The sequence below is a fragment of the Camarhynchus parvulus genome, unplaced genomic scaffold (genome assembly GCF_901933205.1).
Source record: "Camarhynchus parvulus unplaced genomic scaffold, STF_HiC, whole genome shotgun sequence".
Classification (NCBI taxonomy): domain Eukaryota; kingdom Metazoa; phylum Chordata; class Aves; order Passeriformes; family Thraupidae; genus Camarhynchus; species Camarhynchus parvulus.
The window spans coordinates 1-60,000 of NW_022147836.1; the positions used below are offsets into that span (position 1 = coordinate 1).

The 60,000-nt window shown below is 46.9% G+C and overlaps 1 pseudogene; it reads left to right on the forward strand.

The window, feature by feature from the left end:
- The first annotated feature begins 7,348 nt into the window (after positions 1 to 7,348).
- Positions 7,349 to 51,216, forward strand: LOC115915931 (annotated as a pseudogene).
- Positions 51,217 to 60,000: the final 8,784 nt, after the last annotated feature.

The following is a 60,000-nucleotide window of genomic DNA, read 5'->3' on the forward strand; positions in this document are numbered from 1 at the left end:
AAATTAAATAAAAGGCTGTGGCTGTCCCCATTTCACTTAGAGCTTTGCAGAAAGGACATAAATCTATTCTTCATGGATCCTACACCTGAGACAAAAATATGCAGAGAACAGAAAAAACAAATATAAAGAAAGGGCAAGAAAAATGCAAGAGCTGAAAGGTGTGCTGAATGGAAACCCTCATCTGGAGTCCATTTTATGAAGCATAAAAGCACCTTTTGGTTTTAAACATTTTGGTGAACAACTGACTGCACTAAGAATCAATCACTTATCAACCACTTCTGACTTCGGTATGTGCTCCCCAGCTGTAAAGAAATGCTGTAGGTGGAAAACATGTTTGCTAATGTTTTGTAATTCGTTGTGGCTTTTATTTTTTAACTAGTGAAGGTCTGAATACAACCTTTTAAGAAATCCCAAGGTATTCAGCTTTCCAGCCCTGCTATATGAGATTTATTTTATTTTATTTATTTATTTTATTTTTTTTATTTTATTTTATTTTATTTTATTTATTACTTTTAGACAGTATTGTGTAGAAACAGATTTCAGCCAAGCTGGTCAACTTCTATGTTCCAGCTGCTCTCACACTTGCTCACAAAGTTGCAACAGCTGTGTTGGAACTCAGATGTTTATCCAGCCTGAAGTCTTGTTGTGTATTATTCAGCTAGTCTGTGGCTCTTGGGCATAGCAGCAAGTTATATTGTGATTTGCAGCATGGGGACTGTACTTATTTTGGCATTATCAGTGCTGACAGTTACAGCACAGCTGGGTGAAAGCAAACTTTGTACTTGCTCAAAAACCTTGTGCTGCTTAGAAGGTGCAAACCTATTTCAAACTTTAAACATCAAATCACAAAATGGTCTGGGTTGAAAGAGAACTTAAAGCTCATCTTGTTCCAAATCCCTGCTATGGGCAGGGACACCTCCCACTAGACCAGGTTGCTCAAAGCTCTATCCAGCGTGGCCTTGGACAATTCCAGGGTGGGACATCTCCACCATCTCTGGGCAATGCAAATAAAGCAGGAACCTTGTCAACCTGATGCTGTTGACAGGTGTTTTCATGGTTTTCTGCAAAGATGAAGATAATGAACCTAACCACTAAAATTTCACTTCAGACTTGCATTATCTATTAGTCAGTCTTAGCTGGAAATGACCTGTCTAGTGTATGCACATGTATCTGTTTCACACTTTCCACAGAATCACAGAATCATTTCGATTGGAAAAGACCCCTGAGATCATGGAGTCCAACCTATGACCCAACACCACCTTGTCAACCACACCACGGCATTGAGTGCCACGTCCAGTCTTCTCCTGAACACCTCCAAGAACAGTGACTCCACCCCTCCCTGAGCAGCTTCTTCCTATGTCTGATCACCCCTTCTGTGAAGAATTTCTTCCTAATGTCCAACCTAAACCTCTCTTGGCACAATTTGAAGCTGTTTCCTCTTGTCCTGTCCTTTGCTCCCTAGGAGCAGAGCCTCACCCCTCCCTGGTTGCACCCTGCAGTCCAGGAGTTCTGGAGAACAAGGTCTCTTCTGAGCCTCATTTCCTCCAGGCTGAGGCCCCCCAGCTCCCTCAGCCACTTGTCATTGGACTTGTGCTCCAGCCCTTTCTCCAGCTCCATTCCCTCCTCTGGACACACCTCAGCCCCTCAGTGTCCTTCCTGAATTGTGGGGCCCCGAACTGGACACAGCACTCGAGGCGTGGCCTCTCCAGTGCCGAATGCAGGGGGGACAATCACTGCCCTGGCCCTGCTGCCACACCATGGCTAGCACAGACCGTGTTGCCCGCATTCACCACCTCCGACGCCTTTCCCGCCCGCTCCGGCCGGGACACGGCTCCATCCAGCGGCGGGCAGGGAGGCGGCCGCGCTGCCGGGGCCGCGTGTGGGCCGGGGCGGCTCCGCCCGCGCCGCCATCCTCGGATGAGTTCAGGTCTCCTGGCTGCTCTCTCTGCAGTCCCGGTTGGATGTTATGAACAGCAAAGTCCAAAGGCAGCGTCTGTGCTAACTGGGCTTTGTGTCAAAAGAGATTTCACAAAACATGGTATCCTGAACACACATTGGTTTAAATATACATCTGCTCCTCCCTGCTACCTTGAAAATGAACAAGGTAAAAATCCCAAACAATTAAAAGGGGGAATAATTGCATATTTCCTCAGCTTTGGCTCTTATTCTTGCCAAAGCTAATGGCATAAGCCATGCCCAGGGCATCTTAGTTTCTGTCACCAGCTTCAAAGGGTGTTTATTCCTCCATTCATCCTTTCTACTTGTGAAAAACGCCAATCACTTGTTTTACAATTTCAAAACTTTAATAGTACTAAAATAGTTATAAAAATAGTAATACAAATTACAGCAATAAGATTTTGAACAATCAGAGGACAATAAAGGACGATAAAAGCAAAGAATTATGTACGTTTGGATGCTTTCCTCTTGAAAGCATAGCTCACTAACAAAGGATTAACTCTTAAAAGCAAGTGCCTGTTGTATATTCATATGTCTCATACATGACTCAAAAATTCTTTTCAAACAAAGGGTGTTTTCTGGATATTGTCAGTTTCCTCTTCTTCATCTTGTAAATCATGGTCAGACTCCATTGAGTCTGCAAGGAGACTAGTTCTTTACGATAAGGAGGCAATAATTTTTCTCTTTGGGATTTTAGTGTCTTGTTGCTGTTATCTCTGTGAAAAGAATTTCTTGATTATCTCATCCTTTTCTTGAGCTAGTTAAAAGTATCTTACATAGCATAGTTTCTATTTTAACATTATGTTATAACCTAAAACTATATTTAACACACTACTTAAGAGAATTAATACAGCATAACTTTCCAACATAACACATATAATATTCATTTTAATATTTGTGAAAAGCCAATCATAAAATATGCATTTTTCATACTTGACCTGAATTCTCAGGGTGCCAGGGAATATGGAGGTCCCACTGAAATCTCAAAGCAGCTATAATCCCTTGAAAGATCCCCCTGTGAAACAAGCTTCCCCCATCCAAGTCCACTGCCTTCACAATTCCATATTCAGAAACCATTTGTTAACTGATTGTTATGAATAATTTATGTAGTTATTGGCTTTCGCTATTATTGACTTTAGTAAACTATTTTGATATAGTACAGTTTGTAATCTCTAACTGCTTTTGATACAGTATAATTTGTCAGCCTTTTATGGTTAATACCCTCATCCCTGTGTAGATTGTATATTTTGGTGTGATATATATTACAGTTTAGGCCTTGACAAAATATTGGCTATATAATGTGTATTATAACATTAACTTTTGCAGAAGTAATTGTAGCTGTGAAATAATAACTAATGCCTTTATTTGTGTAACTAACTGACAAGTAGTGAAATAGCTAATGTTGATTGGAAATACTTGGAAAAATGGCTAGAATGTCTGTATGATAAGATAACTTTGAAAAGAACCAGGCACGTAACACCAAAAGATCAAGGAGCAATCTACCACTGACCCTTTGGTTATCAATAACTCTAACCACACACCAGGAAGCCTCTTGAGGAAATAAAATACAAGACTCTCAAAATCACATCTGCATTGTTGCATGTACTCTAAGAAGTTGAAGTCAGGGGATGAACTAAGAGAAAGAATTCCTGGAACATGTAAACTTGAAGCAATGTCTGAATATGTGTAATTCTCATAAATATGCATTTGACTAATGCAATGAAAAAGTATATAAGTGTTGTTGTAGTTAACCATGTTCATCTGGCTAGGCACCCAGTACTGTTACTTTTGCTTATCTTATGGGTAACCAGAGTTTGTTCATTAAACACAGACAATAACCATAGTTTGCAAGCCTTGTTTAACAGGAAGAGCACAAACCCACGATAAGCACAGTAGGAAGTCCCACTCAGATAAGAATCACGCTCACTTGCAAAATACAGGAAGGTCGGCTAAGAGGCAGCGAGGAAGACTCCGAGCCTTCAGCCCACGACCACCAGGAGGCAGGAAAAGACCCCCTAGCAACAGCCCGGAGCAGGCGCACAACGCAGGAACAGAGGACACGTACACAGAAGAAGGAGCGGATAAAAGACGGACTCAGGGGGGTGGGAGAGTGCGAGCCCTGGGGAGCGGAGACTCCCGGCTGCCCAGCGCTGGATCCTTGCTTTTCGTTGCTTGCTAAATAAAGCAATTTGTATTCTGATCGAATTGGCTCGGAGAATTCTTGATTGGCTTAGAGAATTCACAAACCTTACTTATAACACTTATCCCTTATTAAAACTTTAAAAATTGTAGAGTGTTATACATAAAGAATGAGATTATTTTCTCTTGCAATTAAGGGATGAATATTGTGCGTGCTTTAAGAGAAGCTTTATTGATGTATAATTGTTGTGGTTTGTTGTTTAGATGTCCTCTGTTCTCCCCATAGTTCCTTCCCCCCACCCCGCCCCATTCTGTATTGTGGCTGTCAGACAGTCTGGGGTATCTAGGACAAGTAGAGAGAAGACATGCACATATATCCCGTGCATATGTGAGAGACAACTGCTCACTTTGAAAATTTTAAAAGGTTTATTAAACTTTTAACAAAAATACAACAAAAGGACTACATAAGGAAAAAGCTACAGTGCTGGGAACCACCCCCCATGCACACCACATGGCCAGTTCATCTTCAAGATGGATGCTCAGTCTTTTATACCCCTGGGGGTTACATCAGCCAGCCCGGGCCCCTCCCAAAGTCTGTCAGTCAGCTCTTCTTTGCCATTTATTGCTTTCTTGGAACTTGATTGGAGATCAGATGTTGCCATGCCACACTCCTAAGCTTTTCCATTCCCAGCTTCCCCATACAAGGGGCACATATGCACACCTTCTTTCTACCTGTCCTAGACAACCCCGGCTATCTGATGGTCACAATACAAGGGGGGAAAAGGGAACTATGGGGAGAACAGAGGACATCTAAACTACAATTACATAACTATACATCACTAAAGTTTTTCTTAATATTCACACAATAGTTGTCTTTTAATTGCGAGAGCCAATCATCTCATTATCCATCTATAACAGGTGGGACAGTTGAGAATGGAATAGCTTGTTGCTAGGAGGGGCACAGCATGACAATACCCAACCCTCCAATCAAGTTGCAAGAAAGTAGTCTACACCAATAAATGGCAAAGAAGAGTTTACTGACAGGCTTTGGGAAGGGCTGGGGTTGGGTGATGCAGCCCCCAGGGGTATGAAAGGCAAAGCATCCATCTTGAAGAGCAGTGAGCCATGTGGTAGGCAACCATGGTGTGGGGGCAGAGTGGGCTCCCACGTCTGTTTTTCCTTATTTAGTCCTTTTATTGTACTTTTTGTTAAGGTTTAATAAACCTTTTAAAATTTTTAAATAGGTAGTCGCTTCTTTCAAAGAGTGAGACTCGTTTCTCACACTGATCAAATAGTTGCTTAAGCTGCTATGAACTCCTCTGGCCACTCTGCCAGCCAGAATACCTTTATCAGAGGATATCTAAGCCCTCTTGCCCAGGGCATCTCAGTAAAATACACCCAACATCCCTGGAAAGGACATAGAGCCCAAGGTAATTTCCCTACCTTGCAATTTCCTTTGTAGTCTGGCTATTAACTTTAGCCAGGCACCCCTCAACAGCTCGTTTTGCTAAAACAAAAAGACCCAAGGCAGTACATCTTGAAGAACGTCTCTGCCAATCCTTGAAAGTCCCAGTGACTCACCCCATGAGGCTGTTATAAATGATCAAATCGTGAGCCAAAATTATCAAAAAATTTAGCAAAGATTTATTAATTTGTCTGTGAGACTGAAGTTCGGTCTTCGAAACCACCACAGCCAAAGAGACAGCCTCAAGCCCGGGATCGGCGCCGGGTGAACACGGATCTGACCTCCCGAGTGTCAGAGTCCCCCTGTTCCCACTCGCTGCTTCGTGCAGCGAGGTTTTATACAGTTTATTCTGCCCAAGGCAAAGATGACCAAATTTCCTTTGTGTCTCTTCACATGCATCGCTGTTGCTTTCCGTGTGCAGAGCTGGACAAAGGCCGAGTCCAGATGTGCCATCTGCGTCAGAGGAGCCGTGTATTCAGATGTATCAGATTGGCGCCACTGACTATCTTGATAGATGCAATCTGCGAGGCGATAATCGCTCTTGGGTGGCTCCAGACAACTCGGGAAACCGGTGATCATCGTCGTAGAAGCTTCTATTCTTATGTTAAGGTGTCGATTGTTATCTTAACTTGTGTCCAGGAACTAGTTGAATCTAAATAAGACAGCTGCTCCCGGCCAGGGTGGTCAAAAGACATGGTTTGGATTTTACAATATTTTATACCATACATTAATAGCATGAATTATCCATACCGTATATTACAAGGCTGTCCCAACACCTGCAGGGTCAAAGCTCCTGGCATCCACTGTTTACTGTCCTTTATTAATAAGTTCTCCCCTCTTTCTTGTGCCCCACTACCTTTAATTATCTCCAGCTCCTCTGATGGAAAGGACAGCACCAGCACCATCACTTCCCCCTTCCCCCTCAGGCAGCAGCTCAGTCACAGGGGGCAAACGGGGGATCCCAGAGACCTCTGGCAGAAGCACTGCTTTCTGAACATCTCCACTGAGCAGTTGATTACCTGTTGTCTCTTCTGAACACCCTGCCTGATGTCCCTTAACTGCTCTTATTTCTACCTCTTCAGGCAAATTCACTACCTCCAACGAGTGAGTAATTGAGCTCTCAGGAGGGAACGTTTTTCCCTGCAAGTTAACAAACCTCACTCCTCCCAGCTTTCCAAGTGTATGTAGAACCCACGAGCATACTTGGAATATGGAAACATTCTGCTACCAAACTAACTTGAGTTTGGAATTCCAGCCGCTAAATGCTGCTGCTGAAAGAAGGAAAATGGCACCTGTCATTCTGAAATCTTTGGTTTTCTCTGTGTCATTTGACAGTGTAATGATACCAGTTTCAAGATGTTCCCAGTTGTTAAAGGATTCACATTAGTAGGAACATATGTTTGAGAGATTTCAGTTCATTTAAAAATTGTGTTTGTGCTGGTCTTGCTTAGCCTTAGACCTCTGAGCACTTAGGTGCTCTGTTGAGTAGATGGACATAGGGATTGAAAAGATTAAAATCCAAAAAACCTTTGAATTAGCTGAGATGGCTGCGTCTGTATTCTGCCAGATATTACCAGCTTCCTGCTCTTTCTCAATTTTCAGTTTTGTCTTATTTTTGTTGCCGTCTTGGGATTTGGCCAGTGTTAAATTCAGGACAGTTCATGGAAAAGTCTGTCACCACAGCAAAAGATGAAAAGCACATGATGAATAAGAGAAATTACTTCTGAGCAGCATCAGGAAAAGTTGGCTCTGTGCAATGTGCTGGCTGAAGCCCTCCTTTGATTGCAGTTCTCCAAGCTGCAAGAGAGGGTGGAGACAGCAGAATCCCGGGTGTCTGTCCTGGAGACCATGATTGATGACCTTCAGTGGGACATTGACAAGATCCGCAAGAGAGAGCAGAGGCTCAACCGCCACCTGGCCGACGTCCTGGAGCGAGTAAGCGCTGGCCAGGAGACCTGGGAAGTGGGGGGGGTGTTGGATGGATGTGTGACATCCTCTCTGGGACTTTGCTGGGAGAGCTGAGAACCTGCACATTCCTTCTTCAGTCTTGGACCTGCTGTGTCACTCTTGTCAGTATTTCACTGGGTCTTGAAGAAATCTCTTGCATTTTTGCAGGTAAATTCCAGAGGCTACAAGGTGTATGGAGCTGGGAGCAGCCTCTATGGGGGAACAATCACCATTAATGCCCGCAAGGTGAGATCAGGAGCTTGGCTGTGGGCAAGGGGAAGAATACATTCAAGGAGAACGAGGCCCACAATTTGAACAGAATTTACATACTTATTTTAGATAATTTTTAGGTCCTGTGCCACAAATGATCTCGAGGAAGTAACAAGACAGAATGAAAAGCTCAAGGTGAGACATCTGTAGCTGTGTGAGGGTGAAGGCGTTCTGTGGGATGGGCTGCCCTCAGCTTTGCAGTGCTGTGTCTGCAGAAAACCTCATTGCAGCGCCTGTTCTAGAGCCTGCTCTTTAGCTGTGTTACACTTTGCTCCGAGTACAATTGAGCGGGTCTGTGGCTCCACTTGCAGCTCAGTGCGTTGGTGACACCGCGTGGCCACCGTTGGAAATTGTAATGGTTTCCTGCCTGTGTCCCGTTCTGATCTTTGAGTCCATTTTAACCACGTCTGCTTAAAACTGTTTTGACCTCTAGTGATCCCTCCTCCACCTTCCCCACACCCTGTGCAAGTGGAAACCAGAGAACAGAAACAATCAGGGAACTTGTGTGGGGGAGAGAGGCTCTTGAAAGAGTAAAAGAATTTCTGTCTTTCCCACTGTGGAGGATGGATAGGTAGGAAACAGCCTGTGAGTTTGTGATGTTTTAAAGGTGGTAACACAATAAGCTGTGACACTGTGGTAAGTAAGTATATGGTGGGGAGAATAATCCAAATTTCATCTTAGTGGTCAGTGCCAGTTATAGGAAATGTCTGTCCCCATAACTTAAATCCAGAGATCTGATGCTGGAAACTGTCTTGAGGCACCTCTGAATTCTGTTTATCCGCGTGAGTTTGTTTAGAGATAAGTGGCCTTCAGCTTACAACATTTTTCCCCCTCCTAATTACTTTCAAGCTGAATGCAGGTATATATTTGTCTGTTTCTCTGCTGCTAGTCACAATCATTTGCTAACTATCTTTATAAGGAGGATTCACATTCTGTACTTCTTTTTTTACATTTCCTTTCAGTCATTATGTCTTACTGGTAGAAGGCTACCATAATGCCTACTTGCACGTGCACTTCTCTATTCTCTCACTTTTCTATGTGTCCCATCTTTTTTGATGAGGTGATTATTGTTTATGGCAAGTCCAAGGCCATCAATGAGCAAGAAGGTATGATGTTGTGCTGTGCCTAAAAATGACCATCACCTCTCCCACACTGCCCTTTAAGGGCTACAGTGCACTAGAACATCTGGGTTGATTCTTGTTACTGTTACATACTTGTTCTGGCAGGTCTCTTCATCTCAAAAACCAAAGCTCTTCACCTGTTTTATTGGGAGGCCATGGTTGGGTGTAAAACTGGCATGATTTCTTTTCAGACAAAAGTGTTGCTCTGTTATGTGGCAGAATGATAACAGTCTTATTTTGTTCTTTGTCATTGTCACTTAGCTTGTTCTCCATCTCCATGAAAGTCCTCAAGAAGGTTGGCAGAAGTGTGGTTTGTGGCAGAGGTGTTTCTGTTTTTGCAGGCCCCATTAATCGGGAGATGCATCACCTCATCAGCAGCCTCCAGAATCACAACCACCAGCTGAAGGGAGAGGTGCTGAGATACAAGCGCAAACTGAGAGAGGCCCAGGCTGACCTGAGCAAGGTAATAGCAGGAAATGCCAGAAAAGAGGGGAAAGGCTTAGGAGAAGGGGGAATGCTGTCACTCTTGCCAGAAATACCAACCTTTCTGATACGCTGTGCAGGATGCAGTGAAATTTTCTGTGGAGCTCTGCAGTCTGCTGCTTCCTTTGACCAAATGAATGCTCTTCCCTTGTAGCTGTGTAGTGCTCTGTGAAAAGGGAGTGTGGAAACATAGATCTGGGAAGATAAGGGAGAAGGGGGATAAAGAACGCTCCTGGCTAAGAACTTTAAACATTTGTTTTCTTGGTCATCTCTCTTGCTGTTCCACACCAGATCCGCTCTCGCAGTGGCAGTGCTCTCCTCCAGTCCCAGTCCAGCACTGAAGACACAAAGGAGGAACCTGCAGAGATCAAGCAGGAGCCTGATGATCCTTCTGCCCAAGTGACGGTTCCCAGGGCTGCTTCTGAAGATGTTAATGAGATGAGGGCCAGGCAAGATGAAGAGGAACGGGAGCGGGAGAGACAGGAAAGGGAGAGGGAACAAGAGAAGGAAAGGGAGAAGAAGAAATAGAGAGAACGAGAAAAAAAGAGAAAGAGAAGGAAAAGGAGTGAGAGCGGGAAAAGCAGAAGCAGAAGGAATCTGAGAAGGAGAGAGAGTCCAAAGAGAAGGAGAAAGGGAAGCATGAAGATGGAAGAAAGAAGGAGGCTGAAGTGATCAAGCAGCTGAAGACTGAGCTCAAGTAAGAGTTGCTGTTTCTCCCTTTCCTGTGGGAGCAGTGCCCAAGCCTGGGGTGTTCACATGCTCTTGCTTTTACAGGATCAGCATCACTGGAGTTTGGAACCAAGAAAGTTTCTTGACACCCTCTGTATCTGATTGTGATGTGGTCAGTGCAGTAGCCTGAAGCATGAATTACCAAAGGCGAGACTTCATGGTGTGGGTCAAGTAATGTTGATTTGCTGCTGTCATAACAATAGCATAGAAGTTGACAGCAGCAGGTTATTAATAGAGGACACAGCAGTGTTCCCACTCCTATATGGTTCCCAAAGCAGAGGTGGATTGTTTGTAGCTTATTATTAGGGTACCTCTTTCATCTCCAGCCCACTTCTTGCATTTCAGCCCATGTACCTGAACATGTTTCTTTTCCAGCCTGTATTCAGCTGCTGTTTTATGTTACCAGGATAAGATGACCCAAGGATGACTCCATATTGAAAGGAGTAGTGGATTTGTCTTTACAAACAAGCTGTGGGTCTGCTGGTGGATAAAACTAGCACTGGGAGATAAAAAAGAAAATAGGAAGGATTCCACTGATTGATAATGGAAAAAGATATTTGCCTTTACAAATAAACTTCATGTTTGCTGATAAATGAAATCAGACATTGAAAGATGAAAGAAACAATGGGGAAGAAAAACCCCTAAATTCCGTAAGAATTTAAAGTGAAAAGGGAGGGTTATACATTAGAGAGGAATCTTAGGTATCAGGTGTATCAGGAAGTCTATGCCTCTCAAGTACCTCAGCCAATGGGGAAAGAGAGAAAGGAAATAGAGCTGGGAAATTGGGATAAAAAGGGAGGCTGCATCCTCCAAAACCTGGAGAGACCCCAGGGGAATGCCCCGTGGCCTCTCCCTTTATTCAAATAAGGTAAAAGGACTCCTCTGTCTCCTTTTTGGACACAAACCTCTGGTGTTTGTGGATTAATTTTTCCTAACAATATCCATGTGGGAGATGAGAGAATATTGCCAGGCTGTGGTGCTGGCTGTGTAACAGTGTGGTTTGCTGCTGTGTTCTCAGTGTGGTCTGTCTCCCTTTCTCCAGGAAGGCTCAGGAGAGTCAGAAGGAGATGAAACTCTTGCTAGATATATACTGCTTTGGCCCCAAAGAGCAGAGAGACAAAGTGCAGCTGATGGCAGCTGAGAAGGCAAAAAGCTGAGGTATTCCTAATTTCTCTTCCTTTTTCTTTTTAATGTGTTACTTAAACTTCTTTTCAGATACTCTGCAGCAAAACTGTGTTGTTTCTCTCCTCAGAACTGAGGACTGTTTGTCTTCTCAGCTTTGTCACTTAGAGATTGGAATGGTCTGGAGATAAACAGGGACTAGTTGCTAGTGCAGGCACACACACCCACACCAGTCTCTAGGCTCATAAGCACAGACCCATTTGCAGATCCCTTTGGTTCCAGCATGTCCCTCTCTTTGGGACCCCTGTGGTTCCAAGCCCCTCTTGCCTTGTTCACAAGCAGGTCTCACCTATAGGCAGCACTTCCTCTATGCAGCACACACACATGGGGTAAAGAGTTAGATTACATGGCAATACTTAGGAAAAGATACAAGCTAGGACAGGACAGGCTGTGTAATGAAAAGATACAAGAAGCTAGGACAGGACAGGCTGTGATGATTGTGGGCAAGGCTGAGCCAGACAACTGTGTACTGATTGCCCATGTTTCCCATGGGACTGGCTCCTTTTATACCCTTCTCTGTTGTCTTGGTTTGGAAAGACAGGAGTCTGCTAAGGAAGGCAGGAGCCTCCCCTGAAATTGAGAATGTAAACCCTCCCCACCCCTCCCGAATTGCTATAATTTTAAATTAAGGGGCTCTCAGGCAAAGATATGGGAGCAGGCAATAACAGTTCTTTAATAGGGAAGAAATAAAAAGAATAAAATAAACAATACAGTCCACTGGAACAACACTGACAGAGTCAGAACCCAACCTGACACCCTGTCGGTCAGGGTGTTGGTGGCAGTCCGATTGAAAATGTGGCTGCAGTCCTCTGAAGTATCAGGGGTGGTTCTGTTGGAGCAAGGGGGTTCTGTAGAGAAGGATGTAGTCTTCCTCTGAAGATCCAGGAGGAAAAGGCAGCTGCTGTTCCTCTGGGGAATCTCGTGGAGAAAAACTGAACTGCAATTTCAGAATCTCAGAGTATATCGGGTAGCAGTGCTTGGCTCCTCCCTCTGGGCGGAGCATCTCGCAATGGGATGTTATAGTTCTTATCAGTCATGCACCAATATTCAATAGTCTGTTATCAGCGGAGGTCCCCTCCCGAGGAAGGTGTGAATGTGGTCATTCAAAGAGAGAGATAAGGCAAACTGCTCACTTGACAAGGTAATCAGCCATACAGATGGTAATGGAAAACATCTTACATGCAATCTTCAACATCTGTCTAACCCCAATTTGTTCATCCTTGGTCTCCATTCCCCTGCACATTACTTCTTGATTTGAGCAGCTCTTGATTGCCACAGCTGTCCCAGTTCAGGAGCCATTCCTGCTTTACAGTGTCATCAGTTACAAAGTCCCAGCTGATCTTCCCGGAGGTGGTTCCTGTAGTTTCTTGGAAGCTGTTGTGACTGGAGAGGTTTGCTTCCTCTCTTTGTCTCTGTGTTTGTTTTGTCAGGTTTGTGTCTCTGTATATTTTATTTTGGGGTTTCTCCTTCTCCCACACTCAGATAACCTTGATGGAGTAAACATTTTCACGCTCCCATGTGCTCTCAACAGTTAGTGTGACTGACCAGGTTTCATTCTCATCACTGCCTCCCTTACCATTTGTCTGCCAAGTTTGCATCTCTGTTTTATTTTACCCCCTTTTCCTGTTATCTCCTCCTTGTATGGAAGAAGATCCTTGACCAGATGACCTTAAAGGAGCAGATGCTCTCTGATCACATATCCATACATGTACAATTGCAGGAGACTGATGTTCCTACTCTGATAAAAGATGCTGTGAAATTTTCAAAGTTGTGGAAGTCAAGATCTTGGGCCTACAACCCATCTCAATGGTACATCTGCCTATAATACTCTGTGAAAACAACCTGGGGCTCTATTGCCATGCTTTGAAGGCAGTCCTGAGTGTTTCAGAGAATTTTGGAGAAAACAGGCTCTGAACAATGCTCTGTGCATATCCTTGTGCTTCGTGTTGTTTCTGGTTGGTTCTTGTAGCCTGAAGAACTGAGGCAGAGGGTGAAAGAATTGGAAGACAAGGAAAAAAAGGAGAATAAGAAGATGGCTGATGAGGATGCCCTCCGCAAGATCCGAGCAGTGGAAGAACAGATTGAATATTTACAGAAGAAACTTCACATGGCTAAGCAGGTGAGAAATTCCTGATGAAAAATTCCTCTTTTGGCTGGGGCAACTGGAAGAGCTGCATTCAGATTACGTCCAGGAAGAGAGAAGGAATTTTATCTGTATGGGCCAGAGATGGGAGTTTGGTGCTAGTTTACCAAAAAGGAAGAAAACTGAGCAAGCAAAAGAGCCACCAGCAAAATAACCCCCTCCACCCTCAGCGCTGGGATATCACAGGCAGGCCGTGGTGGGAAACATTTAATAACAATTAAATATTAAATAAACAGTTAAACATGTGGCCTTGGTGAAGCACATTGAGGAGAATTGGCTTTATCAACCATTAGGGGAAGAGATGACAATTTCTTTTTAAGAGTTATTACCTCCTCAGTTCATCTAGTGAATATGTTTGCATGGAAGTGGTACATATCTTCTGCTAAAAAAGACTCAATCCAATGAGAGAGCAGGACCACCTCAGCAGGATAGAGGCAAGCCAATGAATTGACATGTACTTTCTTAGAATTTGGATTTTTGTTATTGTAGAACAGAACTGCTCTACCTTGTCAATGCTGAAGTGGCCAAAGTGAGTTTAAGGAGCTTGGCAGCCTGTTAGTTGGAAGCTGTAAAGCTGTGCACATGTAGAATTTTTGCCCTGGTGTATCTGACAGCTGTTCAGCTGCTGGGAATTGGGTGTTGGTTTCTGCCCAGCTCTGGCAACAACTGTGTCAAACCTGATTCAGCCAGACAAGTGACAGGTGACCATCTTTTCTCTGCACCTTCAAATTCAGAGTATCTGCTGTGGTGCAGACTTGTAGGGAATACATTTTTCTGATTATTGGGATTATGGTATTCCCTGATGCCAAGAATCTTCCTCCATGTTCGCTAGGTTTGATGTCTCTGAATAAAATGTTCAGGCTCACTCTAGGGGGTCCAGGGCACAGTTTGGCCAGAGCCTGTGATTCTTTTGCAGGAGGAAGAGGCCCTGCTGTCAGAAATGGATGTCACGGGCCAAGCCTTTGAAGACATGCAAGAGCAGAACATCCGCCTGATGCAGCAGCTGCGGGAGAAGGATGATGCCAACTTCAAGCTGATGTCAGAACGTATCAAGTCCAACCAGATCCATAAGCTGCTGAAAGAGGAAAAGGAGGAGCTAGCAGACCAAGTTTTGACACTGAAAACACAGGTAATAGGGAAAAAGGAGAGAGGACAAGAGAGATGGTGGGGAGATGGAGGTGTGGGTTATCTGTTTTAGACAGCTGCCCACAACTGTTTGCTCTCTCCCCCACTGAGGGAATGAGGAGAGAATCAGAAGGGACAAAGTGAGAAAACAGGTGAGCTGAATAAAGGCAGTTTAACAGTTAAAGCAGAGATGTCCATACAAGTGAAACAAGAAATTCATTAATTGGTTACTTCCTGGGGCAGGCAGGAGTTGAGCCATCTCCAGGAAGGCAGGGCTTCATCAGGCCTTACTGTACTAAATGCTGCAGCTCTGAGCATCCTCCCATTGCCGCCTTTCCACCAGCTGTTATTGCTGAGCACAGCATTGTAGGTGTGGAACACCCCTTGGGCCAGCTGGATCAGCTGTCCTGGCTGTGTGGCATCCCAGCTTCTTGGGCACCCTCAGCCTACCTGCTGGTGGCAGCATGAGACACAGAAGGTCTTGGTGCTGTGTAAGTTCTGCTCAGCAGCAGCTAAAACAGTGCTGTGTTACTGACAGTGTTTTGCTCCAAAATGCAAAGCATAGCAGCATGTGAGCTGCTCTGAAGAGAATTAACTGTCCTCACCAGAATCAGTCCAGGATGGAGTGTTCCTCTCACCAGCCTGGGAATGCATCAGGATTCAAAGGGGCCTGTCATTGTAGGAAACAGAAGCTGCTGTATGTGTGACGGTGTTCACAGGGGTTTTTCGAATGAGGGAAGAGACGAGAATGTTGACTCCATATTTCAGAAGGCTTGATTTATTATTTTATGATATATATTACATTAAAACGATACTAAAAGAATAGAAGAAAAAGTTTTCATCAGAAGGCTAGGCTAAGAATAGAAAAGAATGAATAACAAAGGTTTGTGGCTCAGACAGAGAGCCAAGCTAGCTGGGCTGTGATTGGCCATTAATCATAAACATCCAAGATGGGCCAACCACAGATGCACTATTAATAAAGCCTCCGTGTGACCTTAGCTAACCTCAGGAGCCCTGTTCCCTTGAGAACAGAGTGCCCCGGGGTCCCAGCGTAGCACAGGCGTGGCTGCAGGGCTGTCTGCCAGCAAGCATAGGTGATTGTCAGCTCTAGTGAGATTCAGCTCAGGAGTTCAGCTTGCTTGCTAGGCAGGGTTAGCCCAGGGCGAGAGGCAGAGAGGATGAGACAGAGGAGAAGACGCGACCAGAGGTTCCACGAGATGTCTTTATTGATGCAAAGGGGTCCCGGTCAGTGCTCGTTCTGACGAGTGGGCTAAAGTGTGCCCCTTTTATAGGATTTAGAAGGATTGAGTTTGAACCAATGGCAAAGGGTTAAAGTCCTAACCTATAGGGTTACAGGGATATGCTCTAGGGTGGGGGTCAGGAGGTCAGGAAGTAAAAATGCTGTCTCATTCAAATCCTCCAAGGAGCCTTGCTTATGTCCATAGGGACTGCTACGATGCACCTATTGCATTCCACAGCAGCAGATAATCACTGTTTACATTTGTTCCTGAGGCCTCTCAGCTTCTCAGGAGGAAAAAATCCTAAGGAAAGGATTTTTGTAAAAAGACGTCTGTGACACTGTACAGGCATTACAATGTCCTATGGGTTCACTGCTATGGAGAGCAGATGGGTGAGGAAAAGTGGGAAGTTTTTTTCCTGTTGGAATAGTACTTCTGCCTGTATATTCTACCTATAGCTGTATATACTGGTAACAAGCAGGAGGAGTTGGAAACTGTTGGGAAGGATGAAAGTTTGACAAGAAAGTTTCAGAGATATGTATGCTTAGCAGAACAATTTTAAAATGTAGAGTTGAATGAAGGTATAGATACGGAAGCAAGTTTTGATATAGAAGAAAGTTTACACCCTTACAGATACACTGATCATATCGGCCCACTGAACACTGGGGGCATCTGATGCAGAGTGCAAAACTTCTTAAAAAAAAAAAAAAAAAAAAAAAAAAAAAATTTAAAAAAAAAAAAACCCACCCCCCCCCCCCCTCCTCCCCCCCTTCCTTCCACAAAAAAAAAAAGTTTTTTATCTGCTCTGTTGGGGTGTATTTTAGAATGACCTGCCTTGTACTATTTCCATTAAGAAAATTTAGAATTATCAGGAACTGCTAGGATCAGAACTGTCTTGAGGCAGGTCATGTTTACGTAGGGTTTGGCTGTCTCTGTAATAAAGAAAGCAGGAAACAAACCCCTGGAACAATGAAGCAGAGCAAAAGAGGAACATTTTGATGGTCAATTTGTTCCCTACAGCTCTCGGCCAACTGAATTTTGGGGTCATCTACTGGGGAGTGCAAAGCTGCTTTTACTTCCACTGCCTGGTGCCATTGTGTGTGTCCCACCACTTTGTTTGATGTGAAGAGAAATAAACAAAATCCCACACCAACAAGCTGCAACCCAGAACTGAGTGGGAATTACAGAAATAAAGGCCTTGAAAAGTAGCTTTGGAGAGGGTCTACATCCTAGACAGTGTGAAAGCCTCAGGCCTGGCCAGGCTGGGCTTAGGGCTGGCTGGGCTTGGGAAGGGAATGGAAGGGGATGGAGTTGGGGTGGGGTTTTGCAGCCATGGAAACGAGAGAAGCATGGGGAGCGTGTCACAAAGGGGCAGCCCCAGGCTGGGCTGGTGCAGGTTGTGCTGGACACGGCCCCAGCGGCAGCAGACGCGTCTGGCTCTGCCTCTCTGTGCCGAGCGCTGGCGATTGGAGTCACCCGGCCTTGTTCTAAGGCTGGGTACCAAGCTCCCGTCGCTGTCAACTCCGAGAGTGATCCCAGATTCAAACCCAGACACTTCTGCCAGGCAGAAGCACGGGTTTGAAGATGGATGTTACTAGAAAAGGAAAGGCCAAGGAAGGAAAAGGTGAGGATAGAAGGGAGCTGTAGGGCTGCTGAGCCAAATGGAAAAAGATTCCCCAGATTTCAGGGAAAACTGGTCCATGTTGGTCGGTGCTGGCTCTGTGTCAGAGTAGGTGGCGGTGACAGCTACAGATGATCCTTCAAGGTCACCCATGGCATCACAACATTGTCTCATTAGTTTATGCTACTTTTCCCTGGTTTTTGACAGTGGCCAAATGACTTATACTGTCAACCAGGACAGGGACTGTGGCCATTCAGCTGACCACAATTTGGACATGGTCATGAGATGCAAATCCTGTTGCTTTCTTTGCCATCAATGTTTGGTCTCACTACAGATAAATCTTCCCATTCTTCCTCTGCTTGCTGATTGGGTCCAACCCTGAGGATGGTATTACGGTGCCATAGGAACAGCAATAAGGCCTGCCTGGTGGCTGAGAGGTCTTTGTGGTTTGAAGAACAACAGGTCACAGCTCTGAGGGTTTTTCGTATGGTTTCACAGAGGACCAGCCTCAAGTCATAGGTAAATTTTCTTTTTTGCCCTGTTAGCAATTGTAGACCTTCCACCTGACAGGAACTGACCCTTTCAGTGAAGTTTGAACAGGTCCTGATTTGGCTCTTGAGCTGGGCCAGAAATGATGGGATACTAAGGGTGGGTGTGCATCTACCCCCAGTGCCTCCAGCCCCATTCCTGGCCATGGCATGGGGGCCCTGGAGCAACGTGGGCAGGCAGAGAGCTTGCAGAGAGCAGCAGGGCAGGGAGCTCTGCTGAACTTCCTAAATGCCAGTGAGCCTGAGATGATGGATGTGTGGGAGCTGGAGAGCAGCCAGCATGCCGAGAGCTCAGCAGCATCTGGGCTCAAAGGCTGCTGGGGAAGTGTGGGAGGGAAGGGCAGCAGCAGAAGAAATGAGGGCCTTGAGAAAAGCAGGTTTTGGCATCCTGCAGAATGGCTTTGTGGGGCCATGGCTGGAGATCAGCAGTGGCTGTGAGACACCTTAGGGGCAGGGAGAGAACAGTGATCTAAAGCCACTGCCATGCCATCCAAAAGGCCAGTGGAGGCAGTGGCACCCCAGAACATCTTGATGTCAAACATGTGGATGCCAGCTGGGAATGTAGCCACACTTGCAGAGGAGTGAGCAGAGGGGGAGAGGTGTCAAATGTGGGACATGGTCTCTCCCTCACCAGTTCCCTTTGCATTCCCCATCCTTTGCCAATCTGCTCCATCAGTTTGACTTGTTTATTCCTGCCAGGTCCCAGTTGAGGGCATATCTAAATATCTTGAGGCATGAATGGGGGCAAGGCTGTTTGCTTGATCTGAGCACTGTGTTTTATTCTTTCCAGACCTCCTTGCCATATATCCAGTGGTGGGGAAATGAAGAAGGGGGCATTTGGAAAATCTTTGATCCCCGTTATGCGCAAGGCAGGCAGTCTCCGTGTTGGCAGTGCTGCGGGGTCTCTGCGCAGATCTCCCCAGCTGGATTTGCAGGAGTCCCAGGAGATGAGGTAAGCCAAGGTGTCTGCTGCTCCAGTGTGCTGTTCACCTCACTCTTCCCATCTCCTGTGGTGATTTTGCACAGTCAGCTGTCCCATGTATTTAGGCAAACCTCTGTGTATTCAGCATTTTGCCCATCTATGATGATCCAGCACAATGTCAAAGCCAACAGCAATGCCCCAAGAGCAGAGGTGGTGGTGGGGAAGAGGAGGCAGGGCTTCAAAGCACCTCAGGATGGGTCCCCTGCTGGACTTGGCTATTATTTACAGCCAGAGCTTGGCCAGCTCTGTGTGACTCCAGCAACTGAAAGCTTAAGGACAATTAATCATCTTTGCATCCTTTTGGGTTTATGTGTTGCATTTCCCTCCTTCATAGAAGTGACCATGCTAAGTAGGTTTGCCTCCTTTCATGGTACACCCATTCCCTCCCTTCTCTTTCTACCTCCTCATATGTTCTTTTGTCCTCCATTTTCTCCAGGCCAAGATCCAGCAGCAGAAGCCAAGAGAAGTCCTTGGAACATGCAGGTAGGTACAGGGCATGTCTGTCCTAAAATGACCATTGGAGTCTTGACTCTGAGGTGACATTTGGAAAGCTTGGTTTACAACCCATTCTTTTAAAAATTTCTTTAAATTCATTTCAATTCCTTGATGGGCTCAGTGGACTCTCCCAGAGCCCAGTCCCTGGGAGTGTTCTCTGGTGGTGCAGTGAAAATTCCTCCAGTGTGAAGTGTTGAGTGGCAGGAGCTGGAGTGGTACCTTGGGGTCCTGGAAATGCTGTGCAGGAAAGGGAAACATTGCTCTCCATCCTGCACATGCCTTTTATCTCCCTGCAGCCTTTCTAGTGTCAAAATGAGAAGAGAAAAGGAAGGCATTTAGCATGAAATGAGAAATGTTCCCACTCCTTCCTCCTGCCCTTGAAGGAGAAAAGCTTTCCTTGGGGCTGTTTCTGAGCTGAACCCTTTGAGATTTGAAGGCGATTCATGGACATTGCCTGGTTTTGCACTGGGAGGAATAGGGAAACCTCCTATGATAGAAAGTCCTTTTGACTTTTCCAATGAAGGAGAAGGAGACTTCCAAATGGATGCAGCCTAGGCAGGGTGTGAGTTTGTCATCCTCTGAGAGCACAGTCCCAAAGCCACCTATGGCAGGTTCACAGTGACAAATCTCTTCCCCGGCTGTCTGTGCCTGTGTCAGTGTTGCAGGCTGAGGCTGGGGCAGGAGATGCCTTGTGCCTTGTGCCTGTCCCTGCCTTGCCTGATCCCTGACAAGTGGAATTGTGCCAGACCAAATGCAGTTTCTGGTGCATCTGGGTCAGGCAATGCTTTCAAGTTGAAAGCCTCATTGACACTGTTGTTGTTCCTTTGGCATCTCTGGGTGTGTAATGATAGGAGAGATGAGACTTGGAGAAATAATTCTGGTGATGCAGAAAAAGGGATCAGATCTCCTGGTTCCTTGGCTTAGGGTTAGTTCTGCCAAATTCTGGATATGGCCCCTTTGGAATGACTCTTTCATTCCTGGTATGCAACTGGAATGCTGAATGCAGCTGGAGAGTAATATTGCTCATTAAAGGAGCTGCCAGTTTTGCTGGATTAATTCTGGAGCAGGAATGACCTATCTCATTAATCCTTTCCTGTCTCTTTTTTAGTACTGATCGGGACATTTTACAGAGGGAAAGAAATCCAGTTTTAAGATGGGTGTTCCTCTCTAACAGCTTGGATGCCACATGATTTTATCCTTTGTGAAACCATGTAAAGAATTAATTCTCTGAGTGTTAACAGCTCTGTTGGAGATCACATCAGAATGACCTGCCCTCTGTTATTTCCCTTAAGAAAATTTTGAATTGTCAGTATTAGGCAAGATCAGAAATGTTTTGAGACAGGTCGTGTTTTATGACAGTTTATGGTTTTATGTTGGTTGTTTGGTCTCTGCATGAAAGAAAGCAGGGGAAAAAGGCCATGGAACAATGAAGCAGAGCAAAAGTGGCAATTTCAATTGGATGGCCGTTTTTTTCCCTGCAGTCTCCTTGAATACTGGAGGATATGTAATGTGGATTGCAAAGCTTCTTGGAACATGAGGTGCCATTGCTTATGTGCCAGCACTTCCTCTGTTGTGAAGAGAAATAAAAGCAATGAACAAAACCCAACCCAGAACTGAGTGGGAGTTACAGAAACAAAGGCCATGAAAATTAGCTTTGGAAAGCAATTACTTGCTAGGTGTAATTGTCAAATTCTGGAGACCACTGTGGGTTGCCAACAGTTTAGATGGAAAGGAATTTCAAAGTAGTAGATGAGCAATGAGCAACACATAAGCAAAGCTAGTAGAAGCTTTCTCTCTTGGCTTGCCAGCTCCATACAGTTCAGAGGAATTCTAGTGAGGCTGGTTTCATGAAAAATAAAAACAGGGCGATCTTCTGAATAGTTAAAAAACCCCTTGGATGCCTCATCCATGAGATGGATTGATGGTAAAGGTGGGAGTTCACTGAACTCACTTCTTGCCTTGTGAGCATGGCTCAGCCTCACACAGAGGTGAGGTTGGATCTGAGCTGCTCTCTGTTGGGAGGAAGGGTCTTGTGGCAGCCCAGAGAGGCTGTGCACATTGCCAGGGAACAGCTGTGCCCTGCATGTGCCCCCTGCAAGGAGCTGTGCTGCTGCCAGTGCCCCTGGAGCTGTAGGGCTGCTGAGCTGTGGGGCAGGGAGAGGAGCAGGAGGGTGCATGTGCAGCTGAGCCATTGCTGGAGAGCACAGGGCTCTGGGCTCCCTGCTGTCCCAGGGCAGCCCAGAGGCCAGGCTGTGCCTGTGGTAGCTCTGGGGAAGTGGCTCAGGGTTTTCCCCCTGGCCTGCCTCAAGTGTCTGCCAGCAGGAGCATGTTTCCCTGTGCAGCTGTTTAGAAGTTTCCAGGAAGTCTGTCCCATGAAATATGGAGCTTCAGGTGCTTTAGATTTACTTTGTGGGCTCTGTTACATTTTGTGTCTCCACTTTGCAGGCCTGACTGACTACAGTGTTTCCAAGAGTCTTCCTCAGACACGTCCCTCTTCACTCCTTCCCTCCAAGCCCTTGCCTCCCATCCAAGAGAGCTCTTCTTCCATCAAGCCAAGCGAAATATGCAGCAGAGAGAGAAGAGAAAGGGAAAAAGTGGCACTGGCTACAATGATATCAGAGGAAAAAGCAGGAGCAGAGTTCAGAGGGAAAAGGACATAAGGTAAGGACACCAAGCTAAGTCCTGTGTGGTAGATTTTCAGTTTATGTGCTGTAGGCAGAGCTTGGAGACCTTTTCCTGTGCTGTGAGCCCAGGGAAGCAGCTGAGCCAAGGAAGAGCTCAGCTGGACACTGCGCTTCAGGCTGTCTTTGCAATGGGTGTGAAGTGCAGACTGAATGTCCTCAGCATGTATCAATAACAGGAGAGGTCTTTGAATGGTTTCTGGGCTCTGTCGTGGTTCCTTGTCTATCTTATGGCTGAGAAAACACCAACAAGCAGTCAGAGCAGCTAAAGTTGTCCAATCTGGAAAAGCAATCCTTCTCCATTTAGTAACCTACATGGTATCTATGAAACACCTCTATGTCTTGGTGGTGTTTTCTGTCAGCTGTGTCTGTTTTGGATGGAAAAAGGTGTTTGCAGGAAGCGTTGCCAAGTGAGGTTGTCTCAGCTTGTGAGTTGTACAGCCATGCCCTCTGCACAGTTGTCTCTGATGCTATTTCCAGACTCCATCAGCTCCTGGGCAGCTGTGTGCTCTGGCATGGCTTTGTCCAGAGGGAAGGGATGGGAGGTGGCCATGGGGAGAGCAGCCCAGAGCCCAGGCACACGATTGCCTTTGCAGCAGGGCCAGGACCTGCAGTTGTTTTGGGTTTGCTGTGGGGTGCAGGAGGAGGCAGATGAACAACAGCTTTGGTAGAGAGAATGTGCAATGCAAGGCTTGGGTACTTGATTTCAGCCTTGCAGAGAAAGGGCCCAATGTATCCCTGACAGGAACTGACCCCTTTCAGTGAAGTTTGAACAGGTCCTGATTTGGCTCTTGAGCTGGGCCAGAAATGATGGGATACTAAGGGTGGGTGTGCATTCTCCCCGCATGCCTCCAGCCCCATTCCTGGCCAGGCATGGCCGGGGGCCCTGGAGCAACGTGGGCAGGCAGAGAGCTTGCAGAGAGCAGCAGGGCAGGGAGCTCTGCTGAACTTCCTAAATGCCAGTGAGCCTGAGATGATGGATGTGTGGGAGCTGGAGAGCAGCCAGCATGCCGAGAGCTCAGCAGCATCTGGGCTCAAAGGCTGCTGGGGAAGTGTGGGAGGGAAGGGCAGCAGCAGAAGAAATGAGGGCCTTGAGAAAAGCAGGTTTTGGCATCCTGCAGAATGGCTTTGTGGGGCCATGGCTGGAGATCAGCAGTGGGTGTGAGACACCTTAGGGGCAGGGAGAGAACAGTGATCTAAAGCCACTGCCATGCCATCCAAAAGGCCAGTGGAGGCAGTGGCACCCCAGAACATCTTGATGTCAAACATGTGGATGCCAGCTGGGAATGCAGGCACACTTAGCCACACTTGCAGAGGAGAGAGCAGGAGGGGAGAGGTGTCAAATGTGGGACATGGTCTCCCTCACCAATTCCCTTTGCATTCCCCATCCATAGCCAAATTGCTCCATCAGTTTGACTTGTTTATTCCTGCCAGGTCCCAGTTGAGGGCATATCTAAATATCTTGAGGCATGAATGGGGGCAAGGCTGTATGCTTGATCTGAGCACTGTGTTTTACTCTTTCCAGACCTCCTTGCTATATTCCAGTGGTGGGGAAATGAAGAAGGGGTCACTGGGACTGCCTTTGATCCCCCCAATACGCAAGGCAGGAAGTCCCCCTCTTGGCAGTGCTGCGGGGTCTCTGCCAAGCTCTCCCCAGCTGGATTTGCAGGAGTCCCGGGAGATGAGGTAAGCCAAGGTGTCTGCTGCTCCAGTGTGCTGTTCACCTCACTCTTCCCATCTCCTGTGGTTATTTTATTTTGCACAGTCAGCTGTCCCATGTATTTAGGCAAACCTCTGTGTATTCAGCATTTTGCCCAGCACAATGTCAAACCCAACAGCAATGCCCCAAGAGAAGAGGTGGTGGTGGGAAGAGGAGGAGAGGGCTTCAAAGCACCTCAAGATGGGTCCTCTGCTGGACTTGGCTATTTAATATTTCAGCCAGAGCTTGGCCAGCTCTGTGTGACTCCAGCAATGGCAAACTTAAGGACAATGAATCAGCTTTGCATCTTGTTGGGTTTGTGTGTTGCATTTCCCCCTTCATCAGAGTGACCATGTTTAAAAGGTTTTGCCTCCTTTCATGGTACACCCTTTCCCTCCCTTCTCTTTCTACCTCCTCACATGTTCTTTTGTCCTCCATTTTCTCCAGGCCAAGATCCAGCAGCAGAAGCAAAGAGAATTCTGAAGATGCAGGTAGGTACAGGGCATGTCTGTCCTAGAATGACCATTGTAGTCTTGACTCCGTGGTGACATTTGGAAAGCTTGGTTAAAACCAATTCTTTTCAAAATTTCTTTAAATTCGTTTCAATTCTTTGGTGGGCTCAGTGGACTCTCCCAGAGAGAGAGTTCTCTGGTGGCACAGTCAAAATTCCTCCAGTGTGAAGTGTTGAGTGGTACCTGGGGGCCCTGGAAATGCAGTGCAGGAAAAGGAAACATTCCTCTCCATCCTGCACATGCTTTTTATCTCCCTGCAGCCTTTTTAGTGTCACAATTAGTAGGGAAAAAGAAGGCATTTAGCATGAAATGAGAGATGTTCCCACTCCTTCCTCCTGCTTTTGAAGGAGAAAAGCTTTCCTTGGGGCAGTTTCTGAGCTGAACCCTTTGAGATCTGAAGGAGATTCATGGACATTGCCTGGTTTTGCATTGGCAGAAATAGGGAAACCTCCTATGATAGAAAGTCCTTTTGAATTTTCCAGTGAAGGAGAAGGAGAAGGCGGCTTCCAAATGGATGCAGCCTAGGCAGGGTGTGAGTTTGGCATCCTGTGACAGCACAGGCCCAAAGCCACCTATGGCAGGTTCACAGTGACAAATCTCTTCCCTGGCTCTCTCTGCCTGTGTCAGTGCTGCAGGCTGAGGCTGGGGCAGGAGATGCCTTCTGCCTTGTCCCTGTCCCTGCCTTGCCTGATCCCTGACAAGTGGAATTGTGCCAGACAAAATGCAGTCTCTGGTGCATCTGGGTCAGGCAATGCTTTCAAGTTGAAAGCCTCAATGACACTGTTGTTGTTCCTTTGCCATCTCTGGGTGTGTAATGATAGGAGAGATGAGACTTGGAGAAATAATTCTGCTGATGCAGAACAAGGGATCAGATCCCCTGGTCCCTTTGGGGATCAGGGTTAGTTCTGCCAAATCCTGGGTATGGCCCCTTTGGAATGACTCCTTAATTGCTGATGTGCAGCTGGAATGCTTAATGCAGCCAGAGAATAGTACTGCTCAGTAAGTAAGGTGACATTTTTGCTGGATCAATTCTGGACTAGAAATGACCTATCTCATTAAACCTTACCTGTCTCACTTTTATTACTGACCCCAGCATTCTACAGGGTGAAGGAATCCAGGTTTAAGACACTCATCCTGCTTGGCTGCCATGGGATTTTATTCTCTGTGCAGCCATGTAAAGAACTAGTTCTCTTAATTCTAACTGCTCTGTTGGAGAGTATTTCAAAATGACCTCCCCTCTGCTATTTCCATTAGGAATATTTTGAATTGACAGTATTAGCCAAGATCAGAAATGTTTTGAGGCAGGTCATGTTTATGTTGGGTTTGGGTGTCTCTGCTGAAAAGACAGCAGGGAATAAACCCCTGGAACAAGTAAGTAGAGCAAAAGTGGAACTTTGGGATGAGCACTTTGTTCCCTACAAATACAGGCTCACAGAATACTGGGCACATCTAATGGAGAAAGCAAAGCTTCTTTTGCATCTAAAATGTGGTGCCATTGTTTGGTTCCCAGCACTTCTTTTGTTGTAAAGAGTAATATAAAAATCCCAAAAATGCAAAACCCGACCTGGAATTGAGTGGGAACTACAGAAACAAAGGCCTTGAAAATTACTTTTGAAAACAATTACTTCCTTGCCAGTGTCAGATTCTAGAGAGCACTGTGAATTTCCAACTGTTTGGAAGGAAAGGGATCCTGTAGTAGTGGGGAGGCAACGGGCACCACATGAACTAGTAGAGCCCTTCTCTCTTGGCTTGCCAGCTCCATATTGTTCAGAGAAATTAAACTGATGCTCATTTCATGAAAAATAAAAAACCAAGCAATCTTTTCAGTAACTAAAATACACTTTGAATTCCTCACCCATTAGATGGGTTGATTGTAAAGGCATGAGTTCAATTAACTCACTTCTTCTCTTGTACCTGAATGTCAGCTGCTTCTGAGCCTACAGCAAAAACCCAGAGGAAGCAGGGAAAGAGCTCTTGGTGCAAGATGGGAGCTGGGATGCCTCTGTTCCCAAGGAAAGTGGCTGACCCTGTTGGGCTTGGAGCCTCCTGTGCCGGAGCCCGGCCTTGGCAATGGAGGTCTGGGCTCCCGGGCGGCTCAGGGGCCTCGGCCCAGGAGCCCCGGCAGAGGCCGCGGAGCAGCGCTGGCCCCGGGGGCACTGCCAGGGAGGACAAGGACACAGGGGAGGGGGGAGCTGGGCTGCTCGCTGCCAGGAGGAAGGGTCTTGTGGCAGCCCAGAGAGGCTGTGCACATTGCCAGGGAACAGCTGTGCCCTGCATGTGCCCCTGCAAGGAGCTGTGCTGCTGCCAGTGCCCCTGGAGCTGTAGGGCTGCTGAGCTGTGGGGCAGGGAGAGGAGCAGGAGGGTGCATGTGCAGCTGAGCCATTCCTGGAGAGCACAGGGCTCTGGGCTCCCTGCTGTCCCAGGGCAGCCCAGAGGCCAGGCTGTGCCTGTGCTAGCTCTGGGGAAGTGGCTCAGGCTTTTGCCCTGGCCTGCCTCAAGTGTCTGCCAGCAGGAGCACGTTTCCCTGTGCAGCTGTTTAGAAGTTTGCAGGAAATGTGTCCCATGAAATACGGAGCTTCAGATGCTTTAGATTGCATCGCGCCTCTGTTACATTTTGTGTGTCCATTTTGCTGGCCTGACTGACAGCAGTGGTCCCAAGGAGGTTACCTTGGGATCTGTAGTTTCCCTGCCAACATCCCAAATGCTTTTCCCTTCCAAGGCCCTCCTTATCACAGAGCCGCTATCTAAGTCTCCTTTTTTATTATTATGCTGACCATTCTGCAGGGGCAAAAAATCCTGATTTAAGACATTGCTTTTTCTACTGCATTGCCACTTAATTTATCCTCTGTGAAGCTGTTGTATAGAATTGCAACTAGAAAATCAGCCTTTAGTCAGCCTGGCCCGAAAGTGGCCCAATCTCATACAGCTGAGAATGAAAATCCTTGGGGAAAATGAAATATCTAGTGTCAAGAACACAGTTCACATTTGGGTAACACTCCTGCACTCCTGCAATGCTCAGATTTTCTTTGAATGTCCTCTAAAATATTCCAACAAAGAGAAGACAATGTTGATCTAAATGCATCCAGGTATTAGAACCTGGGGCTTCTTTCAGGAACCAGAAAGATGATGTTTACTAAAATCAGCATGAATAAGGGCAGATAAGAATCTCTGTCAGGAGCAATCTCCATCTCTGCCCTTCTCTATCAGACACAGAGGCTCTCCAGCATGCAGGGGCTGGGGCCTTTATCATGCAGCAGGTTTCAGTCTGCTGGCCAACAGAGCCATGTCATGTCTGCTGCCAGTAGCCCATCCCTTGGGAGAGGGTCTAGGCACTGTGCCTTGCTGCTCTCAATGCCAATCTCTGTGTCTTGAGAGCTCTGCACTCTGGAACCTGTCTTGCCTGTTGCCCAGCATTGTGTTTTTGGGGGCTTGAAGTCTGCCAGAGCTTTACAGGAACCTTTGCTTCCATTCCCAGGCCTCCCACTGAGCCAGGCCAAGGAGACAGATCATCCCACCAGTCCTGGTCTTACGAGGGACAAAGAGCTGAGGGACGCCTTTGGGAAGGTAAGGGATAAGGACAGGGATGAGCAGACTTCCTTTCCCGTGGCTGTTTAGTGCTTGGCCCAAAATGTCACTGAAAATCATCATCTTCCACTCTTGGGGGATGGGGATTCCCTTGGGAATGTATTGGACAGCTACAGAACCATTGCTTGGCTATTTCCAGTGGTGCCCAGGTCCCTGGTTTGGAGATGGTGCTAAGGTCATGGCAGAAGCATTCTTTATGTGCAAAGGCTGTTTTAGAGAAGTTCTGAATGGCAGAGCAAGCTACACATCAGTGCACGTGGGCAAAGTGCATCCTTGGAAGCAGAGAAGCAAAGATTCTAATGTTGGGTGTAAGCAAGGCTGCAAAAGCAAATGGGAGAGGTTGATTTTTCCTGGTTACCTTTGTGGCTGTATCTCACAGCCCTCTCATTCTCAAGTTTTCTGCTCATTGCCATCAGTGTTTCTGCAACTTGTTTTCACATGACTCCTCCTTTTGGTCTCCTGGTCTCAGAGACCAAGTCCTTCCGAGTCCTTCAGAGCTGAGTCCTTCAGAAGCCAGGAAGTGAGAAACAGCTGCAATTCCTGGCCATGAGTGTTAAGCAGCAGCTCATTAGCCCTCCTTGCTGGGTATTGCACATGGTTTTTATTCTCCTGCCATGGCCTGTAGGAACTGAACTGCCTGCTCACTGGCCATGTCAGCTCTTCCTCTGTCTTGGAGCACTCCTATGACTTTCATGCTTCAAGCAGGGCTTCCTGACATAGGTTGCAGTTGCAGCAGTGGAAGGTTGTGGCACTGAAGTGTTCCACCTCACTGTGTGTAATTGCCAAGGTGAGGACAGGAGACATTCCTCTGAAACTATTGGAATGTGTATGGAGCTGCATTGAAGCCTATGGCACTCTGTGGACTCTGTGCTCCTGATGAGATGTTGTGTGTGGTTTGTGTGTCTCTGCTTACAGTCTGTGATGTATTTCCATTGCACCTAGATCCGTGCTGCTTTGTGCATGTTGGCTCAAAAGAACTTGGAGCGGAAGGACGCAGAGCTTTTGGAGAGAGAGATGAAGAAAAGGAGACAAAGGAAAACATCCTTGCCGCCTATTCCTAAGACAGTTGAGCCTGGGGTTGCAGCTGAAGCAAGTAAGTGGTGGCTACACTTGTGGTGGTCCTTTTTGACCACTTGCTTGCCCTTTGCACAGTGTTGCAATCAGACTGGGGGCTGTTCTGCTTGCATCTGAGTGGAAGCTTGCTTGGGATTTAATTCTGTTTTCCCAAAAAAAATACAGAGGCATGAAGTGTCTTGCCCACGGCCTCACTGAGTCAGTAACAGAATATCAGCTTCCCCCCTTCACCTCTAAAGTCTTTCAGAGTAGAAAATTCTGTCTTGCAAAGTACACTGGGGCTTCAGACTCTCTCCTGGAGAGCAGCCTCCAGGGAAGGGGAGGCCAAAAGAATGCTTTTCAACCAGGCTGCAACCTGGAAGGAAACAAAATTCAGCTCCTTGTACTGAAAACACCAGAGATCCTTCTCCTGGCACTCCCTGCTGAGGAGCTGGCGCTGTAGAGCTGCGCTGAAGCCCCAGCCAGGGCTTCTGTTGTAGCCCCAGGAGCCAGCAGCGTTCCCGCCTGAATCGCGGCTGAGGGGCTCTGCCTGCAGGGCTGTGAGCGCTGCCCGAGGGCGGCAGCGGGGCCTGAGGAGGCAGCACTCAGCCCGAGGGCATCACGCACGGTTATCTGCACTTTCCTTTGGCAACTGCCCCTGCCAGCCTCTGGAACAGGAGAACAAAGGCAAAGCAATACTGGGTTTCCCTTGTTTCTTAGGGGAAGCATCACTGCAAGTTTGGTTTTAAGCTAGAAGAGGGTAGATTTAGATTAGATATTAGGGAGAATTTTTTTTATAATGAAGGGGATGAAAAGCTGGAAGGGTTTTCCCAGAGAAGCTGTTGTTGGTCCATCCTTGAAGGTGTTCAAGGCCAGCTTACATGGGGCTCTGAGGAACCTGATCAGGATGAAGATGTCCCTGCTCACAGGGGTTGGACTAGATGGTGCTTAAAGGTGCCTTCCTACCCAAACTCTTCTAGGATTCTGTGATCATTGTCCCATGTTAGTGTTATACTTGGTATAAAGTGGTATTTCATTGTTATACTTGAAGTTCTTTGGGATAACAAAGAGATGTTACCCAGCTCCAGCAAGTTTTCTGGCCCTTTCCATCATCACCCTGTCCAGCACCCTCCCACTTACAAGCTCCTCTTTGGTCCCTGCAGCCTTTAGCCTACCACCTGTCGATGGCACAGCTTCTAGAGGGCAGAGAACACACCCTGGTAGTGCCTTGAAGAAGAAGGTCTTGAGGAAGCAGGACAACGTTCCCTTACTGCCCAATACACCCATCATCCATGGGGATGGCAGCTTCCCACGCAGCTCCTCAGGTAAGCCTGCTCCATGGCAGCTTTTCCCACTCGGGTTTTTCCCTGCACAAGGAGCACAAACTGCCTCCTGCCTCAGCCAGCACTGCTGGGATCTTGGCTCCATAGTCTGTCCTGAGAGTGAACAGCAAATCTACTTTTGAGTTACTCCAGCTTGGAAGTACTGGAGCAGCTGGTTCTTAGAGATCCATTGGAAAGTGCTGAGCTGAATAAAGTAGTGGTAAAGGCCTGAGCTCTGGCTTTTGCCCATCCTGAGAGTCCAAACTACAGCACTGGTGCCAGGAGGCAGCTGGGACTGCAGGGCTGAGCTGCAGGGCAGTCTGCCAGGCTGTGCTCCCTGTGCTCCTACGGGAAGCACCACGATCAGTTGTTCACTCACCATCTGGGCACCTGTGGCACTTGGGAGCTGGCGCTGCGGGGGCAATTGTCAGCTTCAGCCTGGAGCTGGGCCCAGCTGGGGGAGGCTGGGAGCAGGCAAGGAGCCCCAGGAGCCAGAGAGCAGGGAAGCCTCTGAGGCAGGGCCAGTTTGTACCACACGGAGCCCTGGCTGGGAGATGGGGCTGAGGCCGCTCCAGGGCGGGGCCTTGCCCGGGCCTGCAGCGCCCATGGCCGACCCTCTCCTCACAGGGACCCCGCAGACGGCCACTGGTGCCAAGCGCCGAGAGGAGCCGCTCCGTGGCCGTGGGCAGAAGGACAGAGCCTCTGCAGACCCACAGCAGTCCTTGCAGGAGGCGCTCTCCTTGCTGGGCAGCGATGACTGGTAAGAAAGGCCCCGTTCCCTCCGTGTCCCTCTGGGCGCTAAGGTCGGTCAGAAGCGTGTCTTGCTCGTGCCTCGGAGCCCCGAGAGCCCAGAGGGCCAAAGGGCACTGGTGAAACCACTGCAGAGCAGGGAGAGGATGAAGACTGGAGAGCAGCCTTTTCTTGGCCTTGCTCTGCAGCAGGGCTGCAGCTGCAGCAGCTCCGTGCTGTTTCCTCGCTTTGCCTGCTGCTCCATGGAGCTGCAAAGGAAACCTTGGGGGAAGAGAGAAAGCTCTGGAAGGAGATGATTTGCTGGCTGAAGGCAGAAGCAGGATGGCAGCAGTTTTGAGTGTAGAGATTTGGGTGCCTTGGGCCACTGGCCCAGTGGGACTGAGTAAGATTCCTCTCTGCTCCCACTGCTGACAGCAATGGCAGGTGACAGGGTCTCCCTGTGCCCTCCTGCATGGGAGTCCCAGAAGCAGCTCCAGGGAGTTCCTCTGTTCTGAGAAATGGACTGAGTTGTGCTTTCAAGTCCCTCAGCCTGCCATTACTCCTGAAGGGCTCATGGCAGAAGAGAAGGAAAAAGAAAGAAAATCCTCTAGGAATCTTGGCCCTTTGGAATTCAACTTTTTCCCTCTCACTGCTTCATATGGGCCTGAGATGTTTTGTCAATACTCACCAATGTGTCCCAAAATTATACACAGGCAGAAGGAGGCCCAGAGGTGATAACCCTACAAATTTTAGGTGATATTGGTTTTCCTCTTGATGTATGGTTTTGCATCACTCCCTGGTGGATGCTTCATTCACACTGGGGTAAGGACTCCATTACCACTGGGATAAGCATGAAAAATCGGCCACGATGCATCTCCTTGTGCAGTCACCTTTGCTTTGCCCTTTCTCTTCTGCTTTCTCTTCCCCATTTCTCTTTGGTGCCCTGTGAGGTGCAGAGAGCTTCTGCAGGTGTGGGGGGTCCGGATGACACTCAGGGGTGCCCGTGGGATCGGTCACCAGCCCTGGGCTGCAGCCCTGATGCCTCACAGACCTTCCTGTAGCTGAGGGCCTGCACAAAGCAAGTGCTCAGAGACAGACTTGTTTGCACCTTTTAAATAACCTGTGGCTGTTGTGGGGGTTGTTTTAGGTAGGGGTTTTGGGAAAAGCCAGAGTTTCAACAGTTCTTGCCCAGGGGTGGAATCTCCTGGGACATCCTGCTGCATTTTTGGGGAATGTGTGAGGTGGAGTGGAGGGGGTGACAGACAGGCCGAGATCATAGAGTGGAAACTCAGCTCCAGAGTGGCAGTGCAGACTGTCCCTGCTGAATGCCTGCTGGGGCTGACAAAGAAGGAAAATGCCCCAATAGCAGCCCGGTGGCACTGTGTCTCAGGGACAGGTACAGGGAGGTGACAAGAAACAGCAGCATGGCCCGGTCTCACAGCTTCTAGGAAGCAGTGACAGAGGGGCCTCATGTGCCAGAGATTTCAGAAAGGCTGTCTTCTTAAATGGCCACTCTGAAACCCCTCTCTTTGCCTCTTGGGTTTGTGTATGCTTTTGACAGCCACAGCATCCTGGGGCAACGTGTTCCACGATTTCATTAAGTACTCCTTGAAAAGCACCTCCCATTGTTCCACTGAGCTGCCAGCCTGGTCATTTCAGAGGGTGCTGCCTTGGTGGAGAGAAAAATCAATCTTCTGCCTTTCAGGGAGCTGAAGGAGAAGGGACTCCTCACCATCAAGCACCTGGCTGGGTCCCATTCAGAGGTCCTGCTTTGTAGACTTCGTGAGGTTTGCTTGGCAGTTACCAGCGAGGTGAGAACCTTGCTCTGAATTGTCCCCCATACTTCATACACGGTGTGTAGAGTAGGTATGTGCTTGTTCATCTCCATGTGTGCTCAGGGTCTGCCTTCATTTCTGGTTTTAGACCTGAGATTTCCAATGTCTGTCAGCTGTCTGTAGGATCTGTGGGTACATGCAGCTGTATTTACTGGCAGGTCGGGTATCTGACACTCATCTTTGAGTGTGGTGCCTTTATAATGCAATGTGCAAATGCAGAAACTGAGACACTAATGATGTTATTTGCCAGAGTCCCAATCTCTGCCCAAGCTGTAATTCAACCACTGCAAATTATTCTGTAGACCTGAGCCTGTGTTTTCTGTTTCCTGGCTGAGTGCTTCAACTGCTGGTGTTGCTTTTTTGAACAGGAGCACCTGACTCTTTTATCTTTATCACTTGTGCCTTTATGATTTGAAAGCAAGCCCTTGCTTTAATTTTCTAGTAAAAGGGCCTAAAATCAAAGCTGTGGACATTTTAGAAGGGTTAAGTAGAACACTTTAGTGAATTGATATTTTTATTTTAGGCCTGCAGTAAGCAGGTCTGAGGCCAGAAATTGGTGCCAGAGTAAGTGCCTTTCTGTGCTTGTGCTCTCCTGCTCTTCTTGTACTTGTATGTTCCTCTGGACACAGTGGGACGTGTTGTCATTTCCTGGGACTTGTGTTGAAGGCAACTGGTTTTCTTTTCAAGGTGATTCTTATGTTTCCCCTCATGACTTCCCCAGGTGACCAACCTCCGTTCCAAGGTGTCCTACTCTGCAATTGTCACTCTGGGAGAGCTCTTTGTGACCTTGAAGAAGGACATGGACTCTGAGGTGGATGAGGTTGCTCGGGTCCTTCTCCACATGGTGTCCAACTCCCCAGAATTTGTTCAGAAAGCAGCCAGTCAGACCCTGGGGATCATGGTGGAGAATGTGACTCCTGCACGAGCAATGACTGCTCTCATGGACATGGGAGTCAAGTAGGTTCTTCTTCTTTTAGTGATATTCTTCACCTTCTAGTGTGTGTGGGAGGGAGAAGGGATGAGAGAGAGAATGGGAATGCTAGGGAAGGGTCCTGTATCCTGCATCTTCTGTGGACTCAGTGACTTGATTCTCTGATCAACCTCACTTCTTTCCTCTTGTCACCTATTTCTGCCCTCCTGCAGCCTATTAGTTCTCAGAATCACAGAACTGTAGAATATGGGGGGTTGGAAGGGGCCCATCAGGACCATCGAGTCCAGCTCCTGGCCTTGCACAGAACAGCCCAAGGGTCACACCAAGTGCCTGAGATTGTTGTCCAAATGCTTCTTCAACCCTGTCAGGCTTGGTGCTGTGAGCACTGCCCTGGGGAGCCTGTTCCAGTGCCCAGCCACCCTCTGGGTGAAAAACCCTTTTTCCTGATATCCAAACTAAAGCTCCTCTGACTCAGCTTCCTGCTGCTTCCTGGAGTTCTCCCAGTCTGTCAGATTTTCCTAGATGTGGTGACTGTTGGGGAAGGGAAAGTGCCTGCAAAGGCTAAGGATAGAGCCTTGTGCTTTTGTGGGAAGAGGGACAATTGCAATTGCAGCTGTGAGCAGTGTTTGGTAATTCACAGCACTAACCACAGAGGCCCTGGGAAAACCATGTCTCCTCATGATGCCATTAACTTGAGAAATGAGGAGGGTCCTTGCTGGGGCGTGGAGCACATGGGGGACAATCTGCTGGGTGTGGCACAGCCTGCACAGCAGGTGCAGCTCCTGCCAAAGGGAGTCTTGTATGACTGTCCTGGCCTTAGAGCTCTACTTTCTATTCAAAGTGATGTTTCATGTTAGCCTTGAGATGATGAATCACTTTACAGGCACCTTCACAGGCTGACTGCCATGGGACAGTTGAAGCAAATGCTGCCTTAAATGTTGGTGCTGGGCCTGACAGTTCCCAAGAGACACTCTCTAGAACAGGACAGCCTGGCTAAACTGCCTGCCACCCTTTCCTCAGCTTTGCAATAGGGTAAAACATTCAGATGGATCCGTTGCCAAGCCCCACAGAAGAAACAGGCTGCATTGCTGGATATTCTGCAACTTCACGGCCCACAACGTGTTTTCCCTGCATTTGTTTTTTTCCAATGGTCTGCAGATTTGGGGATAAATGGGTGGAAAGAGCCTCAATCCTGCTGCAGCTCTGTGTAGTGGGTGCCCTCTGATGGGTCAGCATCAATTGTCCTTAATTTCTAAATTATTCATATGTCATCTATTTCTTTAATCTTTCTCCGAGTAAATACTGTGAAAGAAACTGAGTATCAGACAGTGCAGGGAGACTGAATTCCTCCCTCTCCCGTGCAGGCAGGCCTTGTGTACAATGCTAACTTTGTGTTTAGCTGAGGACAGAACCTTCTGCAGGTGTCTGAAGGTGCAGGGAGAGCCCGGCTCCTTCCCCCAGCAAGGGCAGGGACAGGCTCTGGCCAAGGCCTGCGCTGCTGCTGCTCCTTGTCCCTGTGGCCCAGGGTTTGCTCTCTCCTCCCCAGCAGCCGCCACGCCCCGGTGCGGGAGTGTGCGGCCCAACTCCTCCTGTCCCTGATGGAGAGAATTGGAGTCACCAAGCTCGCAGGCACCCCCAGGGCTGAGAGGCTGGCACACGTGGCAGGGACGCTTGCTCAGGACTGTCACAAGGACACAAGGTAATGATCTTCATTTCACCTCCCAAAACAGGAAAACCGTTTTGTGTCTGGCTATAAAGGTGAAACCACACAAGAGTGGAAACTAACGGGAATATGAAGTTACCTCACGGTGTGAATAGGGGTCATAGAATCATGGAATATGCTGAGTTGGAAGGGACCCATCAGGGTCATCGAGTCCATCTCCTGGCCATGTGCAGTGCACCCCAAGAGTCACTCCATGTGCTTGAGAGCATTGTCCAAACTCTTCTTGAGCTCTGCCAGCCTTGGTGCTGTGACCACTGCTCTGGGCTGCCTGGGCAAATGGCTGTACTGGGAAACCTGAGGTTGGCCAGCAAAAAGGAGCATTGCCAACTTTTTCCTGTGGCTTGAAGGATTCTTTACTGAGATCAAAAGAGCTCAGATCAGCCAGTCCAACAGTTTTGTTTGGCCTTAGGTGCACAAGAGAAAGCCAAAGTGTTGGCTAATGTTCATCACTGAAGGATCCCAAACATCCATTTCTCATTAACTTCAGACTTTCCTAGAAATATTTCAGGGGTCTTTAGCCAACATATTCAGTCTTTCTAAACCTGTTCTGCAGATTTCTAGAATGCTGTTATCTGTGGCTCAGTGAGCTCCACATTTCTTCTTGAAGAAAACTGTGGTTTCCTAGTGGCAAAATCAACCCAAACCACCAAAATCCCCTTCCTTTGATGATGAAATTCCCATGAATAGCTGCCAAGAACACCAGAGCAACTAGCTGCCCCTGTGCATACACATAGTATAGAATAATCAAGAGGATGCATGAGGTGTTTTGTCCTGGCTTCCCTGCCAGTTAAAGAAAGGCAAATTATTGTGCAATGGCAGCAAGACACTGCTAACAGGCTCTGACAACAAAGCAGATGTGTTTTGCTTGTTGCCTGGGATCCTTTGATGCCACAGAAGCACACCCCCAGTTTCAGAGTGAAATGGTATTTTTCTGTTGCCCCACATTCTCCTCTTGCCTCTTGTGTTCAGCTGACAGCACTGTGCAGTGTCAAGTGAGGTAAATCTCCCTCTTTGCTGAGTAGGTAATGCCTTCTCATGCAAGGATTGCACCTGATGAGTTTAAGGTATCAGCCTCTTCTGTTAACACTCTTCCTGTGTTTGTTCACTTTTCTTTCACTTCATTCTTCCTTCCTTCCTCCTTCCTTCCTTCCTTAGGCATTATGGACAGGAGATGGTGAAGATGTTGCTCAATCATCACCAATTTAAAATGCTTCTGGAACAATCTCTTTCCCCCCGTGACCTGGAAGATATTCTGACAAGAATTAAGAAGAAAGTAAGTGCTTGGCAGGAGAAATGTCTCCTTTGTGCAAGTATTGCCACTGCTAATATGAGATCAAACATACCCAATCTGTCTTTAGCTCATTCCTCTTCTGCTGAATCATTTTGCTCCTGGGAATGAGCTGTTAATCCTCAGCCTGTTCATCTGCAGACCACAAAGGAACTGATATTATTAGGGGAAAAGTGGGGTTTTGAATATTTTGAATATCGGTCACAAAGAGGAAAGGGAAAGAGGAGAAAATGGGTTTACATTTAAGCGTAAGCCCCCACCATGCTCTCCCTACTCTGCCCCCTGTAAAGCAATTAAGTGAGAATTGTGCTTCTGAAGGTAACAGAGTCTTTGCAAAGGACACTGGAAGTAGTAGTGCCAAGAAAATTTCCAAATTTACAAAAGATGTCCAAGTCAATCCTAGTTACTACAATTACTGTCTGTCTTTTGGGAATACTGCCCTGCTGTCAAGCCCTGTGGAGCTGGAAGAAGCTTGGTGAATTCAGCAGCATCCAGTGGAAAATCCTTTGTTTGTTTGATGGGGGGATTTTATTTTTTTTATCGACATTACAGAAGGGAGCCTGCCTTTGTGCAGGCACAGGGAGAGTGAGTGTTGAACCAAATCAACTTCCAACACAATGGGCCAACCCCCAAAGAGTCCAGTTTTTCTGCTGCTTCCTTTACGAACACTTATTGCCTGCCAGTTTGCATTATTCCCATTTATGCTCAAGACTAAGGAATTTGGGATTTTAGACTGCTGCTCAGTCTGGTAGCACCCATAACCTGCCTTGGGCTATTGAAATCAAAGAGTTGGCATCACTGCATCTCTGGTCTGTTTCCATCTGGTAAGTTAGGAAATGTTTCCCTAAGCCTTGGTAGCAGTGATCCTGGTTCTAACTTGTGTTTTAAACAGGGAATTTCCTGTTTTATACTCTAAAGATTGATGGGGTTTCTCTATGTCTTTGTAGGGGATGGAAAACCAGAAGGCTGAACGCCCATCTGTCAAGGAGCCGGTGAAGGAGAGGAACGATGGCTCAAAGAAGCCCCAGGCCACATTGCCTTCTAGCAAACGGTACTGAGCACTTTTGTCAGATGTGACAAAGCACATGGCAAGCTTTACATGTCTCTTCCTCAGGAAAATCTTTCTGGCAGAGATGACCAGTGCCACAGATTGTTTCCTTTCCCTACAAATGCTCTAGGATAAAAAATGTCTACTTCTGCATTGTGCTGAACACAACTTCTCTGGAGGGGTTTCCACAAAAATGGAGAGACAAAAAGACACCCATTGGTTGCAGCTCAGACGATCCAGTGCAGTGGCAAGGGCAGTGTTGTGGAGGCTGGGAGAGGGCCAAGTTTCTGCTGCCTGACTTGGGACAAGTAAATTCAACCAGGGTTTTTTTTCATCTGAGTGGAGTCTTTTTCAGATGGGTGTTTTGATGAGAAGTCTCAGTCTAGAAGCAAGATGCCATTCCACAAAGATGCAGTTCTCATCCGTGTGGTTTGGCCTGGCTGAATCATGGTTTTCTTGCCCTCAAACAGTACCAAGTTTGAGTAGTAAGGAGCAAGGCAATTCCAGAACAACTTCAGTCAACAGGTGTCTCAATGTGGACTTTTTGTCTTGATATTCCTGTCCTTCATGTAATTTGCTTGATGGACAGCATGTTTGGTTTATTTCCCCCTGTGCTGCAATCAGCATTTAAGACAGGAATTTGCTCCTTGCTGTCTCTTCATGGCAGCTGCAGAGCTACTTGTACCTGTTCTCCTCTGATAACAGAGGGGATTTATTTAGCTCTGTCCTGCTCAGCAGTGGCAGGAAAGTGACCACATGCCTCAGTAGCACAGCCAGCATCTTCCTGTGCTCATGGAAGAGACAGGTTGATCCAGGAGAATTGTTCCCAGTGGGGTTGTTAAGCTGTGCATCTAGTCTCTAGGGAAGCAAATGAAATGTGAGCATAGTTCTGGGATGTCTGGCTTCTGTTTTTATCTCTGTTACTGATTTTCTGAATCCTTCAAATATGGCCCTGTTTATCTGTTCAGATGCATCTGAGCTACTTTTCCAGATTGTCATGCCTGGTTGTAGAGACACTTCTCCAGAGTGATGAGTTTCCTTATTCTAAGACACACACATCCCATATGAGGAGGCATTTAAACTTGGCAGTAGTGTCTCTCTTTCTCCACAAAGCAATGTGACCTGTGTGCCCTGGCAGCCATCTGAAGATAGATCAGATGCAGCTCATCCTTGGTTTTCCTGAGTGAGCACTGGTGAGAATGTCACTTGCAGATTGTCTCCAGTAATGATTGTCATGAGGTCCACGTTGTTCTTCAGAGCCCCATGACTTTCCTTCAGTGCCTCATGATTTTCCAGCTTGAAATCACATAATTAGGAAAGCTGCTCAAGATGTTTTGCTCACAATTAACTGAAGGTATTGTCTGTGGCTGCAGCTCTCTCCATAGAGAGCAGCAGGCACAACTTTGCCAGGCGTTGTCCTGGGGAGGCTGTGAGAAGATCAGAGAAAAGAGTGAGAAACAATTCTTATCTGCACTTGCTGCACCTGTTGTTGTGAACATGTGGAATGTGCTATGGAGATTTGTTTACCAAAGGGTAATTTCTTAATTGGCCACTGGTGATGGTGTTTTGGATTCAATGGACCAATCTGGTCTGTCTGTATCAGACTGTCTGTAAGGGCGATGAGTTTCTGTATAGTATAGTATAGTATAGTATAGTATAGTATAGTATAGTATAGTATAGTATAGTATAGTATAGTATAGTATAGTATAGTATAGTATAGTATAATAAAGTGATTGATGCTGGAATCATGGAGTCAATGCTAATTATTTCCACAATGGGGATGCCATGCTACGATAATTATCACCAACAGGTCCTCATTTGGTTTTATTTTCCAGGGTGAAATCTACCTCTGATGGACACCTCCCACACTGTGCAAAAGCCCAGGTCACGTTACCTCCAGCTGTGGAAGAAACGGAGCTGCTCCAGAAGCTTTACCATCTCCTGGAAGCCAAGGGGTTTCAGACAAGGATGGAAGGAGTGGAACTCCTCCAAGACCTGTGCAAAACCAGCCCCCAGCTCATCTCCACTAACATTGTCCAAGTATGTAGGGTATCTTCATTGCTCCTTTCCTTTAGCTCCTTTCCTAAGCCTGTAGCAGTAAAGTTAATTCAGTGTGTCTTGGCACTCCGTCCTGGCTGTTTGGGACACGCTGGCCCCTCTTACCCAGACAAATGTAATTCAGGTCCAGGCTTCAGGACAAGTTATTTCAGTCCAGCTGTATTTGTCTGGCAGGTGCCTATTGATGCTGTTCATCAGATGATGGCAGAATTTTCTGCTGGTGTAACTGCTGCTGTCTCCTACTCCCAGTTGGGTTAAGTGAAGGGAATCCAGCCCCTGAAAGCATGGCAATTGTTCTCTAGACCAAAAATGGGTTTGCACAGGGAAGAGAAGTATCAGGCTGGGTTGGTTTAAACCCAGTTGTTTTTTAAAAGAATACTTCTATATACTCCATCTTGTCTTACACAGGCACAGCTCTGGCTACTCATTTCCATCCTTGTTCCTATTCCTCTTGGTAAAGACAGTGCTCACCCTTCTTGGGGGGTCTTTTTTCTCTTTGGAAAAGGAGGAAAACAGCTAAGGACTCACCTCTGTGCCTTCTCCTCCCAGTAGCTGCTTTTTCCCTTTTTCCAGAAAATGGTGCCTGATAATGAGGCTGTCAAGGGACTGAACCTGCTCTAATGAGAGCTGTACAGCACATTACATTTCAGAAGTCCACCTGTTACTTAGAGAAATGGTCTGGATCCTGGAAGAGCTGATCAGAGCCCTGCACTTCTCCAGACACTGGCTCTGAGACAAACAAAAGAAAACTTAGATCTCCTCCGGCCATAGTTTTGGCAAAATCATAATTGCCCTCAGTACTTGAGGCAACTGTATAGAAAACCAGGCATTGTAAACATCTGCTTCCATTCAAAGCAAAGGTACTCTTTAGCATTAATAAATGGAATTGATTTAATGATTTATAGATGGAGAGAAATACCATAGGAACTATTCTGTCCCCAGCCAAACCTCCTAAAAACAGAAGAAAATCTTTCAACCAGCAGGAGGTTGCGCCACCATTCCAGTGAGTGGCCCACAGGAAAACAGTGAAATTGTGCAAGCAAGTGCTGGCCTGACAGAAAGGATCACTTTCATCTTTGATATTGCATTGCTGACTGCTACATCCACTCTTCAAACAAGGACATTTGAATCCAGCTTTCACGTTGTTTGTTCTCTTCACAGATTTTTGATTATTTTGTCCTGAGAATATCTGACAGCCACAAGAAAGTGAAGCAGAAGGCGCTGGACGTGCTGGCTGAAATCACAGGAGCCCTGAAAGATGCCCTGAACCCGGTGATCATTGGTTTGGTGGAGGGAATAACAAAGAACCTGAACTCAAAGGATCCCAGGGTTCGTGGGGCAGCTGTGAAAGCACTGGAAGAATCCATTGCTCATTTGGGTAAGGCTGAGCCCTGGCAGGGACTCTCCTCAACTGCGTCTCTGTCTCTCCTGCACAAGAGAGCGCTGAGTGCCTTGGCAGCTGCTCTTGTCTGTGGAACACTCCAGCTGACACCCACCAGAAGCTGTGCAGGTGCAGTCCTTATGCACCATCCCCAACAGGCTGGAATGTGACAGCATTTCCCAACAGTCCCAGGAGCCCTTGGCTCTGTGCTGCTTGTCTGAAGAGCAAGTCCTGGACTACAGCTTTGCTACAGTTCAGAGGCAAAGGGGGTTTTGGAGTTTGCTTGGGCCCCGTCTGACTTCCCAAATGAACAGCTTTGCTGTTGGCATGAAGGGACACTGACCCATCAGAGCTTCTGCAGAGCAGCCACCTGGAAGGCTCTACATTAGAGGCATTAGCTGCCTATTTTCCACTTTTCTTCTTTGTCTTCTATTTTCAAAGGGGAACTGATGATTCACCAAGTTCATTTCTTTAGAACAAACAGGTATAAACCCAGCTGTCAAGGATGCCTTGTTCCACATGTTGTTTTGCATGGGGCAAGATGGCCACAGCAATTAACTACATAGGCAAGGGCTGCTCTAAATTCCTTTGCCACACAGATTTATGTCAGCTCTGAGAATGCTGCACTGGGGAAATATGCCTGAAAAGAGGAGTGTTGAAGAGGCAGGTCTTCAAGGGGAGTTTCCACTTTCTCCTCCCCAGCTGCTCTGTGAACTCAGGAACTGCCTGACTCAGTGCCTTTCTGTGTCCCAAGTATGGGCTTCTTCCTTTTTGCTCTGGGATGCAAAACCTTTTCACTGCTTCCATGTGACTGAACTCTTGAGGTCCCTGATGTGAAATGTTTTAACACAGCTCCTGCTACAGCAGACAAGTTTGGATTTACAAATGTGAAAGGAGAGCTTTTCTTTTGGAATTTAAAACCCTGCCAAGTAGGCTGGAAGGAAAGAAGAAAAGGATTCAAAAATCAGCAGAAATGTACTTTATTTTATAAAATGGGGTTGGCCCTGCCCTTTCCCTCCCCACTGTCCTTTCTCCTATGACCTGAGAAAAGTGAGCAGAAACATGTGTTTCACTTGTAGATAAAGTGTCACTGCTGAAAGCGTTCAGCTACCAATGGAATCACCTGAGTGGCCAAGCTCTGCTGGATGTCACCGAGCGTATCACAGGTACGGCCTCCCCTCCTAAGCCAAGAGCTCTGCCCAGGGAGTATTTACAGGGAATGCCTGTGAACAGACAGCAGAGTAGCTGCTCCAAATCAGGAGGTGCTGAGCTTGTCCCTGCTGCCCAATAGCCAAGGCAGGTGGGTTTGGCAGGTTTTCCCTGGCTGCTGCAGAGCTGGGCAGCATCTGAGATGGGGGCAGCGCTCGGCCTCGGGGCTGAGCTCTCACTGGGGCATCTCAGAACCCACCTCCAGGAAAGGCAGGGGCTAAAATACCCCAGCTGGCTCCTCGCTGGGAAGCTCAGGGACATCTGTGATCCTTGAGGGGAAATGGTGGCAAATGCTGTTTCAGGGCATCAGTTTGTTTTGTCCTCACAGAATTCTTGTTTTTCTCTTGGAAAGTTTTGAGGCTGAACCGTGCAGAGCCTGGGGGTCCCAGCTTAGGTCAAAACTCAGCAGAGGTATTAGAGGCACGGGTTTAGTGCAAGGCAGCCTCTGGGGGCACAGGGACAGAAGCAGAGTGCTGAGGCTCCCTGCCTGTGCTGTCCAAGTGGCCTTGGACTGAGCCTTTCAGGGTGTGCAAACAGTGTCTGCCTGGGTCAGCGCTGTCCAAAATGCTACAAATGCAGCTGATAATTGATTCCTCAGAGGAGCTTGCTGTGTCAGCAATAGCCAAGGAATGGAAAAATGATAATCTCAATATATAGTAGAGAAGACGATTGATAGCCTTGCTTTAACTGGGGGCTAAATCCACTGCTAATTATGCCAGCATCTTTGAATGCAAGGTTTAATACACTTTGTGTTTTCATTAGGAATCTCAAAAGGGCATGTTCAGTAATTGGGAATGTCAAAGGCCCTTTAAAGAGCATTTGAATAAAGTAGATCTCCAGCAATAGGGAATTTAGTTTAGCAGTTCTTTTGATCTCTTTTTCAAATAAAGGAATTAACCATAAATTAGGACTGCTTTAGAAAGAGCAGATGTTCTCTCTGAGATTTAGTAGGAACAGACAGCTGTTCCTCACATTCAGTAGTCACCAATGTCTTTAATTGCATTTAAACTCAAATGAATTCCCATTTTAAAATGGGTACCATAACCCTTTCCTGCTTAGCAGAATTGGTTTTGGGTACTTGCAGGAGCTGTTTCAATGCTGATGACTGCTGGTGGATTAACAGCACAGAGAAAATGAAGTCTCTTCCACCACAGAATATTAAATGGCTGCTAGATAACATTTTGTCTGATCAGAAAATAAGAATGGTCTCCAGAGCATTTCAGGTTTTGATCTCTCAGCCAAATCTGCCATGCAAGAAGCCTGTTGGTAGTAAATATTTGTTTGTGTTTGATATAGTTCAGTTCAGAAAATGAGCAGAGAGCAGATTTCAGAGACAATATGAGAAAACACTCGTGTTTTGGTTACATTTCAGTCCCCTGTGTAGCATTTTTCTTTCTCTATGCCCCTATTTCAGTGGACATTATAAAAAAATGCCATTACCATTGGGAGGGGAAGTGGCAATAAAATGTGGAGATGCTCAAATGCCACAGGCAATGGGGTCTGGATAATTATCTAAGACACCCTGAGGTTTGACACAGCTCTTTGTTGGAAGCCCCAAAAGCATTCTGCCAAAGACACCAGCTGGTCACTGATGTTTCTCATCCAGCTGTCAGGCAGCAGCCATCTCTGGTGGGCTGGAGTTTTGAGGTGTGTTCTAATCCTGCCCTTTGCTGTGTGCCACTGAGCAAAGGGAAGAGCCAGATTAGACATTTGGCACTTGACATCAAAGTTACAAAAACTGAATCATTCCTTTTATTAGAAATCTCTCCATTTCCTCTCTGTGGTGCATTTCCAAATCTTCAGTGTGGGTTTAGACAACTTCTTAATGGAAATAAAAGGCAGTTGGACATTTCCTTCATTGTTCATGCAGAAAGAGATTGTGAAATAATTTAGTAAAGGTAGGAAGTCTGCCACAGGGACAAGGCTCTGGTTGGAGCAATTAGTCCTGAGGGGTTGGTGGTTCTGTTTCCAGGATGCTCAGCTGCTTTGCCCGTTTCTGGATCAAGGGGCTCTGGGTGCTGTTTTGCCGATCTTGGCCAGAGAGGCTTGCAAGCAGCAAAAGCAGAGGTAGATCCGTGTTTGCACTGAGGTTGGTGGGTAAGGAGCTGTGTCTCTGTCCCGGCAGTGCTTGTGCAGTGGGTTCATGCCAGGAGCCCTGAAGCCGTCCAGCGCGACGCCCTGCCCGTGCTCTGGTCCTGCCTGGAGAACAAGGCGCTGCCTGTGCGAAGCGCCAACGTCCGCACCGTGGCCACCAAGCTCGCCTCTGCCCTCTACAAGGTGATGGGCACCCAGCTGAAGAAATGTGCTGCCAGCAAGCCTCCACACGTGCGGGAAAACCTCTCCAAAATGCTGGGCTGGTGAAGGCGAGATGTTCTCCAGAAAGCTGAGGAAGCGCTGAGTTGGACACCTCTGGATTTGCCTTTTTAGCTGTGCCAAAAATGACGAAATCCTAAGGAAGGGTGTGCATCTGCCCCTGCTCTCTCCATTGCCCTTCCTGGTCATGGCATGGGGGGCCTGGAGCAACTCCAGACTGAGGCCAAGGTGAAGGGCAATCATGGCTCAGCCTCACACAGAGGTGAGGGGGGAGCTGGGCCAATCTCTGGTGGGAGGAAGGGTCTTGTGGCAGCCCAGAGAGGCTGTGCACATTGCCAGGGAACAGCTGTGCCCTGCATGTGCCCCTGCAAGGAGCTGTGCTGCTGCCAGTGCCCCTGGAGCTGTAGGGCTGCTGAGCTGTGGGGCAGGGAGAGGAGCAGGAGGGTGCATGTGCAGCTGAGCCATTCCTGGAGAGCACAGGGCTCTGGGCTCCCTGCTGTCCCAGGGCAGCCCAGAGGCCAGGCTGTGCCTGTGCTAGCTCTGGGGAAGTGGCTCAGGCTTTTGCCCTGGCCTGCCTCAAGTGTCTGCCAGCAGGAGCACGTTTCCCTGTGCAGCTGTTTAGAAGTTGGCAGGAAATGTGTCCCATGAAATACGGAGCTTCAGATGCTTTAGGTTTGCATGGTGGCCTCTGTTAAACTTTGTGTCTCCACTTTGCAGATCTGACTGGTTACAGTCTTACCGAGAAGTTCTCTCTGGGCACTTCCGATGTTCCCTCACCCACAAAGTCCTCGCCTCCCGTCCAGAAGAGCTCTCTTTCCTCCAAGCTCAGGAAGAAGCTGCCGCCTGTATGAAGAGTGTTTGAAGAACAGGATTGATGCCTTAGGCTTCATAGTTACAGATGTACATATGTTCTGATCTTTAGATGTAGTTTTGAATTAATGTGTTTTGATTGTATCTTTAAAATTTGATGACATATTTTTAATTGTATATATATTTTTTGATGATGAAAAAAAAGTAAATAAATTAAATAAAATTTAAATAAACCAAGAGAAGAATGTGAGACCAGGACCTGCTAGCCTAGAGATTATGGGAGTGCAGCTCACTCAATGTGCCAGTGTCTCACCACATCCTTTCCTCTTTGGGCCTCTCCTCTTCCTCTTTGGCCATGTTTTCTTTGTGTCATTTGTGCTGCTCTTTGTTACTTGGCATTACAACAGGGTCACCTGTTGACCTGTTTGGGGGACAATGGATCCAAAAGATCCTGTCTAGTCAAAGGTTTTCTACCTAGGTGTGTTCTGTGCTCACCAAAGGCCTGAGCAAAGAAACCAAGAGGAGTGTGCCCAAATGCCAAAGCTTTGCTCCTTTGCAATCTCCCACAGACCTGGCTCACAGGTGTCTTCAATCACAATTCCATAGGTAAGAAGAGGTCATGCCTTTCACTGGGAAAAGATGCACTGCTTTGGAAAAGTCACCTGTATGTATATTTACCCAGGGGCAGCAGCCCAGCTGTGGTGTTTGCACCTTGTTTGCAGAAGGATGAGTGCACTGGGAGGCCAATAACAAGTGACAAGGGTTCCTCAAATCTGTACTGCAGCCTGGGTGCCATTCAGCCCAGAGCTTGGGGATCATTTGTGCCCATGGACCAGTGCTTGCCAGTGTAATGAATTCCTGCACAGCTGGAAGAAGCAATTCTGGATTCAGCTCCAGCTGTTGGTGGGCTGCATGATCATTGACAATGCTGCCCTTCCAGAAATTATTCTGCAGTTTCCTTTCATAGTCATTTGAAGCTTTTAAACTTCACATTTCAATTTGCTTTGCCTTAGGGAAAAACACTTCTGGGCCCAGTGCAAACTGTAACCTTTTGATAGCAAAGTCCTCATGGTTGCCAGCTGCTGGTGTTACACAATGTCACCTGGCTGCAGGTGTTTGCTTGGCTCTGGGTCTAGTCCTGGCCTAGTAAAGCCCAGGCAGGGTGGCACATTGCAGGGAAAACTGGTCCGTGAGCTTATGGGGCTGCCATCAGCAGCAGAGCGAATGTGCCCTTTGGGGATTTCTCTGGAGACAACATTAGGGACCTGCTCCATGCCACAATATTCTCTTAGATCTTTCTGAAATATCCTAGAAAAGGCTGTGAAACTTCACATCTCCTTGCACACCCACTGTTTGAAGAGGGGCATTTTTGTCCCTCCTCAAAGTCATTGCTCTTGCACCCCAGAAACATGAACATCCACCAACAGGAGTGATGCATGGTCCTGCTGCTGCTGCTGCTTCAGAGCACTGGGCAGTGCAGACCTGGGTATTACCAATATGAGCACTTAATTAGCATTTCATGCTCCTTCAAGCTGTCCAGATCTCAGGGCTTTTTGTTTCAAAGCAGCCACTGCACCATCTCTAGGGAAGGACAGGAAATGGGAAACAGCGACTGCCAGCCTTGCAGGGGCGTAGGGGAAAACCTGAAGTGTCTGTGTCAAAAGATGAATGGGAAGAGTGTAATTGCCAAAGCAAACGCTTCGTTAGGATAGCAGGACCAGTTCTTTACTGCATGCTTGCATGAAGATCATTTGGGATCTCCTTTTTGTATCTCATGCAGAAAAGGAGCTCTTAATAATACCACGCTGCTTAACCCAGATTGGGATGCAGCTCTGTAGTGGTTCACAATGAAGCAGACTGCCTGCTTTGTCACTGCCAGCCCTGGTGAGCCTGCGAGGGACTGTAGTGTATCCCATGCCTGTTTTGCCTCCAAGCAAAGCTTGGTTTTCCTTATTAGTGTGGAGTAAATACAAGAGTAATAAAATGGACAATTAAACTGGCCACTTTGGAGGATATGCTCATGCTTTTGCATGTCAGTCCTGCACCTCATGCTCCCAAGGCTTGTTACTCATCATGGAATATTTTAACAAAAAACCTCAGCTCTCATGTTACATCTGAATAAAATTGCATAGGATCATCAAGAATTCTGCTGTCAGGAACAAGACAAGAGCCTTCCGACACTCACTTGCAGCTGTCCTGGATTTCTGCAGCCCTTTGTGAAAAGCTGCTGCAGGCAGAGTGTTTGGAGCTGGTTTGGGCCTTTATGAGAGATATGTGGAGCAGTGTGCAGGGCTCTCCTGGCAGAAAACTGTTTGTCCAAGCCCAGGGACAGCGGTGCACGCTGGGAGCCCAGAAAGCCAACTGCATTCTGGGCTGCACCCAAAGCAGCGTGGGCAGCAGGCTGAGGGAGGGGATTCTGCCCCTCTGCTCTGCCCTTGTGAGAGCCCAGCTGCAATGCTGCATCCGCCTCTGGGGTCCTCAGCACAGGAAAGACACATGGACCTCTTGGAGGGAGTCCAGAGGAGCCCGTAAAGATGATGAGAAGAAATGAGCACCTGTGCTACAAGAACAGGCTGAGAGAGCTGGGCCTGTTCAGCTTGGAGAAGAGAAGACTCAGGGGAGACTTCATTGCGGCCTTCCAGTACCTGAAGGGGGCTTAGGAAAATGAGGGGGAGGAACTTTTTATATGAGCATACAATTATAGGATAGGAGGCAGTGGTTTTAAACTGAAAGAGGGCAGGCTTATATTAGATGTTAGAAAGAAATTCTTCACTCAGAGGGTAGTGAGGCACTGCTAGAGGTTGCCAAAAGAAGTGGAACTGTTCACTGCCTTACAGCAAGTCTTTAAGCCACCGCCCAAAAGTTAAGACTTTGCTGCAAATATTTGACTGCTAACTTTTAAAGTGTTGACCAGAGAGATCTGGGTACAGCTCTGGACACAGGCACAGCTGTTCAGGGAGAAAAGACAAGCTGAAGGTGTGCTCCCTGGGGATGGGGAAGCCGGGGTAGTTTTAGCTGCAGCTGGAATGACAGCTCTGAAGACGCACAGAGCATGCATTCATTCATTCCTTCTGTTCCCTCTGTGTCCCTTTCCAAGGTGGATGCCCAGCTGCAGGTGGTACGTAAGCTGGAGGAGAAGGAACACTTACTGCAGAGCAGCATTGGAACAGGAGAGAAGGAGCTGGGGCTGCGAACACAGGCCCTGGAGATGAACAAACGCAAGGTGAGCGATGCCTTCCTTTCCTCTCGGGCTGTGAGGGGGAGCTTGGGGAGGCATGGAAGGCTCTGAGCTCTCACTGGCATTCCAGAACCTGGTATTTTCTGGTTTGGGATGAGTGTATCAGAAGGCTGAGGAGTCCTGGAGAGAATTATGGTTAAAGCACTGGAGACTGATGTTTTGCTTTGATAAGGAGAAGCAGGTTATAGATTTTTCTGTGTAACCTATGGTAAAGAAAGAGACAGCAGCCAGATGAACTGGGATCAAAGCTTTTATAGCAAAGATGGAGTAAGCAAAAGGAGATATAGGTGGGGAGTGTGAACACTTTTAACAAATTCCTAAGATAGTAAAGTAGGCATATTACCAGTAAAATAAGACTTAAGTCTTGTGCTGCCTTTGTTGTTAAAGTTTAGTAGAAATGCAGAAATTACATTAAAACAGGCAAAAAAGGAAAGCAGGAATGTCACTGTGAGGAGGAGCTGGGGAGAATTCAGCAGAATCACCTGTGCTTAATATAACAATTTGTGGTATTAGGGCATTTGGTTATAAAGTTAGAAGAGAGCTGGTGAAGAGAGAAGATTGTTAGAAATAGGTATCTTGCAGTTCTGTCTAGTTCAGCTGTAGAACTGCCTCTGAACACTTTAACAGAGAAAATGTGGAAGCTGGAAGGCTGAAAATACCTTAAGAAGAGATTTGGATGGTCATTAGTGTTTTTCTAAGTGATGTGCTTTGCAGCATGCCAAGGTTTGGCTCTGCCCAAAGGGATCTTGAAGCTAAATGATTAAAACTTGTTGATAATAAGGTAATAACAAGGGACTAGAAGCCACTAGAGCTGTTCTTCTATGTTTGGTCCTTATATCCTGGTTTTCTTTCTCAGGCCATGGATGCATCTCAGCTTGCAGATGATCTGAAGGCCCAGCTAGAGCTGGCTCAGAAGAAGCTACATGATTTTCAGGAAGAGATTGTGGAAAACAGAGTAACTAGAGAGAAAGAGATGTTCAACTTCAAAAGGGCTGAGGTACATATCCTATGCACAATCCTTCAAGATCTGTCTGCTTTGGTGTCCTTCTTGTACACTGAGCTTGCAGAGAGTTTCAGCTGAACTGCTCTTGGTGTCCAGTTTCACTTTGATTTTGGCTTCATCAGGTCTTGGCTCTTTCAGGTTTTGTCCCCTGATAACTGACAATGCTTGCAGTATCAGAGGATCATGTTGTCTCTTGGATTATAGGGGGTGAAACTATGGGTGGCATGACTTAGCCAGGGGCATGTTCTCTTTGGTCCCTGAAGAAGCTGACAGAGAATGTACTGTTCCTTCTCTTGGTCTCCTGTTTTTGTGCAGGAAGATATTTCTAGGTTGCACAGGAGGCTGGAGTCCACAAAGAAGCCTGACATGGTTCCCAACTGTCATGAGATCCCGATGGAGGAAATCAAGGATTACAAGGTGAGTGTCTGTGTCCCTCAGCTTCCCTTTTTACCTTAGTCAGAAGGTGTGCAGGCACACTTGCAGTATCTGACATCTCTCGTCTGTACTCTGGCACTGGAGAAACCACATTGTCCTTCTGAGGAATGGAAGGACCTTCATGTTGAGACATCTCTGAGCACAGCAGCTGGGCTGCAGGGCCCCTGACAGCTCTGTGTCTGTGTGTCTGTCCGTGTGTGTGTGTGTGTGTGTGTGTCTGTGTGTGTGTGTGTGTGTGTGTGTGTGTGTGTTGTGTGTGTGTGTGTGTGTCTGTGTGTGTGTGTCTGTGTGTCTGTCCGTGTGTGTGTGTGTGTGTGTGTGTGTGTGCTGTGTGTCTCGGTCTGTGTGTCTGTCTGTGTGTTTTTGTCTGTCTGTGTGTGAGTCTGTGTTTGTCTGTCTGTCTGTGTGTGTGCATCTGTCTCTCTGTCTTTCTGTGTGCCTGTATGTCTGTGTGTGTGTGTGTGTGTGTGTCTGTCTGTCTGTGTGTGTGTGTGTCTGTCTGTGTCTTGTCTGTGTGTCTGTCTGTCTGTCTTTCTGTGTGTCTGTGTCTGTGTGTGTCTGTTGTGTGTGTTTCTGTGTGTCTGTGTGTGTCTATGTGTGTGTCTGTGTGTGAGTCTGTCTGTGTTGTCTGTCTGTGTGTGTGTCTGTCTGTGTGTGTGTATCTGTCTGTCTGTCTGTCTGTCTGTCTGTCTGTGTGTATCTGTCTGTGTGTGTGTGTCTGTCTGTCTGTGTGTGTTGCAGGCCTGCCTGACGTGCCCGTGCTGCAGCATGCACAAGAAGGACGCGGTGCTCACCAAGTGCTTCCACGTCTCCTGCTTGGAGTGCGTGCAGACGCGCTTATAACACCCGGCACCGCAAGTGCCCCGAGTGCAGTGTGGCCTTCGGGGCCAGCAACTCCCACAGGATCGACATCGGCTGAGGCCTCTGAGCCCCCGCTGCTGCCGAGCCAGCCTCCCTCCCTCCCTCCCTCTCAGCTTTTGCTGTCTGAGCTGCAGTGTCTCCCGGGAGGGGGCCTTCAGGGTCTCGAAAGAAACACGCTCTGGATCTTGCTTCCCTTCTTGGCCCTGTCCCTTTGGTCTTGCCCTCGGGTTTTGTGTGTTCTTTGTGCCTGAGAGGGAATTTCCCATCCCTTGCTTTCACACTGCCAAGGTGGGAACTTGCCGCTGAAGTGCTGCCTTGGTGGGATGGAAGCTGAGCTGCAGCAGAGATCTGTGAGAGCTTCATTTGAGGGCTCTGCTAATTAAATTCCATCAAGGAATGTCACTGCTCCTGGGAGGGAAGTTTCCCAATTAACAGGCCCAATAGAGACCAAGAAAATGAATCTGTAGACTCAGTGGAGCAACTCCTTAGGTACCTGTGTATCTTCCTGAGCCAGGGCAAGAACCCCTGAGGGCTGGTGCACTAGGAAACCCTAGCCCCAAATAAACACATCTAAATATCCAGAAGAGGAGAAAGGAGAGGTCTTGAAGACCCTTAGAAATAGCATTCCACTGACAAACCCTGGTTGTTGTGCTCACCTTCCCCTAGGCTGAGGCATTGCTGTCATTGTCCTTCTCAGAAAAGGACTTTCAGCGTCCCTTTCCTGCAGCTTTACCACAAAGAATCTTGTTATGCCCAAATTCTTACTAAAACTGTAGTTTCGTTTATATTTCTGGTTCTCCTGCCTCTGGTATTGTCTGTCCTCTCATTCTTTGTCCAGTTCTTGGAAACATTTCTCACAAGCTTTAAACTTCAATAGTAGAGATACTTAATTTCTTCCTTTCTCTCCTTTCAAAGTATGCTCAGCTAGAGCAACTTTTGTCCCTCTGGCTGTGTCTCCAGTGGCTTATTCCTGACACAACAGGAGGGTCAGGATGCTGCATTATTTCTGCAGTCATTTTGTCATGGCTGCTGGGAATTTTGGCAGGGATGTCATGTGGCTTAGAGTCTCAGTGCTCCCTGTGCTTGGAGGCTGCATTTGAAGTCTGCTCCTAAAATCAAAATGGGAAGTTGTTGATTTGTGACATTTCTTCCTAGGGTGTAGTGTTTTCCCTGTAAACCTAATTTGCATGGAAGGTGCACCTGTCAGAGGTTTGTCTCATGGGTGTCTCTTCCCTGAAGCAGGGAGTCTCCTGCCTTCCTCCATCCCCTCCCCTGCAGGAAATACCAGATACAAAGTGAAAGGAGTTCATCACAGGCTCTTTACACTATTCATTATCTTGCTGAAAACATTCAGAATGTATGAGTAAAGCCTTGTAAATGATGAGGAATCCTGAAAAGTGAGAAGGAACACGGCATCCTGCCTTTCCAAGGGGAATCTGGGCTGCTGGGAGTTCCTGCCATGGTGTAAGAGCTGTCAGAAGGAATGAGAGTAGAACCCACTCCCCTTTCCCTGGAAGTTGCTCCTGGGATTACAGGTTCTGGCAGAAAGTTGGTTAAAGAATGGTGTGGTAATGCTGCTGGTGGATTTTGGGATACAAATGCTTCTTCAACCAGGACCTGGCTCATGAACAAACTGTCTGCATCTTCAAACAGCTTTGCTACAGCAGCAAGTAGCAAACAGCTTACTTTACAGCTGTGAACAGCAAACTGAGCTGAACAGCCCCAGCCGAGCTGCAAAGCCCCTCTGTCCATCCCCAGTGTCTCTTGTATCACCTTTCTACTGAAATGAGCTTTGTGTGCAATCTGCCCAGGTTGGAGTCCCTCTGCTCCTGGCAGGAAATGGGTACTTCAAACAATCTGCATTGGTTTCACAGAGGAGTTGTGGAAACTCCTTTTCTCACATAGCAAGAAAAAATTTTTGGTTTTGTTTTAAAATAGTAGGTTATTTCAAGCTCATTTTGGAAGTGACTGGGTTTCTCTTGGTGGATAGAATTTAAACACTGATAAACAGTGAAAATTTTAGATGGTCTGTTTGCCAAAATGTACAGGAAGAATTAAAATTTATCAGGACTAGAAGTATTGGGCTAAAAGAAGTAAAGGGGTGACAACATTTATCAAAAAGGTTCTCTAAATTCAGTGTCTGATGTGCTGAGGCGCAGCAAGCCTGAGCCAGAGCTGACTTACAAGATGAATCCTGGGGTCATCAACCCCATCTGTATTTAGCTAAAAATAGACTACAAAGACACTTATGCTGGCTCTGCATAACTTCGTGTAGTTATCTGCAAGAAATGTATCACTTTAGGAAACTTTCCCAACTGACATGAATATGGGCTTCTGTAGGGTATTTTAGGGGAAACTCCTCCCAGCCCAGGCCTGGCCCTGGCTGGTCAGGAAGTGTGCCATCAGATCCAGCAGTAGCTGTGCTAAGGATGCAATCAGGTCACTTTGTCCTTCTCGCAGGTGTTGCAGCATGGGCACATCAGGCAGGCCTGCAACACACACACAGAGCTGAGAGGGGCCCTGTAGCTGCTGTGCTTTGTCAGGGCAGTCATTCATCCCCTCAACACAAGGGCAGTGGGCTTCAACTTGTGAAATACAAAGCTGTGTTTCCTGTCAGGTACATACAGGACACGTGTGTATTTGTGATTGTGATAGGTGGAAACTGACCATGGGACAGTTACAAAGATGAATTCTAATAATAACTGAGGAAAGTAAAGTATGGAAGAAGGCCTTTGAATCTATCTTTTGTTCACAATTAACCTATGTAAGTCTTAAGTTGATTTAGGAGCATTTGAATTAAAGCATTAAGGATGTTGCTTTTTGACAGGAACTTTCTGCTTGTAGCTAAGCCTTTGAGAGTTTTGTAATAATTGAAATAAACAGGGCAGGAGACTTTTCTCCTTTTAATGCCTTTAATAAAAGTGATTAGCTCAAGATTGGGAAGCTCAACGGGTCTGCAGTCTCCATCTTCTTTCCAGCGTGGCTCAGAGGAGGAGGATGTGCAGCTTTGTCCACGAGGGGCAGAGCCATGTGGGGGGTGTGATCCTCACAAGCACTTCTGGGCCGGACCCAGGTCTTTTCCCCCTTTTCCCTACTTCCCGGCTTCAGGTCCTGGTCTCAGGCAGCTTCTGCAGTCAGGGCGAGGGGCACCAAGGTCTCCCAACATCTCTGCAGGTCTAGCACTTTGTTCCTCACATCCAGGAATCACTCTAATTTCCCAATCTTATATTTGGCTCGTTGTTTTGGGGGTTTTTTTATAAATTCAATACGTCCCATGGTACACTGGTTCTCAAAATCTGCATATTCTGATGTCCTTTTCCCTCCCTGACTGGGAGAGGTACACCTTTGCCTTAGGCAGGGTTTTACCGATACAGAAGGAGGGCTATCACCCTGCCCTGGCTAGGGTTGTTAAGTGATACAAAGAGAACTATTAACTCTAACGACTTGTAATTAACATAACAAGCAATACTGCCGCGGCAACTCCAGGTCTAAATTTTGTAACTTAGTTTTTCTACAGAAATAAAATTTACCCAAATTCTGTTCATAACAGTCCCCCCTCTTTTACTTTGATCGAGCTTAATTTTAAGCTCGCATCAACTTGCAATTTGTATTGATTATAAATTTCTTGAGCACTCTGGTAATCATGGTTATTTAACTTTGTTACCTTTCTTGGTTTCTTCAGGTTGGTCTGCACAGCTAATACTACTATTTTAATAAAATACAAAAATATAGTAAAGAGAGCAATCCTACAAGTATACACACAGTGAAAAGGTCTACTTTTTCCTGTACCTCCTTTTTGAAAATCTCTAGGTTATCCCACCAACTGGAATCAAGTGTGGGCACCCTCTATATTTACATAGTTCTTTCATTTTCCAAAAGGGGTTTGCCTTTTTTTCAGTACTCTTATAAAATTCATATACTTCATGATGGGTACACTTGTCTCCTTCTTTCTCAACAGATTCTAATTTCTTTGGATCTCTTGGGATCCACCGGGTAGCCAAATTCTTTACTGCTAAATACTTGTTACAAACTATTTTTCTTATTGTTTTTACCATTTCTTTTCTTTTTACCAGATCAACTGAGCTTGCTTCAGCAGCATCATACTTAAAGCACAACTAGGCTTCTTCTACAGGGCACTCTCCCAGGAGTGGTTGCCTAAAAGTGGCAATATTCTGTGCTATCCAATTTATTCTATTATTTTTCTGATAAAGGACCAATTGGGAGAGGTTAACACAATTAGGGTTAGGACTGATGTGGACTCTATGCAAGCAGCTCACTTCTTTCTCCTCATGGAGGGGTTGGTAGCACTCACTGCACGGCTCTCCTGGGCTCCCGGAGCACCACCAGCAATTAGAGCCATCATTACTACCCTTCCCAAGAGTCCGGTATGGGTCATCTTGCACAGCCTGCCCACCCGGCCTTGCCTCTTGGGGAATTTTGCTGAGAAGAAGCTTCCAAGCTCTTTAGAGTCTCCTCTGCCCGTTTATCTGGTTAAACCCCTCTTGGTCTGTTCCCTATTAATTTTGGTTTCTCTTAGGGGAGTGCTCTGTGGAGGATTAACCAGGAGTCTTTAAAACTAAATTGGGGAAACTTAACTAGAATTACTTATTTACAGCTTTAAATTCTTTACCAACTTATTTTACACACAGAACTGTCTTGCAACATTTTAACATTTTAACTTGTGTTAGAACTCTGATACCAATTATTTTCCCATACAGTTCAGTCTTTTTGACTCTTCTTTCTGAGAGTCAACTTTAAATCTTTTGGTCTTTTTATTACAGTATATTCAGGTTGTGATGCGGTTAACTCTTGTCCGGTGCCCGGAGGTGAGAGTGGTGTGGAAATCTGGACCAATGCCAGAATGCCACAGGGAGACTGGGGTGGACTCTGGTCCAATGCCAGGGTCCTGGTCCAATGCCAGAGGGTCAGTGGGGTGGAGTCCGGTCCAATGCCAGAGGGCCAAACTGATGTGGAATCTGGTGATGTGGGTCCAACTCTTTCCCTTTGGTCTGCCTAGTCGAATTAGTAATGAGGAGTACCTGAAATGGGCTTTCAAATACAGGCATTAATGGTCTGCTATTTTATGATTCTATCAAAACTCAATCTTCTGAGTTAATGCTATGAACTTTTGTGTCAAGAGGGGAAGTTTGGGGGATGTATCCTTTTTTCTTCTAAGTCCTTCCAGATAGTCTCCCGTGCTATAAAGTGTTAACAAGAATGGCATTTCAAACATCATTTCATAAGGTGAAATTCTTATGTCAGACCGAGGTCTTGTTCTGATGCGAAAAAACGTTAGGGGTAAACACTTGAGCTAATTCATTTTTGTTTCTTCAGTCAATTTAGTTAATACATTTTTGAGAGTTTTGTTCATCTGCTCCACCCTCCCAGAACTCTGGGGGTGCCATGGAGTATGCAATTTCCATTTCATTCCTAAAGCTCTAATTATATTTTGCAATGTTTGGGACACAAAATGTGGACCTCGGTCTGAGTCTATGGTGTTCCCCATTCCATATCTGGGGATAATGTTCTCTAGGATTACTTTTGCTATGACTTGAGCCGTTTCCCTTCTCGTCGGGAAGGCTTCTACCCAATGGGTGAGATGATCTACTATAACCAGCAGATATTTGTATCTTTGCACCGGGGCATCCCAGTAAAATCTATCTGTATGCTTTGGAAAGGTCTTAAAGCTAATCTTCTAGGTCTTACTTTTCTTTCAATCCCTTACACTTAGAACAAATTTTGTTTTTTCCACACTATTTTCAACACAATACACTTCTCTCCAAGGAGATGTGGTAAACTTATAATGCACAATCTACATTACCTATACTTTAATTCGTCTACATTCACTCACTTTTATTTCTCATTCACTTTCACACATTCTTGCACACTTTCAAGACACAAAGTGGATCTTTATTGTTAGAAAATCACGGGTCTCTGTGGGCCCCTCCACCTTGGGGTTGGCCCACAGGTCTCGGTATCTCTGGGCCTCTCAGAAGGGCCCTGACTCTGGTTGCCTCCGGTGCTCATTCACCTGTGAGGCTGTCTGCGTCACTCACGCTGTTACAGCTACGCTGTTACAGCTACGCCCCCTCACACATCTGGGGAACACTATTCTGGTTTGCAGGTAACACACACCCTTTGGCTACAGCCCCCACCTGCCCAGGGAACAGTAGCTTGGTTTGCAGGTCACTCACTCCACTGCCTCCTCCTTCCCACCCGCCCGAGAAGTTGAGGCTGACTTTGTTTGTGATTCACTTTCACATACACACTAAGACAACAAAAAGGTACTTTTTACTTTCACATCACTTACTACCAGTTAAGCGCTACTGTCCAATCTCAGTGCTATTGGATATCTTTCTACTTAGCTGTTTTGTCTACTTTGTTGAGACAGGACTTATCTGCTTTTGTATCAACTAAAAATTCTAATTCTTTATTTAGGGGTCCTCCCTCAAAGTTTACCAAGGGCTTTTCTAGATGTTGCATCAGGTCCCCTATAGTATATAGCTCTTGACACCCTTAATGGTCACTTCTAAGGACTTTTCCCCAAGGCTTCTTGTTCCCTGGCTATTGCCACATCGAAACTGAGCTTTCTACACAACCTCCTGACGTGTCCTGCCTTTCCACAATAATAGCAGCGCCTTTCACTCAAAGGGACTTGAGGTCTCTCCATCTCTCCGGTACCTGACAGTCCAAGAGGCCTATCTTTGCCTCCTCCTGGTGGTGGACCCTCCCACCCCACACTTTCTCTAACTACTGCTACCATGATCCTAGCCTTGGCCTTTGCTTTTCCTGCTTGGATTCTGCGCTCAGTGGAGTCCAGGAGTTTTCTCAGCAGGCCTCCGCAGTGAGTTCTGAGCCAACGTGGGGCTCTGCTGCCAGCCCAAATCTTCACTTCCCTTGCCCAGCCTGAGTGCAGGTGGGGCATGTGCTGGGCATGGCTGGAGATTTGCATGGCCAAAATCTTGCAGCATTTACATCTGCTCATGGCTTTGGGTAGCACAAATCACAGAACACCCGTCGCAGCTGACAAATGGCATTTCTTGCAGATTGCTACAGCCACACTGCTGATACACAAATACACGAGAATCAATTTCAGTTGAAAAATGTCATTTATTACAAATTGCTACACCCACACTGACAATACAGAACAATACAAACCTCAACTTAGGTTAAACCAGGAATTCATTAGATTATTACAGCCAGTCTAGTTAAAATATAAAAATACAACTTCAGTTAAAAAAAACCAACTTACTGCCAACCTCTACAACAACTCACTATACACAAAGATCAATTAGGTATTTAACAACTTAATTTATTACATATTACTACAAGCATACAGCCCATATAGAAATACAATAATATGCATTCTCTCTCAAAGTAGTCTTGTACCAAGAACTCAGAGAATTATACATAGAACCAATAGAATTATACAACTATAACACTCCATACATGTTGAAACAGAATGAAAACTATATATAGACACAAATATATATAAATACATATATAACGATCTACAGATGCAAATATAGATTAAATATTACAGATTACATACAACATATATATAAATAGATATATAACACAAACCTATCTATAAATACAAAAAAAATGTGCCAAGCTAAATATCCATACAAATGCATCAATATAAATATACAGCTGTACATCTCAATACATATGTAAATATAATTACATATATAGAAATAGATCAATATACAGCTAAAAATATAAAACCAGACATATATACCAACACGAACAGCAATATCCCTCTTTAAAAAGACATATACCAAAAACTACATCAATACAAATAGATACCTACACAACTGTATACATATGGAAATCTAAACACAGATATTACAACATACATAAGAAGCTACATACACCTACACACAAATATGTAACTGCAAACCTGTATGTATGTATTTGTACATATATACATAGTCCATTTATAAATATAATAAGTATTGCATTTCTAGAAATATAGTAAGCATCATATGTCTAGAAATATACCAATACAAATAGCAAGATATGTACAGATTGATGTAATTATCACTGCCTGTGTGCAAGTCCATAGAACTCCAAGCAGAGAGAATCCAGCTGCCCCATCTTCAAAGACTCTCGCTCGGTCTCCTCCTCCCGTGCAGAGCAGCTGGACAGACACAGCAGATAGAACATCTGGGAAGCGAAGGGAACACTGAGTGAGTATGGGGACGTTTCCCTTGGCAGCAGCTGCATTTCCATCAGGGAGGAGGAAATGTCAGAGCCTCCCCAGGAGGGTGGGAAAGAGAAAGCGGCCGAGCGGGCCAGGCTGTGGTGAGCGCAGCCGCGGCGGGACTGTCCCGCAGCCCCGGCAGCCCGGCAGAGCCGGCACAGCTCCCGGGCCCTGCCGGCACAGCTGCCTTGCCAAGGACAGCCCCTGTGCCAGCCGGGGCAGCTGCGCTGAGCAGCCCCAGCACGGGCAGGGCCCGCTCCTGCCCCGCCGGGCAGTGCCCACGGCCACGGCCCACGGCAGCCTCAGCCCCAGCCTGCCTCCCCGGGCCTGTGGCCTCACCCGGCCTCTCTCCAGGATGGCAGCAGCACGTCCCCCGTTCACTGCTCTTGCTGCTGGCCTTCAGCTCCTCCCTGCTGGCTCCCGTCAGTCTCCGGCTGTCCTCAAGGTCTTCCTGGCAGCTGTGGCAAAAGTGGAGGCTCTGGAATTGCTTCCAAGGTCTGGCAGAGCTGCAGTCCCGGAGCCCTCTGTGCTCCCTGCTGGCCCCCTCCATCCCCTCAGCCCCGCCATGCTCTCGGTGAAGCCCCAGCCCCCTTGAGTTTCTTCAGCCCCTCACAGTCCCCTCACCCCCCTCAGTCC